The following is a 72,089-nucleotide window of genomic DNA, read 5'->3' on the forward strand; positions in this document are numbered from 1 at the left end:
GATACCGATGATCAAACCTCGGACAAGTAAAATATCGCGTGACAAAGGGAATTGGTATCGTATGTGAATGGTTCATTCGATCACTAAGTCATCGTTGAATATGTGGGAGCCATTATGGATCTCCAGATCCCGCTATTGGTTATTGGTCGGAGAGAGTTCTCAACCATGTCCACATAGTTCGCGAACCGTAGGGTGACACACTTAAGGTTTGATGTTGTAATAGTAGAACTTGAATATGGAATGGAGTTCGAAGTATTGTTCGAAGTCTCCGATGGGATCCCGGACATCACGAGGAGTTCCGGAATGGTCCGGAGAATAAGATTCATATATAGGAAGTCATTTTATAAGTTTGAAAATGATCCGGTGCATTTATGGAAGGTTCTAGAAGGTTCTAGAAAAGTCCGGAAGAAATCACTTTGGAAGGCGGAGTCCCGAAGGGACTCCACCACCCATGGACGGCCAACCCTAGAGGGGGGAGTCCAAGGTGGGACTCCCACCTTGGGTAGGTTTCCCTACAACATGGAAGGTTTTGGTTGGGGTCTTATTCGAAGACTTGTAGTCCAACACTTGGGGGTTCCACCTATATAATGACGGGCCAAGGGGAGGGGGCCGGCTACCACAATACCACCACCTTGGCCGCACCCCAAGGAGGCCGGCCACCCCCTCTCCCAAACCCTAGCCGCCCCACTCCTCCACCTATCCCGCAACGCTTAGCGAAGCTCCGCCGGAGTTCTCCATCGCCACCGCCACAACGCCGTCGTGCTGTCGGATTCAAGGAGGAGCTACTACTTCCGCTGCCCGCTGGAACGGGGAGAAGGACGTCGTCTTCATCAACACCGAACGTGTGACCGAGTACGGAGGTGCTGCCCGATTGTGGCACCGTCAAGATCTTCTACGCGCTTTTGAAAGCGGCAAGTGAACGTCTACCGCAGCAACGAGAGCCTCCTCTTGTAGGCTTTGGAAATCTTCAAGGGTTAGTCTCGTTCATCCCCTCGTTGCTACCGTCTTCTAGATTGCATCTTGGCTTGGATTGCGTTCTCGCGGTAGGAAATTTTTTGTTTTCTATGCTACAAATCCCTACATAACAAGCATAGACATAATAGCATCAATCTTATCACTCAAGGAGGAGGTTTCTTCAACAGAATTTACCTTCTTACCTTGTGGAGTCCTTTCCGTGTGCCATTCAGAGTAATTTATCATCATATCATCAAGGAGCTTTGTTGTGGCGCCTAAGGTGATGGACATAAAAGTACCTCCAGCAGCTGAATCCAATAGGTTCCGCGAAGAAAAATTCAGTCCTGCATAAAAGGTTTGGATGATCATCCAAGTAGTTAGTCCATGGGTAGGGCAATTCTTTACTAAAGATTTCATTCTTTCCCATGCTTGGGCAACATGCTCATTGTCCAATTGCTTAAAATTCATTATGCTACTTGTCAAAGATATAATTTTAGCGGGAGGATAATATCTACCAATGAAAGCATCCTTACATTTAGTCCATGAATCAATACTATTCTTAGGCAAAGATAGCAACCAATCTTTAGCTCTTCCTCTTAGGGAGAAAGGAAACAATTTCAGTTTTATAATGTCACCATCTACATCCTTATACTTTTGCATTTCACAAAGTTCAACAAAATTATTAAGATGGGCAAGCAGCATCATCGGAACTAACACCGGAAAATTGCTCTCTCATAACAAGATTTAGTAAAGCGAGGTTTAATTTCATAAAATTCTGCTGTAGCAGCGAGTGGAGCAATAGGTGTGCATAGGAAATCATTATTATTTGTGCTAGTGAAGTCACACAACTTAGTATTCTCAGGAGTACCCATTTTAGCAGTAATAAAAATAAGTAAAGCAAACTAAATAAAGTAAATGCAAGTAATTAATTTTTTGTATTTTTGATATAAAGAACACAAACAAGACAGTAAATAAAGTAAAGCAAGTAACTAATTTTTTTGTATTTTTGATATAGAGAAAGCAAACAAAGCAGTAAATAAAGTAAAATAAAGCAAGACAAAAACAAAGTAAAGAGATTGGATGTGAGAGACTCCCCTTGCAGCGTGTCTTGATCTCCCCGCCAACGGCGCCAGAAATTTAGCTTGATGACGCGTAAAGCACACGCCCGTTGGGAACCCCAAGTGGAAGGTGTGATGCGTACAGCAGCAAGTTTCCCTCAGTAAGAAACCAAGGTTTATCGAACCAGTAGGAGATGAAGGCCACATGAAGGTTGTTGGTGAACGAGTGTAGTGTGGCGCAACACCAGGGATTCTGGCGCCAATGTGGAACCTGCACAACACAATCAAAATACTTTGCCCCAACGTAACAGTGAGGTTGTCAATCTCACCGGCTTGCTATAAACAAATGATTAAACGTATGGTGTGGAGAATGATGTTTGCTTGTGAAGAACAACAGAGAACAGAGATTGCGATTGATTGTATTTCGGATGTAAAAGAATGGACCGGGGTCCACAGTTCACTAGTGGTGTCTCTCCAATAAGAAATAGCATGTTGGGTGAATAAATTACAGTTGGGCAATTGACAAATAGAGAGGGCATAACAATGCACATACATATCATGATGACTACTATGAGATTTACTTAGGGCATTATGACAAAGTACATAGACCGCTATCCACAATGCATCTATGCCTAAAAAATCCACCTTCGGGTTAGCATCCGCACCCCTTCTAGTATTAAGTTGCAAACAACAGACAATTGCATTAAGTATGGTGCGTAATGTAATCAACACAAATATCCTTAGACAAAGCATTGATGTTTTATCCCTAGTGGCAACAGCACATCCACAACCTTATAAATTTCTGTCACTGTCCCAGATTCAATGGAGGCATGAACCCACTATCGAGCATAAATACTCCCTCTTGGAGTCACAAGTATCAACTTGGCCAGAGCCTCTACTAGCAACGGAGAGCATGCAAGATCATAAACAACACATATATGATAGATCAATAATCAACTTGACATAGAATTCCATATTCATCGGATCCCAACAAACACAACATGTAGCATTACAAATAGATGATCTTGATCATGATAGGCAGCTCACAAGATCTAACATGATAGCACAATGAGGAGAAGACAACCATCTAGCTACTGCTATGGACCCATAGTCCAAGGATGAACTACTCACACATCAGTCCGGAGGCGATCATGGTGATGTAGAGTCCTCCGGGTGATGATTCCCCTTTCCGGCAGGGTGCCGGAGGCGATCTCCTGAATCCCCCGAGATGGGATTGGCGGCGGCGGTGTCTCTGGAACTTTTTCCATATCGTGGCTCTCGGTCATAGGGTTTTCGCGATGGAGAGTATAAGTAGGCGGAAGGGCAGAGTCGGGGGAGGCACGAGGGCCCCACCCCATAGGCCGGCGCGGGCCCCTCCTTGGCCGCGCCGCCCTATGGTGTCGGCGCCTCGTGGCCCCACTTCGTATCTCCTTCGGTCTTCTGGAAGCTCCGTGGAAAAATAAGACCCTGGGCTTTCGTTTCGTCCAATTCCGAGAATATTTCCTGTGTAGGATTTCTGAAACCAAAAACAGCAGAAAACAGGAACTGGCGCTTCGGCATCTCGTTAATAGGTTAGTGCCGGAAAATGCGTATAAATGATATAAAGTGTGTATAAAACATGTGAGTATTGTCATAAAACTAGCATGGAACATAAGAAATTATAGATACGTTTGAGACGTATCAGACGCCACAGACCACCACGAGGTCTTTCCCTTCGCCACCACACTCCCCTAGCACCCATCTATACACGCCAGAAAGGAGAGACACTAGTTTTCTCTACATTGCTCGCGTTCGTGTCCGACACCGTCAGTCAAAGTGTTGAGGTAGTCGTCGATGTCCTTGACCATTTCTTCTCTTCTTTGCATGCTTAAACGCGTCTAGTTCATAACTATCTAATGCGTCTAGTCTCGCCTCATGCAGTTATTTGTGGACATCGGTCTAATCTCGGCACCCCGCAGGCCACCTCCTCCGTGCCATCGTTGTAGAGCTCCGTTTAAAAATCTAATCCTACCCGTGTATTGCCCCTTGTATCAGCGTCATGGCCCCACTTGTCATTCGATATACCGAAGCCCCACTCGTCCGCGTTTTGGTCAGGGATACGGAGATGCTTACGGTCAAACAAAGATGATGGTCTGACGTGTGTTTGCGGGCTCTATGTGGCCACACTAGTCAGCAGATAACGGTCAAAGTTGTTGACCCGTCGGGCAACCGGCCGTTCCAGCACTTGTGACGGTTTCAGACAAGGCTTGGGCAAAACTGAGGAAAAACTAAGCGGCTGGGGAAAACTGAGCACAACTAAGGACCCGAGGGCATGAAAATAGAAATCCCTTGTTTTTTTTTACCGGCCGTTCCAGCACTTGTGACGGTTTCATACAAGGCTATTTCAAATAAGTTGATTGGTGTTGGAGACGAGTAAAATGTTTCATGAATATAGTGATGCAAAAGGAAGCTTGTCTAGATGGTGGCATAGACTTTGCCATGTCATGTTGGATGTTATTATTGTCATATGCTTAGTATTTATTGTTGTAGCATGACTTGTCTCAAATAGCTGAGAGTGCTTAATGTGCCATTGAAATAATCATGTATTGTCTCCATCATAAAAAGCATAATATCGTGGTTTTCTCCTTTGATGCTTTATTGGGTTGACTTGGCACATGCTTATACCATGTTATGACTATAACCAGTCAACTAAAGCCTCTATGATCACTTAGTTTTTGACTTGTAATATCACTTTATGCTTTGATTGATAATATTTTGTCGCTATGCATGATTATGGCCATTATTGCTCTCTTAGTTGGTCGCTCCCACTCTTTTGCTAGCCTCCACTTGTACTGAGTATGAACTCTACTCATGCATCCAACCACTAAAAACCAAAGTTTGCCAATTGTGCCACCATATCTACCTACTAGCATTATTGCTATTCCAAGTATGTTCATCATGTTTTTATTTATCTTCCAAATTAAATTTTTTGCATGAGAAAATTAGTTAGTAAAGCGCTCATGAACTTGATGCACATTTACTTTCTTGCACTTAATAAACTTGATCATTGTGACTATCTTATGAAGTTTATATGTTTGCAAATTGCGAGTTGGGAGTTAGCACAACCATATTTTCATGGGGAACGCTTTCAACATTGCACTTATTCATATTTAGTTGATGTCATGTTCTTTTGTTTATGGATGCCTAGCGGTGCGAAATAAAATGAAAACTTGTAAGTCCATGGAGTTTGTATATGTGTTAGAGAAACGCCTGGGCCGCTAATTGACATAGGCATCCCAAATGGGCCTGCCAAAGATAGTACCCGGGGTTTAATGAAGGCCCACTACCCGAAGAATAAGAAGGTTCGAGAGCCCAAGACATATTAAGGAAAGTAGAATTGTAATAGGAAGTGTTGTTTGTAATCTGGCGGGATGAGTTAGAAACCGTCCCGGACTACGTAACTTGTACAAAACGAAACCCTCGGCTCCACCTCTTATATAAAGGGGAGTCGAGGGACGAGGAGATCATCGAATCATTGTTCACAAACCCTAGTTTTCATAATCGTCGAGTACTTTTCGGCTGAAACCTTCGAGATCTACTTGCCCTCTACTTCTAACTAAACCCTAGCCTATAACCCGTAGGCATTGACAAGTTAATCCCTTGTCACTAATCTAAGCCACACGTCATTCATGGTGAAAATTTACGGCGAACCATAGTGAGAATTCTATGAAGCATTTTCAATAAAAAAAACTATACCCATAGTAAATAAAAAGATTGCTGAGATGCTCATTTTATGTTTGTCTTGTCATTTTGGCATGGGATTGCTCCTACAAGAGTACTTCCATATCATGGGGTAGGAGGTACCCTGTTGGCGGTTCTCGATGATACATGTATACTTCCAATGACAAGAACTTATTTGGGACCTAAGTTGAGTAGCATGAGGTTTAGGTACTCGTATTCAAGGGGCATGAGATTTTCAACTTGTGATTTGTCAAGCACATAGCTCATATTTTCCATCACATTAACTTTAACCATTCAAGATGCTTATGATAGGGGCAATGAGAGCTCAAAGCTAATAAGTACCATACTTTTTGGAAGGTTTATAAAACTTGTTAATCTTGCTTACTCTGCAAAGAGTCTTTATTTTACTTTTATATTGAGTCTTCATCTTCTTATTTATGCACCAATTAAGAGAGCATAGTTGTCATTCTTAGTGCAATGTGCATAGTCCCAAATTATTATTGATTGTTTCATGATTATGCTATTGCTTGTTCTTAAATTACTTGTATTTAGTCACCTTTTGAACTTTGAAGGTGTCTTAGCATTTATGTTTTGCTACTTCATAAAAGAAATGTTGAGTACCACTTTGCTATGTTTTCTCTATGCTCATAAACAAACAATTGCTTTCAATGCACTATTATTCATTATCCTTTGTTTGAGATACTTCTTATGTTATAACATAGTTGCTAAGTTCTATTGTTAGAATTATATCTATCATGCCTATGTTTATAGTACTTTGATCCCAGCTTACAATGCTTTACAATAACTTGATCAAGATTGTGTTGGCTTCATGTCACCTCAAAAATTATTTTGTTATCACTTACCTACTGGACGACGAGCAGGAGTTAAGCTTGGGGATGCTTGATACATCGCAAACATATCTATAATTTTTGATGCTCCATGCTTGTTTTACACGAATTTTTATATGTTTTGCTCATACTTCGTTGCACTTTTATACATTTTCCGGCACTAACCTATTAACAAGATGCCACAGTGCCAGTTCCCTATTTTCTGCTGTTTTGTATATGAGAAAAGTTGTACAGGAAATATTCTCGGAATTGAACGAAACAAAAGCCAAAGTCAATATTTTTACGTAACGAAGACATAGTCCAGAGGGGGTCGAAAAGGAGCCACAGCGCGGCCACGCCATGCCTTGGCGTGGCCAGGCCTAGGCCCGCGCCAAGGGGTGGTGTCGGCCCCCTGGCCTCCACTGACCTTGCTCTTCCGCCTATTTATTCACGATCTCGGGAAAAACCTAAACACCCGAGCCTCCATCCACGAAAAGTTTCGTCGCGTCCGCCATCGCAGACCCTAACTCAGGAGGGTTCTGAACCTCTTCCTGGCACCCTGTGATGGTGCTCCGGTGATGGCGCCAGACAATCTTGGTGGCGGTCGTTTTGGAAGCGGTTGGGAAAACCCAAGAGAAAGGTGTGATGAGCACATCAGAAAGTTTTCCCTAAGTACGAAACCAAGGTTTAATCGACCAGTAGGAGAAAGGTGTGACTTCTGAAGTTGTTGCTAGCTGACTAGTGGCAGGGCGCACTACCGGCGTCAGCAACAACATGGAACCTGCACCCAACACAACCACAATTCTTTACCCCAACTTATAGTGAGGTTGTCAATCTCACCGGTTTTGCTGAACACAAAGAATTAAATGTATCGAGTGGAAGAAGATGTTTGTAGTAATTAAAGAGAATAGAGATTTGCAATAAATAACAGAGCAGGATTGCATTGGTTGAATTTGTCAGTGTAAAGGAAAGGACCGGGGTCCACAGTTCACTAGAGGTGTCTCTTCATAAAGATAAATAGTATGGTGGGTGAATAAATTACAACTGGGCAATTGACAGAATATCGAACATACATGACAAGATGATTACTATGAGATTTATTTGGGTATTACAACATAATACATAGACCGTAATCCAACTATGTCTATGACTAATAATCCACCTTCCGGTTATCGTCCGAACCCCTTTCAGTATGAAGTTGCAACCAACAAATTATTGATAGGTCTCAAACATATCTATAATTTTTGATGCTCCATGCTTGTTTTACACCAATTCATATGTGTTTTTCTTACACTTCGTTGCACTTTTACATGATTTCCGGTACTAACCTATTAACAAGATGCCACGGTGCCAGTTCCCTGTTTTCTGTTGTTTTTTGTATTTCAGAAAAGTTGTACAAGAAATATTCTCGGAATCGGACGAAACAAAAGCCGAAGTCAATATTTTATCGAAACAAAGATGAAGTCTGGAGGGAGGACGGAGAGGCGCACCAGGGCGCCCACACCACCCCTAGGCGCGGCCTAGGCCTGGCCCAAGCCTAGGGCAGGTGTGGGGCCATCAAGCGCCCAACCGACCTCAATCCTTCGCCTATTGATACATCTTCTCAGGAAAACCCTAGATACCCGAGCCTCCATCGATGAAAAGTTTTGTCGCGACCGCCATCACCGAACCCATCTCGGGGGTTCTGAAGCTTTTCCGGCACCCTGCCGGAGGGGGAAATCATCGCCGGAGGCATCTACATCGCCATGCCCGCCTCCGAAGTGATGCGTGAGTAGTTCATCCCTGGACTATGGGTCCATAGCAGTAGCTAGATGGTTGTATTCTCCACTTTGTGCTTCATGTATCGATCTTGTGAGCTGCCCTACATGATCAATATCAACTTTATGTAATCCTATATGTTTGGTTTGCTGGGATCCGATGAATGTTGTATACTATGTTGAGATTGATTATATATTCATGTCATATGTTATTTGTGATCTTGCATGTTCTCCGTTGCTAGTAGAAACTCTGGCCAAGTGGACACTTGTGACTCCAAGAGCGGGTATTTATGCTCGATAGTAGGTTCATGCCTCTAGTTTCCTGGGAGAGTGACTTTATAACTTCTAAGGTTGTAGATGTGTTGTTGCTACTAGGGAGAAAACAATAATGTTTTATCCAAGGGTATATCTATTGTTTACTTTACACACATTGCTTAATACGATAGTCTATTGGTTGCAACGTTATACTGAAAGGGGTGCGGGCGCTAACCTGAAGGTGGATTATTAGTCATAGACGCAGTTGGATTACGCTCTATGTATTATGTTGTAATGCCCAATACCAAATATCATAGTAATCATCTTGTCATGTATGGTCGATATCTATCAATTGCCCAGCTGTAATTTATTCACCCAACATGCTATTTCTTTATGGAGAGACACCTCTAGTGACCCGTGGACCCCTGTCCTGTTTCCTTTACTGATAAATTCAACTGCAATCATGTTCTGTTTACTTTCTGCAAACATCTCTTTCCACTCAATACGTCTAATCCTTTGTGTTCAGCAAACCGGTGAGATTGACAACCTTACTACAAGTTGGGGCAAAGTACTTTGGTTGTGTTGTGTGCAGGTTCCACGTTGTTGCTAAGGCCGGTAGTGCGACCTGCCACTAGTTAGCCAGCAACACCTTCAGAAGTCACGCCTTTCTCCTACTAGTCAATTAAACCTTGGTTTCGTACCGAGGGAAAACTTGCCGCTGTGCTCATCACACCTTCCTCTTGGGGTTTCCCAACCACTTCCACGATAACTGCCAATAAGATTGTCTGACGCCATCACTGGAGCACCATCAATTATCGCATTAAGCAATGTGTGTAAAGTAAACAATAGAATTACCCTTGGATAAAAATTGTTGTTTTCTCCCTAGTAGCAAAAGCACATCTACAATCTTAGAAGTTACTGTCACTCTCCCAGATTACTAGAGGCATGTCGAGCATAAATACCTCCTCTTCGAGTCACAAGAATCTACTTGGCCAGAGTATCTACTAGCAACAAGAGCATGCAAGATCGCAAATAACATATGACATGAATATATAATTGACCTCAACATAGTATACAATATTTATCGGATCCCAGCAAACACAACATGTAGGATTACATAAGGATGATATTGATCATGTAGGGCAGCTCTCAAGATCTAAATATGAGGCACCAATTGGAGAAGACAACCATCTAGCAACTTCTATGGACCCATAGTCCAGGGATGAACTACTCACGCATCACTTCGGAGGCGGGCATGGCGATGTAGATGCCTCCGGCGATGATTTCCCCCTCCGACAGGGTGCCGGGAAGAGCTTCAGAACCCCCGAGATGGGTTCTGCGATGGCATCCGTGACGGAACTTTTCGTGGATGGAGGCTCGGGTATTCAAGGTTTTCCCGAGATCGTGATTAAATAGGTGGAGGGGCGATGTCGGTGGAGGCAGGGTGGCCCACACCAGCCCTAGGCACGGGCTAGGGCCATGCCGCGCCTGGGGAAGGTGTGGCCGCCCTTCTGCCCCCCTTCGACTCCCCTCTGGACTCTGTCTTCGTTACGAAAAAAATATTAACTTGTTTCGTACAATTTCGAGAATATTTCCTGTACAACTTTTCTGAAATACAAAAACAGCAGAAAATAGGGAACTGACAGTGTGTCATCTTCTTAATAGGTTAGTGCCGGAAAATGTATAAAAGTGCAACGAAGCATGAGCAAAACATATATAAATTGGTGTTAAACAAGCATGGAGCATCAAAAAATTTAGATACGTTTGCGACGTATCACCCTGCTGGAGGCCTCTACATCGTCATGCCCGCCTCCGAAGTAATGCGTGAGTAGTTCATCCCTTGACTATGAGTCCATAGCAGTAGCTAGATGGTTGTCTTCTCCAATTTATGCTTCATGTATAGATCTTGTGAGCTGCCCTACATGATCAAGATCATCCTTATGTAATCCTACATGTTGTGTTTGTTGGGATCCGATGAATATTGTATAATATGTTGAGGTTGATTATATTATTGTCATATGTTATTTGTGATCTTGCATGCTCTCCGTTGGTAGTAGATACTCTGGCCAAGTAAATGCTTGTAACTCCAAGAGGGATTATTTATGCTCGATAGTAGGTTCATGCCTCTAGTTTTCTGAAAGAGTGATAATAACTTCTAAGATTGTAGATGTGTTGCTGCTACTAGGGAGAAAACAACAATATTTTATCCGAGGGTAATTCTATTGTTTACTTTACACACGAACGAGTCTCATAGTAATCATCTTGTCATGTATGGTATTCTGTCAATTGCCCAGCTGTAATTTGTTCATCCAACATGTTATTTATCTTTATGGAGAGACACCCCTAGTGAACTGTGGACCCCGATCCTTTCCTTTACACCGATAAATTCATCTACTGCAATCTTGTTCTGTTTACTTTCCGCAAGCACTGTTTTCTTTAATTACTGCAAACATCTCTTTTCACTCGATTCGTCTAATCCTTTGTGTTCAGCAAAACCGGGGAGATTGACAACCTCATTGTAAGTTAGGGTAAATTGCTTTGGTTGTGTTGTGTGCAGGTTCCACGTTGTTGCTGACGCTGATAGTGCGCCCTACGAATAGTCAGCTAGCAACACCTTCTGAAGTCACGTATTTCTCCTACTGGTCGATTAAACCTTGGTTTCTTACCGAGGGAAAACTTGCTGCTGTGCTCATCATACCTTCCTCTTGGGGTTCCCCAACAGTGTGACGTCTGCGTTACAATAAGCACCATCAAGACTGTTTTCTGGTGTCGTTGCCGAGGAACTGAAGAAAAATTACACCACAGAGTTTGCAAACTCCCACGGCAACTTCACACCATCAAACATGCTTCTTTTTTACAGGTTATTCCTCTCGTTATACACTGGACCTGTACGTGGTTATGTCTCCAACCGGAGGAGCACCGCTAGGACATATATTTTGGGTGCAACCGTTTGGAGACAGTTGCACAAGATTTATTCAGTCGGTGCACTGGCAGCTTGATCAGATGCTCACATGTTGATCCACTAGCGCGTCTCCCGTTTATCCCCGTTTAGATGGTTGATACATGTATTGACCATGAGTGATCCATAAAAACTTGTAATAATGTTAACGACTTGGCTACTTTTTAATAAATAAACAAAGGTCATATGCATCTTTTCGATGCAGAGCCAGGGGTTGATCCCCATTTCGAAAAAAGTTATTCTTTCTCACATATCTCAAGTTTATCAATGCGCTGGTTGATATTGTGCGCTGTTTTTTTGGAGAAAGAAGGAGCGTCGATGAAGAGATTCAAATCTCACTTGTTTTAAGGCTTCATGGTCATATGTGTGTCGATGGTAAGATCTTGTCCTCGAGGTGTGCAAGGTTGTATCCTTGTTGGTGCTCGTCATGGTGTTAATCTCCGATGGATATCTCTTTCACTTGTTAACGTGGTGGTCGGTTGTAACACCCCGGCCATCCCCCATCCGGGCTTGTTATCCCTAGCTGCTCTCTAGAAGCTCTAGACTAGCTCCACAGACCAACACTAGAGGTTTGACATTTGTCCCATGAGGCCACGATGTGGCATGATGCCAAAAGGTTTCCCTATTCCTGGTGCTAGATAGTGCATCCTTAGATGAGATCTTTTTGTACAATAAAAAGAGAAACCTTGGTGGGTATATAAAGGAGTTCATTAGCAAAGAATCGTGAAATACTAGGGTTAGATTCGGCAAAGAAAAACAATAAGAAATAAGTAAATGTGTCATTGTTGGACATGATAATGAGCACTAGTACGGCGGGAGCCCACCATACTCGTGGTCATACCGGATCATGGGAACGCAAATTTCCAAAATAAAAGGATAAAATAAATACCATTTTATGCCGCACATGCAGGATTGATCGTACTGAAAATTACCAACTCCTTTTTAAAAAGGACAAAGAAAACGTCGAACAACATCAAGTTTAATGATCAGTGGTTAGTTTATTATTTTCATTAGGCACAATTATGAAACCTCATTTCTTTGGGACACAATGCACTAGACTAACCCATTCACTTTCGGCTACATGATACATGGTAATGACATCTTGTAGACGTATTTACCTCTTTCATTAGAGGTTTAAGTCATCTTTGAAAGTCAAAAACTAGTCCAATTCCTTATTTCGTGAATATCGATGGAGTTTCTATAGTAGGGTTTATCCCTTTGAAGTTATCCATTGAACACCCAATGCATTGCGGTGTATTTTTAACACTGTCATGAGTTTGCCTTCCTCTTTATTTGAAAGATTAGAACTAACAATGATAGGATATTTTGTTTGAATCATCTAGAAACTTGTATATATTACAATGATGACCGAAGTCTGTTGTATGTTGCCCTAAGTGTGTTCACTAGGCCGGCTTATGAAGGCACCAAGACAAAGGATTAGATGGAGGTAGAAACCTAGTCGACTACGGAGACCTACACTATGTCGGCAAGTATGTCGTGTCTTAGGTTACAAGTCTTGCGTTTTCCTGAATCTTCTAGAATTGGCTTGGACCTTACTTAGTTGGCATAGGTCTCCATCTTCTAGAATCTGGGATGCCCGGTAATCTTGACAGTTTCACCACCCAAATGGGCCACCCAGGTTTGCTAGTTTAAGGCCCTACGGTGAGGTGCCCTATTCGGCATAACCCTGACAATGACAAAGATATAAATCACAACAAAAGCAAAATGGTGTCTCAGTAAGGGCAAGAGTACAGATGGGCCTAAGAGGTCTAAAGATAAACGATGTCATCCATATTCCTTCCTAGGCCAAGACAGAGAGAAAAGCCCACTAACATCGTATGTAACATACCTGCTTTAGGTAAGAGATACGAGAAAAGGGAAAAGAGAGAAAAGGCAAGTCGAGTACATACTTTACTCAGACTTTATTTGTCAAGGTCTTGTCGGCGATTTTCGAAGAAAATTACTCTAGTTGTTTATTTGGCGGCAATCGCGAAGCTAGAGAAATTTGTGTCCTCACAATTCCGACTATTTAGATCAGATGAGTTTATGATATCATGTCAGGGCAACCACACCGTCTAGCTAGATGTAGTTTGAAATTGTATTTCTTGGCTTTTGAAACTAAAGGTATTTCCAAATTAAACAAAATTGGGAACGAGGGTAAGAAGATGCTCTGTATAGAGATCTTTAGAAAGCATATGTTTGGAGCTCGGGCTACAAATAGCTCAGTTTTTTAACCATTAAAAAAATGACATTTCGAAGTTTCAAAAAATTTAAACCCAAAATTTTAAATGCAAAAAACATTTTAACTTGATTTTTTAACTCGAAATACCCCGTATTTTGGGCTTGACAAAAATGTCAAAATATGATATCTAAAGTAGTGATCAATGAAAAATTCAATCCTCCAAATTCGGTCGGAGTTTTTCAATTTTGGTAATCCCATAATATAAGTCATTTCGGGTTGAGATTTTGTGTATTGATACTCCCTCCGTTCCAAATGAATAAGGCTTATACTTTTAAAGTCAAGCTTAATAAAGTTTGACCAAACTTTTCAAAAAAACGTATTAAAAATATTATATAGATATGATATGAAGATAAACGTCATAATGTATCTGATAGTGTTGATTTTTGATTTAAAAGGTAAACTGTTTAAAATTTAAGTATGCACAAGCATGCCCTTATTGCCATAAGGGACTCGATGCCATCGGGCGCGGAGCCAAGCTCCAAAGCTTAGCGCCGCGGCCAACAGAGCCAAAAATACATGAAGCGGGGCCCACTTTTGACAATAACTGCAATGTTGGCGTCTGCTGGACTCCATTGACCGTGGTGTCGTACGAGCACGACGCTGTCCTAGGTGGTGTTGTGCTATGAAGCATGGCCCCGCTTGGTATGGAGCCAAACAAAAAAATCATTTCGTGAAAACTTTTTCAAAACAGATTATTTTATAACTTCTTTTTTAGATATAGTGGTTAGTTTTCTTAAAATGGACTTGTCTTTTTTAGATATATTGGTTATTTTGTGAGTTCTTTTTTAGATATACTTGTGGTTAGTTTTGTCAAAATCAACTTATACTTTTTTTTTTTTGAATGGTGACAGTACCTAGTAGAGGTAGTTTATGGCTAGCGTGAGGACAGGGCGAGAGTAACACTAGGACCAAGGCACATGTGAGGAACCCGAATCCATCGCTCTCCCCCCGAGCAGGAGCAGTGTCATCCAGCTTGAGAATCCGCACCACCACCAAACCCCATGAGTGACGCGCCTCCCCATCCCATCCCCCACACACCCCAATGACTCCCCACTCCCCATCATTTTCAGTTAGACAAATCCATGCTCCAACCCAAGCACAGCAAACGGCGTTGGGTGTACGCCCGGGGACGGGAACGTATAGGAGTGCTCGCTGCTGAATTAGATACTCCTCCACACATTCCCACGCGCACATTTCCCCGCGCACACAACACAGACGACTACACACGCTTTCCACCACTCCACAGATGCAGATGCAGATGCTGTGCGTGTGTGTATGTGTGTGTTCACTCTCACTGCCCACTGGTACTGCTACCACAAACAACTACACGGCCTCATAAACACTTTGCCTCTGCAACTGCTAGGTCACAACACACGAGCTCCCTTCCCTTGGCAGGAGGACTGGTAGACAGTGCAGTGTGCTGTGGTGTGCCATCCATCCATCCATCCATCACAGTGGGTGGCGGTGGAGCTGCAAACCTTGGACATGAATTGAGAGGCACCTATCCTTTCCAGTCCACGTCTGTCCCTCCGTCCGTCCCACTGATGGATTGATGGATGGATTGATTGATGTGTGATGTCTCACTAGCTCACCCGAGCCCTCCCCTCCCCTTTGTGCCAAATCTCATCAGCAACAGGGACCTCCTCCTCTGCCCTCTACTGTTTCCCAATTTTCTTTCTCTTCTCTTCCTCCTCTCTCCATATCCTCCTGCTGTCTTTCTTCTCCTCCTCCTTGCTCGTTTCACACGCACACAAGGAGAGAGACAGAGAGAGTCCGAGGGAGGAGAGGAAGTGAAACAGAGAGTGGATCGAGGATGGAGAGGAGGAGGAAGGCAATGTGGCTGTACCCCAAGGTGGTCGGCTTCAACCCTCCAGAAAGATGGGGGCACTCCGCGTGCTTCTTCGAAGGAGTCATCTACGTCTTCGGGGTATGTATCCGAGTCCATTCTGTTGTTTCTTCACACCATTGCTACTTCCCTCGTTCGTCTCCTCTTCTTTTGATCATGCCTCGTTTGGTAGCTACTTCTTCAGTATCCTTTTGCTGCAGAGCGATTCCTTCCTACAATGTTCCTCTTCTCCTTACCTCTCGTCAGATTAGAACTAGGTTAGCATGAACTATGAAGTGACGGTAGGCTCTGAATATTTTAAGGGGGGGCCTCTTTTGGGTAGGAAGAAATGTCCTTTTTGGTGTTAATTATCTTATGGGGTTTCGTTTTGTCCTGCTGCAGCTCCCTCCTCACTAGTGATGTAGCAAAATAATTAGCAGCTTTCGTCTAAAGTGCGTCCGTGAGTCGTCCTTCCTTGCTTGCTGTAATACTTTTCTCCCAGAGTGAAAAGCAAAAGAAAGCGACTTCGCACTAGGATGAATTACCGTCAGTTTGTCACCACCTGCAAGCAATACGCATGTCTTTTACCTTTTTCAATTTTCATCACATCACGAACACGAAATCAATTCTCATGTAGGAGTAGATCGAGAGCTCTTCACTCCGACTTCTGGTGGTCCTCCTGGAGAAGCCATAGAAAAGGAAAGAACAGGGCCTTTTAGCTCTTCTTTCTCTTTCTCACCTCTTTTTGGACCACGCTCCAGTTTCTTGTTCCTCGATAGTAGTACTGTGCTGTTATGGGGGTGGTCACGCAAAAGCAAGTCATAAACTCGAGAAAGATTGCTACCCACAAATCAACTTTGGCACCGCACCCACCGTCCTTTTTTTTACTTCTTCGTTCAGTCAATTTACGCAGCTCAATCCATTCGGTTAATCACCAAAACCCTAATGATACTGCAAGAATGTTACTGCATCTATAGCATTTGTTTTCTGTGACATACTACTGCGCTCAGATCATAATGTGCTGCCGTATATATACTGAATGTAGGGATGCTGCGGCGGCCTGCATTTCAGCGACGTCCTGACCCTGAACCTCAAGACGATGGCATGGAGCTCTTTGACCACGACGGGGCAGAGGCCCGGCACACGGGACAGCCACGGCGCGGCGCTGATCGGCCACCGGATGATGGTGTTCGGCGGCACCAACGGCTCCAAGAAGGTGAACGACCTCCACGTGCTGGACCTGCGCACCAAGGAGTGGAGCAGGCCGCCCTGCAAGGGGACCCCGCCGTCGCCGCGCGAGAGCCACACCGTCACCACGGCCGCCGGCGGCGACAGGATCGTAGTCTTTGGCGGCAGCGGGGAAGGGGAGGGCAACTACCTCAACGACGTGCACGTGCTGGACGTGCCCACCATGACGTGGACCTCACCGGAGGTCAGCGGCGACGTCGTTCCCGCTCCCAGGGACAGCCATGGGGCCGTCGCGGTTGGCAACAGGCTCTTTGTCTACGGAGGGGACTGCGGCGACCGCTACCATGGCGAGGTGGACGTGCTCGACATGGACAGCATGACATGGTCACGGGTAAGCGACATGTCCTTGTCATGCACTGTGTCATAGATGCCGATGTTGTATCTTGATATATCGCTACATCAGGCTCCTCTAATCTAATGTTCATTTCATTGATCCACAGTTGGCAGTTAAAGGAGCCTCACCTGGTGTCCGGGCAGGTCATGCAGCTCTTGGCATTGGGTCTAAGGTCAGCATAATGTACTGAAACATTGGGATTACTTTCCTGAAGAAATTCATCGTGCCACTTCCTAAATAAAGCTTTTCTTTATAGATCTACATAATTGGAGGAGTTGGTGATAAGCAATACTACAGTGATGCATGGATTCTTGATGTCATGAGCCGGTCTTGGACCCAACTTGAGACATGTGGGCAGCAACCTCAGGGCCGGTTTTCTCATTCCGCGGTCATCATGGATACTGATGTTGCAATCTATGGAGGGTAATCTTCGACAAACAGATCAACAATTCAGTGTAATTTCTTAGCAAACAATAGCATTGTAGTTCACTGTATAACAATTTAGCATATACCCCGAAAATTCGCAGATGTGGTGAGGATGAACGCCCCCTGAATGAGCTACTCATTCTGCAATTGGGTTCCGGGCATCCAAATGGACGCTACAACATCTCAATGTGCAAGATTTTGAGCAACCACTGGAGCCAGGAGAAGCGCAAGTTCTTGAGGGCAGAAAACGTGTGTTCCCTAACTTGCTTGTTAATTTCCATATGAATGAATAAACTTGCATGTATGTAGGATGATGTTAAATTCCTATGCAAAGATACAAACAAGTATGATGCTCAATATGTTACAGCAGAGGGATGCAAGTGCGAGCAATGGGGACATCGGCCATAAACCTCGAGAAGCAGAAATCAAGCAAAGAAGTACTTACATCCGTGGTATAGGTAAGTGAAAACCCTGCTACAACAATTTCTACTGGTCAGTGTTATCCTCGATTATCAGATTCACTGGTACATTGTTGTTGACATGTGCAGAGAATGGCCATGTGAAAAGAAGAAAAACTGGGGATGTTGGTCCAAATGAGATCGATCTGGAGCAGGAGGAGCACTCGCTGTCTCTTTCCCAACACTCGTCGCCTTCCCAGTCCGATCAGGAGCAGAATGCAGCTCAGAAGCTTTCAGGATCTCCAAGAGGGTCAATCTCAGGGCTGCAACCGTTCGTTCGTCTCAACAGCAACGGTTCTCTAAGGACTACAGGAGGAGGTATGTCAGCAAGGCCTCTGAAGACCGACCAGTTTATCCGCAACATTGCACCACAGCAACGGCACGAGATGCAGTTCCTAACAGCTGAACCTAAGCAGCACCTCCGGCCATCGGGTCCATCTCTTGTATGCCTCTTTCTCTTCCACAACACTAGCTTATGTTACCATATAATCATGTTTTTGACGCATATCCTCTCTTGGTTGTTTTATCTGCAGATTGGAGCCGAGGTTCAGGGCACAATCGATGGAGCTTTTGATTCGGGGTACCTCATGACAGCCGTCGTCAACGGGCAACTCTTCAGAGGAGTTCTGTTTGCTCCTGTAAGCATATCCATTTGGGAACTAATGGCAAATGATGAATAAGTTATTCGGCGTTGATTCGCTTTTTGACTTCCCGGACATTTCTAATCCTTTTTCCGTCTCAGGGACCTGGAGTAACAGCTCCAAGACCTGCAATGCATCATCAGATTCTGAATAGCTCGGCGGTTCCACCCCATCAGCGCCCAGTGCTTGCTCATGCGTTCCCCGTTCATGCCCGACCGGTGCCGCAGGCAACAGGCTTCGTCCTGCCCGACTACGGTCAGCATACGCGGCGTGGGTTCCCGGCCAAGGTCATCAAGTCCGAGCAAGAGAGGAGCGGCAGTGACCTTCATGATGTTGTGCTCACACTCGGGGGGCCTGGAGGGGCCAAGTGATGCTGTTTTCACAACACTTCGGGATCCAGGCCGTGCTGTTCATCTGTTAAACTTGCTCTGTAAAATAGACCATTCTAGTTGAGGAAAATAAGCCTCGTGGCTGAGTGTAATCGTCACTGATCATGGGCAGACGGCTTTGGTGGTCTTAGGGTTTGATCTGCGGTTCTATATATAGTGTTAGCTTGATGAAATTTAGTTTTCTCTCAGAGCCATCTCTTCGATGATAAGTTTTGAGACTAGTGGTGAGTTTTCTGAACTGTGAAACATTGTTCATTTCTTTTCTGATGATGGAACCGGACGTCTTGCCATGTCTTCCTCGCCGTTCTTTTTGAGTCAGCATAAAGTGAACCCTATGAACTAGCAGCGACAATGAGTGGACAAACCAAAAGAAAATCAGCAGCAGCAGCATCTGGTAAAGGTGACCTATTGTTTACTACTACTGTGCTACAGGTAGTATGGTGTAGTAGCAGAAACAATGCTATCGTTTCCAAGGGATTATGGTTATATTTGGATTTAAATGTCAACAGAAGAATGTGATATGCTCTCGTTTATGGTCCAGTTACTTCAGTATTGTGTTGTTTGATCAAGGATCTTTTTGCAGGGAGAACATGTAAAAACACGCAAATTGTGATCTATTTTCTCGTCGAGTTCTTGGAGACGAGCAAAGCAAACTATTTCTTGGCAGGATAAAGACTTATCAAATCTGTGGTTACCTAATTGATTACTTTCAGACTGAATGACACGAGAGGAAGCTATGAGACGTTACCTGTCGACAACTTTAGTCCACCGCCTATGTCCTCCCTGTTCACAGAGACTTATCCACACTGTACTTCGGACGAGCATGGACATATCACCGTCAGGGCATCAAACTGATGGCACGCAGAGATGGAAAGACAAACGACCCTGTAGTAGGATTCTTGCTTCAGTACCGCAAGTCTGAAACAGCCATTACATACAGAAGAAAAGCAACCAAAAAAAAAACTGCAGGACAAAGCCCCCTTAGACAAGACTACACGTTGCACTAGTAAAAATCTCCTTGCTACGGCCTGCCTCCCACTTCTTGATGAGAAAGAAGCAAAAGCTGGAACATCAGCTCAACCATGTGTCAAAATAAGGGCCGACAACTGTTCTATCTTGTAACATCTGCTTTCTGCTATCCATGAAATAAATCAGAAGAAATAACTGGCGTAAATTCTGGGCTGAAATCGGTATTTCACCGTCCCTTGTCGCCCATCCTCGTGAGTAACTTCCCAATGTCGTAGCATATCTCAATCTTATCATCCTTGATCTGTTGACGGAGGGAACGGCTTGTCTGACCAGCTGCCAGATAGGTCCGCAGGAGGGACTCGTATGCTTTGCCATCAATGCACCCAAGTATCCTCAAGCAGCGGCAGAACCTGTCTGCACCTTCGACATCCTTCTGTTCTTCAAAGTACTTGGAGAATTTGTGGATCTTCTCCTGATCTAGCTTCGCTGTTTTCTTGGGGAGTTTTGTCACATTCTCGACCCAGTTGAGTGCTGATTTCATGTCCCCTGTCCCCATGTAGTGGTCGAGGAACAACTCGCATGTTTTAGAGTCAAAATTGCCACCCTTTTCCTTGGCCTTCTCCCACAACAGCTCTGCTTCTTTTGCCATGCCATTCTTCAGATGGGCTCGAGTCATCACATTAGTCAGTTTTGCATCATAGCATTCATGATTAGACTCCCATTCCTCAAAAATCTGCTTCATGCGATCAGCATCATTGAGCTTTAGAAGAGCTTGGAGCATGCTGAAGTAGCTTGTGTTAGTCACCTTTGGAAAAGTGTCCTTAACCACGTCCCACACTCTGTTGACCTCACTCAAATTGCCTACTGAAGCATATAGACTCATAAGGAAATCAAAAGGCTGTCTGCCATCACTAGCTTCAACAAGGCCCTCAAGTTTCTTCAGAGCAGACTCTGCTTTTTCAACCAAACCAGCACTCAAGTAGATGGAAGCCAGTGTACTATACGCAGACCACCCTAGAATATTTCTTTCTTCCATTTCTTTTTGAACTTCTTCAACATTATCTATCTTGTTCAATGCCGCATAACTGGTCATCAGAACACAGCATGTGAGGTTATTCGGTTTAATATTCTTTTCCTTCATTTCCTCAAATAGGCTAGCAACCTTCTTATGCTGGCCTAACTTCATGTAAAGGGACATCAGATTGTTGATGGGCAGAGTACTGGATGAGATGCCAAGCTCATCCATCTTCCGGTAGATGTCCGTTGCTTTCTCTTCTTTTTTCGATGAGCAATAACAGTTGAGAAGTGCACCATAAGTTCGATGGTTCTTGGCTGGATCAGGAAGGCCATCAAAATACTTTTCAGCTGCTTCAATGCCACGCACTTTGTAAATGAGGTCCAAACGTATTGCATGGTTAGTGTATGACATGTTCATACCCTTGGTATGAACCATCCAATCCATCAACTGCCAGAAACAAAGAAATTGTTTGCATAAGTAATACAGACATAATTAAACGCCAGTAGCAGAAGTACAAACATAAGGCATATTTAACAAGTGAGTTGACAGCTACAGCCATACTAAAAGCTAACATTTTCTGGCCTTGAAGACAACTGAGTGCATATTTGTGATAACATATTATTACAGCTATTGAAATATGGAACATGAAACACATTTTATCTCTTCGCTGCTCTGCTTGAGAACAATATTACTCTATACGTACAACAGAAAACCTTGAAACAGATCAAGCAATCTACAGGCCAGCAGACTGGTTGAGTACTGATGTGATGTAAACGTGCTGCACAATCGTTTCATGGAATCTAGTCCGAAGAATCTTCACAAATTCTATTACCGCTAAGAAAAGTAGTGACCAATGTCGCCAAAGCATTTGCTCTTATAGCATGCAAAATTAACCTTGATTGTGGAGTGTGTGTTTGGTTGGTGCCCACATTGACCTTGCCAAATGATTGGCAACCCATCATATTTTGATTCTTGATTGGTTTGTTGTCGCAAAAACCTAGATGTCTACAAGGTATGTTTGGAGACCCGACACGCCCTACCAAAATTTGGCATCCAATATTTTGGCGAACGATTTCACCCGCCGCCTGCTGGCCCACACATTGGTGTGATAAACGCGTTGGCACGCATGGGCTGGCTCAGGCTTACCAATTATTCGGAGCCCAACCAAGCAGCACCGGAAGTTCATGGACGTGCCAATATTTTGGTTAGACCAGCATTGGCGTAGAAGTGAACGTACCCTAAGCGCACATTTAATTGGCCACGGGAGAATGCACGATTTGTTGGCCAAAAATTTGGCAAGCCAATTCTTGCCTTGCTTTTGTAGAGCCGCATCCAGTATCAAATAAATATACTGGTAACAGAAAGCTCTGTTGTTGAAAGCCGAGACGGTGGAAGCAAAAGAAAAATAATGTGAGTATACGGCCCCATGTAACTAGAGACAAGTGAAAAGAAAATCTAAACACCTTTTGCTGATAGTTAGAGCCTATTAGGAATGCATCAATTTCAGAGAATAAAGTTCAGTTCCATCAAGAGTCTGGAAAATCCTAGCATCCAAGGGCAGTCCCTCGCTCTGGAAAATTCATGCGGGAGGTACTCATGCAGTGCGTTTGACAATATTCTTTGGTTGCACCAGCTACATCTTAGGGTGCAAGTGGGACGCCCGTGGTGCCGGTTACCCGAGCCAGCATAAAGAAGTAAGCGGGCACCCACGGGTTAGCAACAAACTTATGTGGGATATGTGGACCTTCCCACGATACCTGTATCGGCCCACATCATCCCAAATCCCACCAGATCAAGATGAGCAGCGGGATCACCGCCGGGTTAGATTGGGCACGACCACCCTAGAATCCCCGCACATCCCTCCCCCCTTTTCTCTTCCTCCAATTCCGCAGCAACGGACCAGATGCTGCGCTCCTAGGGTCCGTGCCATCAGTTATCCTCTGACCACTAACTCTCGAATAGGAGAAGGCGTCGGCGCCGGCATGGGTGACAAATAGAACAACAGCTTTGGCAGCGGAGGCAGTGGCAGGAGCAACGAGACAGCCAGAGGGGATTCCGGTGGATGACGTGGTGTATAGTGAGCACCGCTGTCCAGGGATTGGAAACGAGTTCAATGTCTGCAATAACCAAGGCACCTGTGTCAAGGTCTGCAAAGCTCCTAAGAACCAAGAGGAGGAGGGAAGGAAAATTGGTTTGGTGCATGATAGAGAAATCCTTGCCTGAATCAGAGAGTGGTGTCAGGGGGAAACGTTTTCTGCTATCTTTTTGTTAGTAATTAAGGTTATACACACTTCGTTCCTAAATTTGAAACGTTTTGGGAGTTCTATTTGAACTCCCAAAACGTCTTGTATTTAGGAACGGAGGGTGTATCGTGCAGGGATGACTGGGATCATTGGCTGACAGGTGTTTCCTGTGATTGCTGACAGAAATGGACCATGTATCCTTTCAAGAAAGCATTGGAAACATGATCCTTCTTATGTATGGGATGCATAGACATTTCATCTTGATATGTATGTTTTGTTTTTGAACATTCTATTTACGAAAACAGCTAGCCGGCATGCAATTCAACAGAAAATATGATAAAAGATTGAACTAAACTGACTGAGTTCAGTCTCATCTTAAACACAAATTAACAATTAGTGAAACTGATTCCCATCTCATTGTTATGATGCACAATTATCTACTTCAAAGAAATGAAAACACTCTGTGTGAATATGCCTAAGTAGTGAAGCCTTATTTGAGTCTTGCAAAATATTTGTAGCAAATGATTGAAAATGATTTCGCAATTTTTAAGAAATGTAGAAATATGGAACATGCCCACCCCTACATGTGCTAAGTTATCTCAGTTCGTTTAGAAAAGGTTACAAGTAGTAAGCCTATGATGATCGGATTCAGCGGACAATTTCATTGTATTTATTTAACTTTACAAAGGATGGCATATCCAATATTGTTCTTCTCGAAGGTCACTAAAGTTTGATCCAAACATTGTTTTGCAGTATCTTAGTTTTGCTAAATGCCGTTTGGTGTGTACCTGCCAGTATTACTTATATTTTTTAAAGATGGAGTAGGTGAATGTAGTACTGTTATTTATAGACATGAGAACCTGAAGCAAAGCTCATATTTTAGAGCCCGTACATTACGTATACTCGTGGGAACATGTATCTTAAAAAAACACAGGAAACATGATGGTTATGGTTGTGCTGCGGCAATGCTTCACTTTAAGGGTGATAAGATATGGCACATACCTGGGCATGGGAAGCCCGGCCCGAACGGCCCGACCCGACCCGGCCCGAAAATCCCGGGCCGGGCCGGGCTTTTTCTCTCTATCGGGCCGGGCTCGGGCCTTCTTTCTTCAGCCCGTAACTAAATCGGGCCGGGCTCGGCCACTGAAAAAGAAAATGACCACTAGATCGGGCCGGGCCGTCGGGCCAGCCCGGAAAAATCGGGCTTTTCGGGCCGCGGGCCGGGCTCGGGCCGAAATTTGCTGAAAGTTGGTCGGGCCGGGCCGGGCTCGGGCCAAGGATTTCCCGTCGGGCTTTTTTCGGGCCAGCCCGAAGCCCGGCCCGGCCCGAGAAATGCCCAGGAAGAATATGGCATGAGCATTTAAGGGAGTTCCCGCGCTCCATATCTGAAAAGGTATAAGCTGATTTTTTTTTTCTCTTTTATAATTGATGTTAATAAAGTTCTGAAGCTGATGATCAGAAGTACTCAAATGTAACAGACAATTTTAAGAGCGTTAGTTCTTTGTGTAGATTTGTTTTCTCTGCATGAAACGATGCATCATGTTTTAGTTTGAAGTAAATGATATAGTATAGCGCGGTGACGATTTGGGATAGTTTGGTGGGCATTGCACTAAGGCCTTGTTAACTTCTCTGGTATTTCCACCCCCAAGGGGTTTGGGGATGGGAGGGGATTTGGTGAATCCCTCGCTTTCACCCAATCCCCTCAAATACTCTTCTGGCACAATATAGTATGGTTGAGAGTTTTCAATCAAGACAAAAAATGAAGGGGTTTGTGGAGGATATCTTGGGATTATTCCATCCAAAACCCGGCTTGGTAAACGAACTATTGGGGATTTTTGGGGATCAAAGATAATTCACTTGGGTACACTTCAAATACATTAGAAGTAAACAAGACCTAAAGCCACATGTCCTACATAATGAATGCCTTGGGAGCAAATTGTTACTAGAATCGCAATTTGCTATAAAAAAATGTCATCTTTCTGCTACCAATCCCGGCCTAAACACCATTAACAGAGCACAGAAGAGAAGGTGAAGGAGCGTGTTGGGATGTCAAGGTGAGCGGGCTGTAGCATACCTCAAGGGCCTGGGGATGGCGCTTGTACTTGCGGAGCTCCTTGACATACCTCTCGAGATCCACGGAGCGCGTCTCTCGTCCCTCCCGCACCCATTTGTTGAGCACCCCCGACACGCTCCCCTCCCCCGCGTTCCCCAGCGCCGACAGCCGCCGGTACAGCGGGCGCGAGTCCTTGGTCGCCGCCTTCTTGGCGTCCTCCTCCACGGGGCGCGCCGACTCCGAAGCCACCTTTGCGGCGGGGTGCGCTGCCTTCTTCGCGTCCTTGGCGACGCCGTGCGCCGCCTTAGACGCCACCTTCTTCCGGACGGGGTGTGCCTCCTTCTTAGCGACGGGGGGGATAGCTTCCGATGCTACTTCGGAGGCTGTGGAGAGGAAGCGGCGGAGGAGGCGACAGCCGGCGGAGGAGGTGAGCGCCGCCATGGGTTTAGGGTTTTGGAGTTTCCGCTCTTGGAGCAGGGGATCGCCGAAAATGAAGTACTAGTGGGCTCCGATTTGTTAAGTGGTTTGCTTGGACAATGTGAAATGGGTCACACAACACACAACTAAGTCAATTTTACCCATGGGTATGGGTACCCACGGTCCCACGGGTACCGTACTAGCATGGGCAGAGTATGGAACTATGGATACACTTTTATGCTCATGGGTAGTACCCATATCATGTCCGTTAAGTCATGGGCAGGGCACGGGTATAATCTCGTACCCGCGGGTATACCTATACCCTACCCATTTATTGTTAAATTCATACGTGACACATCTATTTTTGTTGACTTATGAGTTAGCATATGAGAATGTTATTTTTATATTATATTAATTATTATGTACTCAACTACCTGTTATTGAGTTGAAATAATTAATTTTTTAATCGAATTTGTTATCGATAAATGTAAAATTGTGATTAACTTGTGTACAATGTAACCTACCCACCGGGTACCTAATGGGTACGGGTACCCGCCGGGTATGGGTATGGGTAAAGTTTTATACCCATGGGTACGGGTATGAGTAGAATTTTGTACCCATTGACTATACATGTATGGGTATGGTATTGCTTTACCCTGCCCACACTCTGCCCATTGCCATCCTTACACACAACGCTATCATGCGTAGTCCAAAGTGTCCATTAAGGGCATCTCCAGCGAGTTCGATGCATCCAGTAATGTTTATTTTGGTTTGCGTGGATGACCGGACAAGCCGTGCATGCTTGTGGGGCGACCCGTCCAGCCGACACATCCGTTCACCAAATTTAGAAAATCGATCCGTGAGCGTGTCCTTCCGTGTTCACCCGCGTGCATCTTCAACCCGCATGAAAGCGACCTAACGGTCTTTTACCTTTGGCCACTAATGGAATTACTCTGGCCGCGATGCCCGACACACCGCGCTCCTACTGCGGATGCGTCGTCCGTCGTCCATCAAAGCTGGTGTTTCATTCTACGCGCCGACATCCAATATTTCGGCCCTTTATAACGGGCAAGCGGCGGCTATTTTCTTCCACAAGCTCATCTTCCATTCCCCACCACCACCACCAGCACAGCATCACCGCAGCAATGACCGACGGCATAGGCTCGAGGGGAGGGTGCCTAGGATAGCCTCCGGGCCATGGTCATGGGCGTGGGAGAGGCCACATCCGAGGCCGATGAGGAAGGAGTAGCGGGAGAGGCCAGAGTTAGCCACCAGAGTCGTCGTCGCCGTCGCCATCATTGTCGCCCGAGCGCGTCGTCATCGACCTCTCCGGCTTCGAGTTTGGCGTGACCATCCACCCGTGTATGAGCTGGGACAGGTTGCGCCTGTGGTTCGCCTCGATCGTCGATGGACAAGAGCCCCACCATGTCCTCTTATGCGTGCCCGGCGGCGCGACCGACCTGTGGCCCGCAGAGGTGATGTTCGATGGCGAGGGGCAGATGTTCCTCCATAACGCCTGGAGGAGCTTCGTCTCGCTCACACACCATCGACGTCGGGTACTTCGTCGTCTTCAAGTACGACTGCCACGACGACTTCAACGTCAAGGTCTTCGACGAGACCATGTGCCGCCGCCACTACCACTCCAATGAGAACGACTAGACGACACCAAGACGAAGATAATGTAGTTTCTACTTTGTTTTTATTATGTTTTTAAGTTCTATTTGCTTCAAGCAAATCTGCCAATATGTATGCACCATTTGAGAAATGCAAGATGATTTGGCCGGACCGAATGGGCCGCGCCGCTGTGAGTGTTGTTCGGGTCGGCCAGACCGCGCGATGCATCCAGTTCACTAGACTCAGACGAACAGAAATTCGGGTCACCGATTTGGGTTGGGCCCGCTGAAGATGGCCTTAGCCTCCCAAAGAGGCAACGACCCACCCCCGAAGTTGCTTCATCATAAACTGGTAGAAAAACGGCCATTGGTCGCGGTTCGCAACTGCCATTAGTCGCGGTTGCGCAACCGCGACCAATTATGCGCGACTAAAGGCCCCCCCCTTTAGTCGCGGTTCCTTACGAACCGCGACTAAAGGCCCGTCCACGTGGGCGGCGGGCGAGCGCCGGGCGGAGGACCTTTAGTCGCGGTTCTTCCGGCCGGCCGCGACTAAAGGCCTCCCGCGAGTTTAGGGTTTTACCCCCCCCCCCCAAACCTGGTTTCTTTTTAATTTGTATTGTTTTATTTCTTTTGGGTTTTAATTTTGAAGGAGTTTCACATATTCTACGGTACTACATATATACATGCATATGAATGTACAATTTCAAACAAATTTGAAATTAGAACCAAAAAGAATTCAAGAGGAATATACAATATATATTCAATATCGGATGACCATATACAATTTTGAACAAGTTTCCATCCATAATTTAGTGCATATGAAGTTCTACGTCCTCTACGTAGTGTTCTCCTCTAGGATCGATGACTTCCCTCGTGAACCATCCAGCTAGTTCCTCTTGAAGTGGTTGGAAGCGAGCTTCTGGACTAAGCGTCTTCCGGAGGTTATTCCTCTTGATGTTGGTCTCAGACGACTGGTCCCGCTCATTGGTGTATCTCCGGATCCTCTCACAAACATAGTATCCACATAGATTGGTCCCCGGTGGTTGAATATCCCCAGCCCCAGGAACTGCCCTTCTAAATTGTAGCTCTTTTTTGAATTCACCGACCTTTTCATCTACGAACCGTCTCCAAACCCTACGAGGCAAAGAGAATTAAATGAACAAGAGAGTTATTAATTAGTTACTTGATATTAGGAAATGAACGAAATAGGCCGATCGATATAGAGCGCAAATGAATGAAAATAATTACTTTTGCATCATTTTTCTCATGTCGGCCCAAAGCGCCGCATCCATATTCAGAGAGTCGTGGATGAGAAGCTGTGGAGGTGTGAAATTGAATTACCATCGGAATCCGAGTGGAACCTGCGGACACGATACATGCACGATCATGCATAACTCATCGATTAGCCACATATCATGCATGGAGTAAACAAAAGAGAATGTGCTCAAGACGAAACACTCACCCAAAATGGTAAGGAAATAGAATATCACTTTTGAGTTCCTGTTTTCTAAGAAACCGCCACAGAGTCTTCCTCCACGTCGGCGGGGTGGTGTTCTAACACATATGAATTAACGATGTGTGGGTCAATGAACCCAACATCATGGATGTTCCTTATTCGCATTTCCCGCTTCTTCATTACGCATAATAGCGTACACAACAAGATAGTTAGGACTATATATATATATATATATATATATATATATATATATATATATATATATATATAGTGCGGGCAATGAACGAGATGGGGTAGAAATTAATAAATCACTTACGAACGTAGCAACCGATGATAGATTTGTCGAGCTCGCCCGGATTGAACAGCTGGAACAATTCACTCCGATGAATTGTTATATAGTAATGTTTGAAGTGATGCTCATATCTAACTTCCGCATAAATATAGTCTTTGGCGTTTTTAAGTTTTATGTAACCCTTGTACCAATTTAGCGAGACCTTTCATTTGTCGAGGTAGATCCTCTTCTCGCGCGAGGCTCGACGAGAGGGCCATTCTTCACATATGTAAATACTACGTCCTTCATTGGCGCCTCATCAAGGCCTAACGAGTGCACGAAGAGTGATACCTAAGGTGGCCGCTTGTTCTCCGGCACTCGTTACGGTCAATCCATGTGTTGCCGCAGCTTGCTATGATATCGGGGGCATCCGGACCGGCGGCTTGCACTATGAGCGGGGCGATCGATTGTTTACTTTGTTCCCCGAGCTGGGCAACTTCTTTCCCCTTTCTAATTTTTTCTCGGCCTCCTCCAAGGCTTTCTTCTCCTGCTTCTCCGCCAACTCTTGGTTCCTCTTGAACGCGAGTGCTTGCCTACGAAGTTCACGTGCATAGTCGTCGAGCGGATTCTTTGCGGCTTGGGACGGTGTGTTCAAAAATGACTTAGCCCACTTCTTTTGCTCATCGGAAAATACCGGCTTGGGCTCGGGCTCTCTTTTCTTCTTGCGGCTCGCCTTCCATTTCTCTAAATCAGCAGCCGCGCCCGCCTCGACTTCCTCGGCACTACATTCCCAAGGCCTCGTGGGGAGAGGCTTCGGTGATGGCTCCGGTACCTTTGTTTTTTTAGGTACGTAAGGGTCCGGGTTAATAATCCGGGACTGCTGCCTCGCTTCTTCGCCGGAGGTGGATTGGGGGCGGCGTACGCTTACCCGCCCGGGGCGGACTAGGGGCGGCGGTCGCTTACCCGCCGGAGGTGAATTGGGGGCGGCGTCGGCCCTCGTGAAGGAGGTGTAGGTGAAGCACCACCACCACCACCGCCACCGCCGCTACCACCACCACCGTAGGGGGTGGACTTGTTGGCGCCTCGCCCGGAAACTTGATAAACTTCTCTCGCCATAGAATGAGCTGGCGCTTGACATCTCCAAGTCTTGTCGCCCCTTCAGGTGTAGCAATGTCAATGTCCGAGGTCCTCAAACCCTTGGACTATGTCCTCCACCGTGACACGAGCATAGCCATCTTGAATGGGGTTGTTGTGGTGGAGTGCTCCGGGTGGTAAAGCACTCGCCGATGGCTACCTTCATGGACATGTTCCCGATAGGATAATACGGATGACATGCTTTCATCTCCTTTATATCGTCCACGGGGTAGCGAGGAGGCTCCGGTGCAGTAATTTCGACCACCGGAGGCTCCGGTGCGGTAATTTCGATCGTCGGTGCACCAGCCGGTGGGGCCTCCGTGGAAGCCACGCCGCTTCTCCGTCGCTGGCTTCCGAGATCCAATGGATGATCTTCATGCTGCGCCCGAGCTGCATCTCTTTCGGCTACTAGTACACTCACGGTTTTCTTCATGACATCCATTTCCAATGCCAACCGCGCCACAACATCCGCTTCCCGATCCATCTTTCTCTTACGGCTTCGTAACCGTACGGGTCATCGTTCCGGGGAACCCTACTTTCCACGGAATGTGCCCCATGCCTCGTACACGTCCTCCGTGTTCGGGATTCCCGAGGGCTTTTGTCGGGGCGTCGTTCTCTCCGTTGAACTTGATCCTCCCCTCTTGAGCATCCCTCATTGCCTCAATAAGCTTTTGGGTGGGTTTAATTATTTTGCCCCGGTAAACACACTCCCCTGTCTCCCGGTTCGGCGATCCCCCATGCCCGTACCACCAGCTTTTGGCCCTTGGGTCCCATCCCTCCGTACCTGGACGGATTCCTCGCGCCCTCAGCTCGTTCTCCATCTTCTCCCACCTAGGCTCCCAAAGGCGATACCCTCCTGGCCCCATAATATGATTGTACTCCTTCTTGGCCGCATTATCCTTATTTTTTTCGATATTTCAAGGAACTGCTCCGATTTCTTTTGCTTCACAAATTCTGGCCAATCATGTTGCAGTTTCTCATATTGTCCTTTGAAATCCGGAGTCTTGCCCTGCTTGACAAAGTCATGGGCTAGATTTTGCTTGTATTTCCGAATGCGTTGGACATCTTAGAAAGAGCGAACTGTTTGACTAGCTTGCACCTCTCCTTGTTTTCCGCAATCTTGTTACCCTCCTCATCGTATTTGCGGTATTCGGAGGTAGAACGAAATGTTCCATAAGCTTGTTGAAGCAATCTTTTTTGTTCTCTTATCGACAAAAGTGAAACCAAGACATGCCTTCTTTGGCTCATTCCACTCCTGGACGGTGATCGAGACGTTGTCTCTAACAACGGCTCCGCATTGGCTGACAAACTTGGTGGCGTTCTTGCGGGGCTCCAGCGGCCTGCCGCTTGCTTCCTCGACAACCTTGATGGTGCATGTTTCTCCTGGTTTCATCGTCTTGGTTGCGCCACGCTTTGACGACGACGTACTCGATTGTTTCGACGATCCGGCCGTGGGCTAAAATAAGAAAGAGAGTCGCGCGCGTTAGTACACACATATTTATTCAAATCAGTTAGTTTGTATCACCAGAGGCTCAATGTGTATATATACCTCGGCGCCGGAGGTGGTTGGTACTTCCAATTGAAGATCGTCGTTTATCGACGTTTCTTCGGCATCATCTTGCTGACGGCGCCCTTCATCTTCACCGTCAAGGTTCAGATAAGAAGAGATATCATCTTCTTCTTGTCCGGTCGGCACATATAGAACATCGCCTTTTATGATGCCGAAGATATGTTCTTCAGCGTCCGGATCATAGTTGTCCATAATCGGGTCAGCTCTATCGTCCGCCATATGTCGATCCTGAAAACATGTAGTCAAAACAAATTAATTGTGTATATGCATTATCACATCTCTTCTACATATAAACAGAGAGGGCGACGAGGGAGGCGAGAGGGGCGACGCAGTGACCGCGTGACCGAGAGACCGGTGGCGGTGGCGAAAGGGCGGTGGCGAAAGGGCGGTGGCGGTGCCGAGGACACATAACCCTCGCGGTGGCGGTGCCCCCTCCGTATACGCGCGGTGGTTAAGTTATTTTTGTTATTTTAAAAGTGACAAACTTTTGTTAAGTTATTTTAAAAGTGACCGAGAGACCGGTGGCGGTGGTGAAATAGCGGTGCAAAAGGAGGGGGGAGGAAGGGGTGGGAGAGGGTGTCGCGGAAGAGGGAGGCGAGGACGAGCGCGTGTGCGCATGCGATGAGAGAGAGCGAGGCCGGCGCGTGCGCGGTGAGAGAGAGCGAGGCCGGCCGGCGGCGCGCGGGAAGGGGAGAGGAGGAGGGCGGCGAGGAGCATGGACGGTGAGAGAGAGAGACCGGCGCGGTGGCGGTGGCGAAAGGGGGGCGGCGGTGGCGGTGGCGCCGCCCCCTCGCTGCGAACAAAAAAAAAAACCCCGCGCCGCCCCCTCGCCGTCCCCTCCCCGTATACGCGCGGGGTGCATGTCAAGTTTTACTTTTTTTAACTTTTAACTTTTTTGTCAAGTTTTACTTTTTTGTCAAGTTTTACTTTTTTTCTTAATTATCAAGTTTTATATACGTTTTTGTTAATTATCAAATTTTACTGTTTTTTTTGTTAATTATCAAATTTTACCCTTTTTCTAAAACTAAATAACTAGTTAAAATTAAAAAAACTAAAAAACTAAAAAAAAAAAGGCGGCCAGCGCCCCACACGATCTCTCTATCAAGCAGAGAGAGGGGCGCGCGGCAACACAGGCGCGCCGGCGCCGGCGGGCGAGCGAGCTAGGCGGCGTTGGGAGGGCGAGCGAGGCGGCCGGCGCGCGCGCGGTGGGCGAGGGCGCGCGCGGCCGGTCTGATATAGCGGCGGCGGCGCCGTGGGCGAGAGGGAGGAGCGGGCCGGGGGAGACGGCGCGCGGCGACGGCGAGAGGGAGGAGCGGGGGCGACGGCGCGCAGCAACATACGGCGGCGGCGGAGGAGTTCGGCGCGGCGACGAGCACGGGCGTCGACGAGGGCGTCGAGGAGGCGCGGCGGCGAGCACGGATCGACTGCAGAGAAACGAACTGGCGCGGAGAAGAAGAGGAACTGGCGCGCCGCTTGGCGCCGCGCGCGTATTTATAACCCCCCTTTAGTCGCGGTTGGGGTCGCCAACCGCGACTAAAGGGTACCCTTTAGTCGCGGTTTGCCAGACCAACCGCGACTAAAGGGTTTTTCGCCGGTTTTTCGTTCCCGCTGTTGAAGGACTCTTTAGTCGCGGTTGGCGAGGCCAACCGCGACTAAAGGTCTTTTTCAAATTACTTTTCTTTTTCAATTCAGAAAAATAAAACTAATTCATTTCAGAATCATAAAATACAAATAATATATCAAAAAATTCAGAAAAATAAAACTAATTCAATTCAAATTCTTAAAAATACAAATAATATATCAAAAAAATCAGAAAAATAAAACTAATTCAATTCAAATTCTTAAAAATACAAATAATATATTCCAAAAATACAAATAGTATAGCCTCTTTCTTCCCGCCACTTTCTTCCCGCCTCTTTCTTCCCGCCTCCTGTCTTCCTGCTCCCATTTTTCCCGCCATTTGTCACTACATATAGGTAGCCCGGCTTGGCCAGCATTATCACATCTCTACAATCTCTCATCACTCTCTCATGGCTTCCACCGCACCCACTCTAACCTACCAGGCAGGTGGAGGAGCTTTGCGCCTCGAACTACCCTTGCCCACCGGGCTACCGCGTCCTCGCCGGTCGGAGCCTAGCGCCGGCGGCGTGCCGGTCCCTCCCGTCCCTCGTGGTACTGCGCGCCGGGCGGCCATCACGAACCACTACTACCTCGACCTCACGCCGGAGCAGCGGATGAATCCCCGCTCGGCATCCCGATAACCAGCATACTTGGGACGCCTTCTTCATCAATCGGCGTGAGAGGGCGCTCGCCGAGGTATGAGGAGGACGGTCCGCCTCCCGGAAACTTCCACGAGGCCGGCCGGTCGGCTATGGTGGTATGACCGGACTCTGCAGAGCGTCATGGACTACATCACGGCCGGCGATATACCCCGCCTGCGCTACCCTCGGTTCGAGCCACGAGCGCCGCCCGACGACAGCCGACGACAGACGGCGACGACGACGGCGGCAACTTAGAAGGCGACGACTACCAAGTACAACGACGGCGGCTATGAAGACTACGAGTATGCATATTACACGCCTAGGCAGGAGTATGACTAAATAGACCCAAATTTCATGTATGCGGGAGTATGACTTAGTCACTCCAAATTTCATGTATCATCGGTGCTATCTCGAGTCAATTGAATCATTCGAAAATGGACACCAAACACATCACGGGTAATATAATTCACATGATCCATTCAACAAAGTTTGGTACAATAAATTATTACACATCATTTCTTTCCTTGTGTCCCTCGCTTGCTTACGATTGTGTCGTATCCATGGAGCATCCTCATCATTTAACTTAATGCTTGGGTCGGTGTTCACTTTGAAGGGCGGAATTTCAGCAAATATATTATAATCTTCTGACATGTCTGTCTTGTCCTCCACTCCCACGATGTTTCTTTTCCCTGAAAGAACAATGTGGCGCTTTGGATCATCGCATGATGTACTGATCGTTTTCTTATCTTTCCGTTTCCTCGGTTTGCTACTCATGTCCTTCACATAGAAAACCTGAGCGACATCTTTCGCTAGGACGAATGGTTCGTCAAGGTAACCAAGATTGTTGAAATCCACCATTGTCATTCCGTATTGCTGGTCCACCTTTACCCCACCTCCTGTTAGCTTGAACCATTTGCACCGGAACAAAGGGACCCTAAAGGAGGGTCCATAGTCAAGTTCCCATATCTCCTCTATGTAACCATAATATGTGACCTTTTGCCCATTCTCGGTTGCTTGCATCAAAGCGGACACCACTGTTTTGGTTGGTGCTCTTTTTATCTTGGGCGATCGTGTAAAATGTATTCCCATTTATCTCGTACCCTTGGAAAGTCGTTATAGTCGAAGATGGTGTCTTGGCCAACATGTACAGCTGATCTACAACATGATCGTCATTCATTAAATGTTTTCTCAACCAAGCTGCCGAAAGTCTCCATGTGGGCCTTCCTAATCCAGGATTCGGGCTTCCGGGGTTGTCCGAGCGTAAAATATTCTTGTGTTTCTCAAAGTACGGAGCCACCAAGCTGGAATTGGTCGGAACCGTGTGGTGTGCTTCGGTCGGAGAATGGCCGTCCATACATATCGTTGATTTCCTTCCGATCGTGCCTTTTCCACTTAGTCTCCCCTCGTGCCGCGATCGAGGAAGACCAATCGGCTTAAGGTCGGGAACAAAGTCAACACAAAACTCAATTACCTCCTCATTTCCATAGCCCTTGGCGATGCTTCCTTCTGGCCTAGCACGGTTACTGAACATATTTCTTTAATATTCCCATGAACCTCTCGAAGGGGAACATATTGTGTAGAAATACGGGACCGAGAATGGAAATCTCATCGACTAGGTGAACCAGGAGGTGCGTCATAATATTGAAGAAGGATGGCGGGAACACCAACTCGAAGCCCGACAAGACATTGGATCACATCGTTACGTAACCGTGGTAGAACTTCTGGATTGATTACCTTCTCGAGAGATTGCATTGAGGAATGCACATAGCTTCACAATGGCTACTCGAACATTTTCCGGCGAGAGCCCCTCAAAGCAATCGGAAGCAATTGCGTCATAATCACGTGGCGGTCGTGAGACTTCGGGTTTTGGAACTTTTTCTCCGCCATGTTTATTATTCCCTTTATATTGGACGAGAATCCGGACGGGACCTTCATACTTGCTCGGGCATTCAAAAAAGATGACCTTCTCTTCTTTGGTCGGAGCGTAGCCGGCACGACCTTGAAACCGTTCCGGATGCCGGTCATCAGGGTCTTTCAAACTTTGCTGGTCCTGCCGTGCTTCCTTTGTATCATTTGACTTCCCATACACGCCCAAGAAGCTTAGGAGGTTCATGCAAATATTCTTCGTAACGTGCATCACGTCGATTGCAGAGCGGACTTCTAGGACTTTCCAATATTCTAGCTCCCAGAATATAGATTTCTTCTTCCACATGGCTGCGTGCCCGTCAGCTCCCTTCGGAACTGATTGTCCGCCAGGACCCTTTCCAAAGATGACTTTCAAATCCTTGACCATATCAAATACCTCAGCACCAGTGTGTTCCGCAGGCTTCGGCCGGTGATCTGCCTTGCCGTTGTAATGCTTGCCTTTCTTTCTTACTGGATGACCTTTCGGAAGAAATCGGCGATGCCCAAGGTACACGTTCTTCTTACAATTTGGCAAATGTACACTTTCGGTCTCATGTAAGCGGTGCGTGCATGCATTGTATCCCTTATTTGACGAGTCCCGAAAGGTTACTAAGAGCAGGCCAATCGTTGATGGTTACGAAAAGCAACGCTCGTAGGTCAAATTCCTCTTCTTTGTGCTCATCCCACACACGGACACCAGGTCTGTCCCACAGCTTGTAAAAGTTCATCAACTAATGGCCTTAGGTACACATCGATGTCGTTGCCGGGTTGCTTCGGACCTTGGATGAGCACCGGCATCATAATGAACTTCCGCTTCATGCACAACCAAGGAGGAAGGTTGTAGATGCATAGAGTCACGGGCCGAGGTGCTATGGCTGGAGCTCTGCTCGCCAAAAGGATTCATGCCATCCGTACTTAGACCAAATCTTATGTTCCTTGCGTCGGCTGCAAAATCTTTGAACTCTCTGTCGATCTTTCTCCATTGCGTTCCATCTGCGGGGTGTCTCAACTCCCCGTCCGACTTACGGTCCTCTTTGTGCCATCGCAACAACTTGGCATGCTCTTTGTTCCTGAACAGACGTTTCAACCGTGGTATTATAGGAGCATACCACATCACCTTGGCGGGAACTCTCTTCCTGGGTTTCTAGCCCTCAACATCGTCACCAGGGTCATCGCCTCTGATCTTATAACGCAATGCGGTGCATACCGGGCATTCATTCAAATTCTCGTATTCACCACGGTAGAGGATGCAGTCGTTGATGCATGCATGTATCTTCAGAACCTCTAAACCTAGAGGGGAGACAACCTTCTTTGCTTCGTACGTACTGGCGGGCAACTCGTTATTCTTTGGAAACATATTCTTCAACATTTTCAGCAAGTTTTCAAATGCCGAGTCGGCTACACCTGCCGTGCCTTCCATTTCAGACAAATCCAGGTGTGCAGCCCAGCTTTTTCGGACCATCATCGCATCCGGGGTACAGGCGCCTTCCTGTGATCCTCTAACATGCGATCCAAATTCTCCCTCTCCTTTTCGGTTTCAGCAGCGTCTCCGTGCATCGGCAATGGTCCGACCAAGATCATCAACGGGATCATCACGTGCCTCTTCTTCACCTTCCCCTTCACCTTCAGCATCCTCCATGAAAGTATCACCGAAATGAGCAAGATAGCTTTCATCGATGAAATCATCCCCTTCTTCATCTTCTTCCATTATAACCCCTCTTTCTCCATGCTTGGTCCAACAATTATAGCTTGGCATGAAACCGTGCCGAAGCAGGTGCATGTGAACATCTCTTGAGGAAGAGTAACCCTTCCGATTCTTACGGTTAACACATGGACAGATAACAAAACCCCACTGCTTGTTCGCATTAGCCACTACGACGAAATCTTTCAAACCCGTACTCGAACTCGCCGGAGAGTCGGTTACCGTACATCCATTGCCGATTCATCTGCATTATTATAATATAAAATATATAATTAACCATCATGCATTTGTTAAACTAACTAGCTACAAACAATATAAATTAAACAATGAACTACACACATGCATATTTTATCAATGACACATCAAAGGTTCAAGTTGCTAACCGCGATCGAGGAGGAAAAAATAAATGAGAAAGCTCAAGTGTGGCTCCAACACTTCATATCATGTTTGTTTCATGCTCTTGGGGCATTTCATCAAACACCTTATGTGCATAAGAGGAACCAAAAGCAAACCTAACACTCACTTGTGAAGTTTGTGAAGAGAATGGCTCCAAATGGCTAAGTGTTGGCTGCTGGATGGGTATATATAGGGGAGGGGCTTTAGTCCCGGTTGGCACTGGCCAACCGCGACTAAAGGCCTTCGGGCACCTTTAGTCGCGGTTGGCCCGGCCAACCGCGACTAAAGCCCCCACGTGCACCGGCTGGCCACCGTGCGCCCGGGCCCGGAGCCTTTGGTCGCGGTTCGCCTCCCGAGCCGCGACTAAAGGTCCCATTAGTCGCGGTTCCTTTAGCTACGCGACTTATGGTGCTGGACGGAAGCCTGTTTTTCTACCAGTGATAAGCAAAAAAAAAGAGGAGTTTTCTTTTTAGTTTTAGAGAAAAACTTTATTTCGTTCGGTTCCTCGACCGAGCGCTCGATGAGGCTGGATGTTTGTAATCTTATAAAGGACGTATCCTTCAGCATCTTTCTGTCGGCCCTTCTACGCTGGGCCGCCGGACTAATCCGAGCCACAAGCGGAAGGAGGGTTTCTTCATTTTTAGCAAGTACATGTATTCTGCTAAGAAAAACAGATACGTATATATTAGGAAATAGGTGTTGTGGTGTAGGTAGATCTCACACTATAGATGCTGAAGATATTTTTTCCCGGAAAACTAGGAGCCTCCTGTTAGGCGATTAGGGTTCCAGGGGACTTTGGCGGCGCACGTTGATCTTTTTGACGGGGCGCGGGAGATCGTCGGGACGAGGAGGATGTATTTCCTCGGCTGCTCGTGGCAAGGAGAAGGAAGGAGACTGCCGCTCGGGCGAGGACATCAAAATCTCGCCCGGAGGAAGCCATGGGGAGGTTAGATCTCACGGAAGATGAGGCGGTTCCCTTGGTTGTGAATGATGCTCGAAGGTGGATCAAAGACAAAGTGGACGCTGGCTGGTAAGGTTCTCTTCCGCAATGTGTTCCATATTCGGACAATCTCTAGTGCTTTGAGGCCAGCTTGGGGGAATCCTAGAGGTTTGGAATTTCGCCGGTAGGAGAAAATATGTTTACGGCAGATTTCGAGTCTCGGAGAGATCGCGATCGTGTCCATGATGGATCCCCGTGGCACGCCGAGTAAGAATGCGGTGATCTTAGAGGAGTTCGTCGAGTGCATGCAGCCGTCGGAACTCAGGTTTGAAAAGTTACAGTTATGGGCGAGGGTGTTAAACCTACCATTCAATTTGAGGAATGCAACCTGGGGCAAAGCCATTGCTACACAGATTGACAAAACTGCTACCCAGTTTGTGTTTGATCCCGTGGGTGGTTATCTGAGAGTCGGAGTAACGGTGGATATCAATAAGCCTCTGCGAAGGGGTTTACTTATTGATTCGGCAGCGAGACGAGAGCGAGGATTGGTATGATATCCGGTATGAGCATATTCCCCATTTTTGTTTCTCGTGTGGTCGATCGGGACATTCTGATCCGTTCCGCCACCGGGTAGTAAGGATGAAGATGGCAAGTGGCCCTTTGGTGCGGGTCCGAGAGCTCCCGATGATCGTAAGAAATTAGGCGAGTGAGAATTCGTCTTGTGACAATGCTTGCAAGCCACAATAGCAAGAGAGAGACAAGTTTCTCTAGTACTATGGGCGAGGCTAGAGCTGATGTGACATCACCTGGTACGAATACAGGTAGATTTAAAAGAACTGGGGATGGCACAAAGAAGGTTTATAGGAAGGTGGGCCTGTTGGAACCTTTGGCTTCTGTTAATAACAATCCGTATACAACGAATCTCTTGATGTTGATGCCGAGTTGATCATGGGGCAGTGGATGTTGTTGAACAGACAAATTGGTGCGAGAGGTTGAGAATGAATCAAACAAGAAGAGAAAGGCTCCAAGTAACTCGATAATTCGGCGGAGGCTGTTCCGCAGCCTTGCCGGTCCCAATGAGTTGCTTAGGTTGGAACGGCCAAGGGCTTGGGAACCAGGAGGCCGTTCGAGAGCTTCGCGAGTATTGTGAAGCAAGAAGGACCCGCTTTGGTCTTTGTTATGGAGACTAAAATTAGTGCGGATAGGGTGAAAGCGATGAGAACTTTATTGGGTTTTGCTTGGGTGTTTTGCGAGTGAACGGTGAAGGGCTCGGCGGAGGAATAGGCTTGTTCGGTCGGATGATTTTGATGTGGATGTGAAGAACTTTAGTACCGGCCATATTGATGCTATGGTGCGGAAGAAGGGCCAAAACTCAGATGAGTGGAGGTTTACAGGATTCTATGGAGCGCCAAGAGCAGAAAATAGGCACCACAGCTAGCGTTTCCTACGAACCCTCAATGGTATTCAGCATTCGGCGTGGCTTTGCATGGGAGATTTCAATGAAACCTTATATGCTTCAGAGCACTTTTCCCGAGCAGCTCGGCCCGAATGGCAGATGAGAAATTTCTGTGAGGTTGTGGATGAGTGCAGGTTTCAAGACCTGGGATGGTCTGGCACCGCTTATACATGGGATAACAGACAATCTGGAGATGCAAATGTGAAGGCGAGGCTGGATAGAGCGTTTGCTAATTCTGTTTTTCTTGATCGTTTTGAACATACGAGAGTGAGACACATTGTGGCAGCAGAATCCGATCAATGTTTTGTTTTAGTTGAGCTGCGTGAACGTTTGTCAGAACAAAGGAATAGAGGTGCCAAGCAGTTCCGGTACGAAAATGTGTGGCAAACTCATACTGATTATGAGAGGCTGGTAACTGAAAATTGGGAACGTGGTGCTGGACTGGGAGGTCTAAATGGAGTGGTTGATGCTTTGAAATCTCTCCAAGGCAAGTTGAGTAAGTGGGGAGCTGAGGAGTTTGGATGTTTGGCGCGAACAGTAAGGAAACTGAGACAAAAACTTACTCGTTTGCGAGCCAATTCTATGGGTCGCGGCCCAAGTGATGAGGAGAACGCTGTTGTTAAAAAATTGAGACAGTCTTTGCACCAAGAAGAGATATGGATGAAATAGCGTTCCTGCGTAGTTTGGCTACGAGAGGGAGATAGGAATACATCATTTTTTCACGCATGTGCAGCCCAGAGGAAACGCATGAATAAGATTGAATCGTTGGAAAGAGCTGATGGTTCTTCGTGCTTAAATGATGATGATGTGCATGCAGAAGTCCAGAACTTCTATCAATCCTTGTATACCTCACAAGGGTTTAGTAATATGGATGAGCTGCTTGTTTTGGTACAGCCAATGGTGACTGAACAAATGAATGAGTTAATGGACACACCCTACTCAGTGGAAGAGATTAAAATGGCTTTATTCCAGATGGGGCCATCTAAAGCTCCAGGGATTGATGGTTTCACGGCAGAGTTTTTTCAGCGGCATTGGAGTCTTCTTGGTCATGATGTGACTCATGCAGTGCTGGATTTTTTGAATGGTGGTGTCCTTCCTGTGGGAATGAATGATACTTCTATAACTTCAATCCCTAAGGTCGGGCATCCACGAGAAAATTTCCCAATATAGGCCGATCTCGTTATGTTCTGTTCTATACAAGATCGGTGCTAAGTGTATTGCCAATAGACTCAGGGTTTTCCTTGGAGATATTATTGGAGAAGAACAGAGTGCGTTCGTTCCCGGACGTCAAATTACCGACAATGTGTTAATTGCATATGAGAGTGTACATGCAATGAGACGGAGGAAGAAGGGGAAGAATCACTCTTGTGCTATTAAGCTAGACATGATGAAAGCCTATGACCGTGTCGAATGGCACTATCTTGAAGCTATTATGTTGAGGTTTGGGTTCAGTGATGTTACCGTGAGGTTGATCATGAAATGTGTTAATTCGGTCAGATTTACGGTCGGGTAAATGGGGAACTTCTGGAGTTTTTTACCCCTTCAAGGGCCTTGCGGCAAGGCGTCCCTAATTCACTGTATTTGTTCCTTTTATGCTCTCAGGGTTTCACTGCTCTTCTGAATAATTTGGGTGGTGCCCTTGTGGACAGAGGGATCAGAGTTAGTACCCGATCCCCTTGGATAAATCATTTGCTTTTTGCAGATGATAGCCTTATTTTTATGAAAGCTTGTGCCTGAAAGTGGGGATCGGTTGAATGAGGTGCTGAGGATTTATGGGCAATGTTCGCGCCAGTCGGTGAATAGAGAGAAAAGCTCGGTATTTTTCTCCCCTAACACTCCGGAGCATTTGAGGTAGACCGTGAAACCGATCACCGGCATCTCCGTCGAAGCTTTTACCGAACGTTATCTTGGATCGCCAACGGCGATGGAGGCGTATTACCGGTGGATCCTTTGATTATATAGCTGAATGAATTCGAGCAAAGGTTCAAGGCTGTGAACGAATGCTTGCATGTCTTTGGGCGAGAAGTTTTCCTCAAGACGGTAATTCAAGCAATTCCTTTATACAATATGAGTTGTTTTACATCGACAAAGAAGGTTTGCAAGAGTTTCACGTCGAGTACTGGACGTTATCGGTGGAGCAGCTCCTTAGATCGCAGATCGGTTCATTGGGTATCTTGGAAGGAGCTATCTAAACCAAAATTTAAAGGAGGTATGGGGTTTCGGGATCTTGAAATGTTTAATGTTGCTTTGCTAGGCAAGCATGGCTGGAGGCTAATGACCGATCCCAACTCCTTATGCGCAAGTGTTTTGAAGGGTAGATACTACCCAAATTCTGATTTTCTACAAGCAACAACTCCTGCGAGATCATCTGCAACTTGGCGGGCTATTGTCGCAGGTAGAGAAGCTCTCCAGCTTGGACTGTCGAAGAGAATTGGTAGTGGCCGATCTGTGAATGTTTGGCAAGATGCATGGGTTCCTAGATCCATGTCGATGAAGCCGGCTGCTCAAATTGGTCGGGATGAAATCCATTTTGTCTCGGACCTGATCGATGGTGAGAATGGCACGTGGTTGATTGACAAAGTGCGAACAAATTTTATAGCTCCGGATGCTGATTCTATTCTTAATATCCCCCTTCGGAGGGGTGGTGGAGATGATTTCTGGGCCTAGAACCTTGAGAGAACAGGTATCTATTGTTGGAGATATGCCCAAGAGGCAATAATAAATGGTTATTATATATCTTTGTGTTTATGATAATGTTTATATATCATGCTATAATTGTATTAACCGAAACATTAATACATGTGTGATATATAGACAACAAAGAAGTCCCTAGTATGCCTCTTAAACTAGCTTGTTGATTAATGGATGATTAGTTTCATAATCATGAACATTGGATGTTATTAATAACAAGGTTATATCATTATATGAATGATGTAATGGACACACCCAATTAAGCGTAGCATAAGATCTCGTCATTAAGTTATTTGCTATAAGCTTTCGATACATAGTTACCTAGTCCTTATGACCATGAGATCATGTAAATCACTTATACCGGAAAGGTACTTTGATTACATCAAACGCCACTGCGTAAATGGGTGGTTATAAAGGTGGGATTAAGTATCCGGAAAGTATGAGTTGAGGCATATGGATCAACAGTGGGATTTGTCCATCCCGATGACGGATAGATATACTCTGGGCCCTCTCGGTGGAATGTCGTCTAATGTCTTGCAAGCATATGAATAAGTTCATAAGAGACCACATACCACGGTACGAGTAAAGAGTACTTGTCGGGAGACGAGGTTGAACAAGGTATAGAGTGATACCGAAGATCAAACCTCGGACAAGTAAAATATCACGTGACAAAGGGAATTGGTATCGTATGTGAATGGTTCATTCGATCACTAAAGTCATCGTTGAATATGTGGGAGCCATTATGGATCTCCAGATCCCGCTATTGGTTATTGGTCAGAGTGAGTACGCAACCATGTCCGCATAGTTCACGAACCGTAGGGTGACACACTTAAAGTTGGATGTTGAAATGGTAGAACTTGAAAATGGAATGGAGTTCGAATATTTGTTCGGAGTCCCGGATGAGATCCCGGACATCACGAGGAGTTCCGGAATGGTCCGGAGAATAAGATTCATATATAGGAAGTCATATTCCAAGTTTGGAAATGATCCGGTGCATTTATGGCAGGTTCTAGAAGGTTCTAGAAAAGTCCGGAAGAAATCACCATGGAAAGTAGAGTCCCGGAGGGACTCCACCTTGCATGACCAGCCAACCCTAAAGGGGAGGAGTCCAAGGTGGACTCCCTAGGGTGGCCGGCCAACCCACCTCAAGGAAAGGTGGGAGTCCCACCTTGGGTAGGACTCCCTCCTTGAGTAGGTTTCCCACATATGGGAGGTTTTAGTGTTGGGGTCTTATTCGAAGACTTGGACTAGAACTCTTGGTGCTTCCACCTATATAATGAGGGGCATAGGAGAGGGGGCTGATTACTTCAAGCCTCAGCCTTGGCCGCACCCCTTAGAGGGCCGGCGCCCAACCCCCTCTCTCCCCAAACCCTAGCGGTCTCTCTCCTCCACCACATCCCGCACGCTTAAGCGAAGCTCCGCCGGATTTCTCCACCACCACCGACACCACGCCGTCGTGCTCGTCGGATTCAAGAGGAGCTACTACTTCCGCTGCCCGCTGGAACGGGGAGGTGGACATCGTCTTCATCAACAACCGAACGTGTGACCGAGTACGGAGGTGCTGCCCGTTCATGGCGCCGGAAGCGATCGTGATCAAGATCTTCTACGCGCTTTTGCAAGCGGCAAGTGAACGTCTACCGCAGCAACAAGAGCCTCATCTTGTAGGCTTTGGAATCTCTTCAAGGGTGAGACTCGATACCCCCTCGTTGCTACCATCTTCTAGATTGCATCTTGGCTTGGATTGCGTGTTCGCGGTAGGAAAATTTTTGTTTTCTATGCAACGTTATCCTACAGGTGGTATCGAGCCGTGTCTATGCATAGATGGTTGCACGAGTAGAACACAATGGTTTTGTGGGCGTTGATGCTCTTGTTGTCTTTAGTTTGAGTACTTTGCATCTTTGTGGCATAGTGGGATGAAGCGGCTCGGGCTAACTTTACATGACCGCGTTCATGAGACTTGCTCCTCGTTCGACATGCAACTTGTATTGCATAAGAGGCGTTGCGGGTGTCTGTCTCTCCTACTATAGTGAAGATTCAATTTACTCTTCTATTGACAACACTAGTATCACCGTTGTGGTTCATGTTCGTAGGTAGATTAGATCTTACTCGAAAACCCTAAACCACGTAAAATATGCAAACCAAATTAGAGACGTCTAACTTGTTTTTGCGAGGGTTTGGTGATGTGATATGGCCATAATGTGATGATGAATATGTATGAGATGATCATTATTGTATTGTGGCAACCGGCAGGAGCCTTATGGTTGTCTTTATATTTCATGTTGAGTAGTATTTCAAAGTAGTTGTAATAGTTGCTACATGAGGTGAACAACCATGAAGACGGCGCCATGGACCTTGACGCTACGCCTACGATGATGGAGATCATGCCCGTTGATGATGGAGATCATGTCCGTGCTTTGGAGTTGAAGATCGAAGGCGCAAAGACTAAAGGGCCATATCATATCACATATGAATTGCATGTGATGTTAATCCTTTATGCATCTTATTTTGCTTAGATCGCGACGGTAGCATTATAAGATAATCCCTCACATTAATATCAAGATAATAAAGTGTTCTCCCCTCGTATGCGCCGTTGCGCAGTTCGTCGTTTCGAAGCATCTCGTGATGATCGGATGTGATAGACTCAACGTTCACATACAACGGGTGTAAGCCATGTTGCACACGCGGAATACTTGGGTTTGCTTGACGAGCCTAGCATGTACAGACATGGCCTCGGGACAACGGAAACCGAAAGGTTGAACACGAGTCATATGGATGATATGATCAACATGTTGATGTTCACCATTGAAGCTACATCATCTCACGTGATGATCGGTTTTGGTGTAGTGGATGTGGATCGTGTACCACTTAACAACTATGAGGGATGTTGTGTTAAGTGGGAGTTCATTAGTAATTAGATTAAAACATGAACTAATTATCATAAACATAGTCTGAGTAGTATTTTGAATTAATTTTGTAGTATTGGCATCCGTTTTCTACCATGCGCTAGTCTTGTTATTGAGATAGAAATACTGTTAAAATCTGACAAGAAACTTTACGGATTGGTACCGTATTGTTAAAGAATCAAGAAATGATTAAGTCCTATTGCAAACTTTTAGTAAACCTCACATTTTTGATTCAGAGAACTATGTTTTCAATTAGTACCTAAAGTTATCTTGTCTCCGTGAAACTTGAAGTTCAAATCTGTTTGAAAAGTAAGGAGCTGAAAATTTAGTTTTCAGAAATAATCAAGGTATGAGATATATATGATATCTAAGACCTTATTGCAAGATGATAGAATATAATTTGGTGAGACTACATAAACTCATAAAGTTTTATGGGAATGTACGAAGGTTGAAGACGCAAGGCGTCCCAATCCTCCAACTATTGGGGCACTAACAATATTCGCATATCCATGAAGTGATCGTCCTTAGTATGCACCGTTGCTAAGACTCGTCGTTTCGAAGCATCACGTGATGATCGGGTGTTATAGATTCTACGTGTGCATACAACGGGTGCAAGCCAGATTTGCACATGCGAATACTGAGGTTATACTTTACGAGCCTAGCATGTACAGACATGGTCTCGAAAAAGTCTTCATGATATGATAATATTATGAGTGAAATTGTTCATCATATTAAAAGGTTACTAATAGTAAAATCCGGAACACTTGTCATATGATGATCAACTTCAAAGTAAGAACCTCGAGGTTATTGGTATTTGACCAACAAACCTAGAAGTTATTGATGTTGAAGTGTTTTTCTGAATAATGAGGAAAGCTAAAAGAGAAACTACAAAAAGATTATTGGCGAGAAAGAAAGAAAAGACTAGAAAGTCTAGCTCGGTGTATATAAATGATATACATGTTATGAATGTATTCCTTGTTTGGTCACACAATGAAATTCTTGGGTATTAGTACCATATTGGTTGGTATGAAGTGTCATACAAAACAACGCAATACAAGAATACAATGGCGTAAGTGACTGATAAGGAATATGATAGGAATGCACGTCTGGAACAAAAATAAAGTGTTATTATGTTCATCATTGGCATTCTATCTAGCCCTTAGAATTTATAATAAAGAACTTAATAATTGTTATTTTGCTCTGGTCAAATGAAAAACAATGAGTTGTTAAAATTATGACATTACTCCATGTACGATGGATAAGTTATTATAAATCTTAATAGTGAAACACACATACATAACACTGACGCTAAAATGCCATAAGGCAATTGATTTGAATTCCACTTATTTGTGGAACCGCCATTTAGGTCATGTTAGAAAGAAACGCATGAAGGAACTCCATGCAAATGGATTTTTGGAGTCATTTGATTTTTTGAATCGTTTGACGCTTGCAAATCTTTTCTAAAGAGAATGACTAAAATACCGTTCATAGGACAAGAGTTGAACGGGCAACTAACTTAGTGGAAAAATACATAATGATGTATGTGATTCACTGGGCATAGTTGTGTGCGGGAGATTCTTCTACTTCATGAAAACTTCCAACGATGAATTGAGTATATATGTGTGGATATATTCAATAAGGAAGAAGTTTGAAACTTATGAATAGATTCAAATAAATTTCAGCATGAAGTGGAAATCATCGTAATAGAAAAATCAAATATCTATGATTGGATCATGGTGGAAATATTTGAATTACGAGTTTTAGTGAACATCTAAGAGAGTTATGAAATTGTTCTACAACTCATATTTCTTGGAGTATCATAGTGATGATGAAGTATCCGAGAGATGTATCCAAACCTTGTTGGATCAATGATGAGATAAAATATTGATGCCATTATATTTTTGTGGATTATGCTTTAGAGACTACCGCTTTTACACTAAATAGAGCATCATCATGATCCGTTGAAATGACATCATACGAGTTATGACATGGGTATGAACCCTAATAGTCTTTTCTTAAATTTTGGTATGCATAGCATAAGTAAATAAGTTTACAACCAAAATCAGATGAATGTCTTTGTTGGTTATCCCAAAGAATTGATTGGGAATTCTTCCAACGAGACAAAGACAAAAGTGTTTGTCAATGTTTCTTATTTCCGAGAAATTGTTTCTAGTGAAGTATTTGAGTGGTAGGACAATATAATTTGATAAGGTTTATGAACCTGAGCATAATGATCAGAGTAGCGCAGCATCGGAATTGGTTTCGGAAGCGGCCACAACGATCATGGCTCCCATGACTACAAAGTGTTTTAGTCATGGAGATCGAAGTACATATTGAACCTTGTAGGTATGGTTTACTTTGTGATAAAATAAATGATTTGTGGACAAAGAATTGATTTTGAACAATGATAAACCAACTACAAACAAAGAAGTTATGATGGGCCCTGACTCCGTTAAAATGGCTATACGCCATGAAATCCAAGATAGATAAATACTTTTTGAAAGTAAATGGATCTATAGAATTGATGGACTTGGATGAAATATCCTTGAAGAAGCTCGACTTGTCGAAAAGTTGTTTACGACAAAGTTCAAAGAGTTGACTACGATAAGATTAGATCTTCCGTAGCAACGCTTATAGTCTATGAGGATTATTCTAGTAATCGCTACATATTTCTTTTATGAGATATGCTAGTAGGATGGAAAAATACATTACTTAACAGAAGTGTGTAGTAAAGGTGTATACAAGATACAACCAAGAGTTTTGCTGGTCCGTGGAATACTAGATAGGTATACAAACTTCAATTGGATGAAGTGAGTATCACGGAGTTGGAATCTTCACCAGATGAAATAGTCAAAGAGTTTTTTTGATTTCATAAGAGACGATGAAGAGGCTTGCATTTTCAAGAAATTAAGTGGGAGCGCTGAGACATATTTATAATACTTTATGTAGATGACATATAGTTGGTTATAAATAATGTAATTATATACTTGATTAAAAGGTTTCATTGAGAAATTAACTTCATTGAAAGGATATGGACTCGAAACATATCTAGTGTCAAGATCTATGAAGATAGATTGAAACACAAAATAAAGTTTAAGTCAAAGTACATAGAATGGATATTGAAATAGTTCAATATAGAAATATTAAGAAAATATTCTTATCATGTGAAGTTTTAACAAGACTTGAGTGTATCTGACACTCAATGAGTAAAAACACATGAGTGATTATAGATCACGAATAATATGTACACAATCAGATGTCCTATGCTATAAAGTGTTATGAGCATATACCAGAATGATTCATATGATGATCATTGGACGACAGTAAGAATATCCTTGAGTACTTAAGAAGAACTAAGGATATATATATATATAGTTTTGTATGGGGTAATGACAAACAAATCGCTGTAAAGTATTGCACCGATATTAGTTTGATCACATATAAAAATAAAATTTAAATCTCAAATTAGGCTAAGTGTTATTTAAAAGGTAGCACAATGAGATAGAAGTTGTCTATGCTAGATTTAGAAGAGTTCTAAATATTGTGACGGATTCTACAAAAGAAGGCAGAGTATGTCATTGTTTTGACAATGACATAGGATGTTAAGTCAAGAGGTTCTTTGAGAACTTGGTGTAGTTCAGACAGAGTCAGAACTTTGAAGCTATATTGTGTGTGACAATATTAGTGACATATTTTAGACCGCGGAATTAAGGTTCCACCAGAAGACCAAACATATTTAATGCCGACTCATTTGGAAATGAGTGATGCGTTGAGACGCAAATGAATTACAAAATACATACGTTTCTGAACATGTCAGATCCGTTGACTAAAAACTTCTCCCGTGAGCAAAACATGATAAAGCACCGGAAGGCCAAGGTGTTATATCTTTACATATGTAAACTAGATTATTGACTCTAGTGCAAGTGGGAGACTGTTGGAGATATGCCCAAGAGGCAATAATAAATGGTTATTATATATCTTTGTGTTTATGATAATGTTTATATATCATGCTATAATTGTATTAACCGAAACATTAATACATGTGTGATATATAGACAACAAAGAAGTCCCTAGTATGCCTCTTAAACTAGCTTGTTGATTAATGGATGATTAGTTTCATAATCATGAACATTGGATGTTATTAATAACAAGGTTATATCATTATATGAATGATGTAATGGACACACCCAATTAAGCGTAGCATAAGATCTCATCATTAAGTTATTTGCTATAAGCCTTCGATACATAGTTACCTAGTCCTTATGACCATGAGATCATGTAAATCACTTATACCGGAAAGGTACTTTGATTACATCAAACGCCACTGCGTAAATGGGTGGTTATAAAGGTGGGATTAAGTATCCGGAAAGTATGAGTTGAGGCATATGGATCAACAAAGTGGGATTTGTCCATCCCGATGACGGATAGATATACTCCGGGCCCTCTCGGTGGAATGTCGTCTAATGTCTTGCAAGCATATGAATAAGTTCATAAGAGACCACATACCACGGTACGAGTAAAGAGTACTTGTCAGGAGACGAGGTTGAACAAGGTATAGAGTGATACCGAAGATCAAACCTCGGACAAGTAAAATATCACGTGACAAAGGGAATTGGTATCGTATGTGAATGGTTCATTCGATCACTAAAGTCATCGTTGAATATGTGGGAGCCATTATGGATCTCCGGATCCCGCTATTGGTTATTGGTCGAGTGAGTACTCAACCATGTCCGCATAGTTCACGAACCGTAGGGTGACACACTTAAAGTTGGATGTTGAAATGGTAGAACTTGAAAATGGAATGGAGTTCGAATATTTGTTCGGAGTCCCGGATGAGATCCCGGACATCACGAGGAGTTCCGGAATGGTCCGGAGAATAAGATTCATATATAGGAAGTCATATTCCAAGTTTGGAAATGATCCGGTGCATTTATGGCAGGTTCTAGAAGGTTCTAGAAAAGTCCGGAAGAAATCACCATGGAAAGTAGAGTCCCGGAGGGACTCCACCTTGCATGACCAGCCAACCCTAAAGGGGAGGAGTCCAAGGTGGACTCCCCTAGGGTGGCCGGCCAACCCACCTCAAGGAAAGGTGGGAGTCCCACCTTGGGTAGGACTCCCTCCTTGAGTAGGTTTCCCACATATGGGAGGTTTTAGTGTTGGGGTCTTATTCGAAGACTTGGACTAGAACTCTTGGTGCTTCCACCTATATAATGAGGGGCATAGGAGAGGGGGCTGATTACTTCAAGCCTCAGCCTTGGCCGCACCCCTTAGAGGGCCGGCGCCCAACCCCCCTCTCTCCCCAAACCCTAGCGGTCTCTCTCCTCCACCACATCCCGCACGCTTAAGCGAAGCTCCGCCGGATTTCTCCACCACCACCGACACCACGCCGTCGTGCTCGTCGGATTCAAGAGGAGCTACTACTTCCGCTGCCCGCTGGAACGGGGAGGTGGACATCGTCTTCATCAACAACCGAACGTGTGACCGAGTACGGAGGTGCTGCCCGTTCGTGGCGCCGAAGCGATCGTGATCAAGATCTTCTACGCGCTTTTGCAAGCGGCAAGTGAACGTCTACCGCAGCAACAAGAGCCTCATCTTGTAGGCTTTGGAATCTCTTCAAGGGTGAGACTCGATACCCCCTCGTTGCTACCATCTTCTAGATTGCATCTTGGCTTGGATTGCGTGTTCGCGGTAGGAAATTTTTTGTTTTCTATGCAACGTTATCCTACATCTATTCCGTTAAATCTGCGTATCGTGCTCTGATGACTCGCAACGAGCAACCTGCTCTAGAGGAAGGGACGATTACCGAGACTTCAGTAGCTGAACAACGGATGTGGAAATCACTCTGGAAACTGAATGTGGTGCCCAAGGTTCGTGTGTTCGGTGGAGAGTACTCGCGAGGTATTTTACCGAGTCGAAAGCGTCTTCAAGCATCGACATATTGCACAGATTGTGAGGTGTAAAATCTACCTTAGTGCGGATGAAGACCTGAGACATGCACTCATGTTATGCTCGCATGCGAAGAGATTCTGGGAAGAAGCACAAACATGGCTGAAAGTCACACTTCCCAGATTGCATCCTGAGACATGGTCAAAGGATATTTTGTGTGATCCGATGTTCTCGGAGCCGGACCGTGCCAAGCTCATCACGGTTATGTGGGCGATATGGACATCGAGGAACACCTGGACTCATGATCGTGGGGCCTTTGATCCGGTTCATTCTATGAAAATGGCTAAGGAGGCCCTCGCGGTGCTGGAATTACCGAAGAAGATGACTGCGATCCTTCCTGGCTATGGTTGGCGACCACCAGATGGGGACATAATCAAGATCAATACCGATGGTGGTTTGTCTTTTGAAGCTCGGAAGGGAGGCGCTGGTGGTGTTGCACGCACATCATCTGCTTTCTTGGGAGCTTGGAGTAAACCTACGAGGGTGTTACTGATCCTCTTACTGTCGAAGCTCTTTCTTTGCGAGATGGAGTTATCTTTGCTCGTCTTCGGGGTTTCGAAAGAGTGATCATGGAGGTTGACTGCCTGGAGATTGTTGATCTCCGGAACATTCGTCATGGTTCTCGTTCGGCCGTGACACCGATTCTTTCGAAGTAAGAGAGCTAGCTACTGTTTTTTTCTTCCTTTGTTATTCAACATGTTGCTAGAACTGCCAATCACTCGGCTCATCTGTGTGCGAAACATGCTTGCACTCTAGAGGCGACGAGTAGTTGGCTTGATGTACCACCGGATTTTCTTGTCATTAGCCTTTTGGCTGAGCAGGCAGGATCTTGTGTTAAGGAATAAAAGCTCTCTATTCAACCGCAAAAAAAAAAGATCTCACACTATAGTTCCACGAGGTTCATCACAGATTTGGGGTATAAGAGCATCTCGACGCGGCCCCTAAAGAAATTGTTTGGAGCGCGTTGGATAAATTTTCGTTCCCATCAACGCCCCCAAAGGTCCTTTCCGTCCGGCGATGTCTAATATGGTATCTGGCGCTCTGAACCCGTCCCCGGTCCGCAAAGGACGCTCCGGACACACCGAACACAACGAAAAGCGAGGCGGGGAGTGGCGGGCCTGACGCGTCAGCGACACGTAAGTCTAAAACCCTGTCATCTACCTCTAGTCAAGTGATGTTAATGGCGCCCAGCTTTCCCAGGCGACGCAGTGATGCGTCTCGTCGTGCATGGCCGCATGGCCATCCGCGCCGGCGTTTATTGCAGCCAACGCCCCGCTGCCACTTCGCCTGCCGCCACTGTATAATAAGAATGCCCCTCCTTCCTTCCCTACTCCAATCTCGTCGTGACCCCTTCCTCTCACCGCACCTCCTCCCTCGGCGACCTCCTCCCAGGCACTCACAATGTCCTCTGTCGAGGGTGCTCCTCGGCAATGCCCTCCGATAGGGGCTTGGGGTTGATGGAATCCTGCAAGCTGACACGAGACATCGGTTCACAGACAAGCGGGGAGAGCGATTTACCCAGGTTCGGGGCCCTCGATGAGGTAAAACCCTTACGTCCTGCCTGTCTGTTCTTTGATTATGATGAAAACAAGTTACAATGGGGTGCCGAATAGTTCGGCTGTGATCTCGTCGAGATGCTGGTTGCTAGGGTTACCTAGTTCTAAGCTTCTGCTGGCTAGTATTGCTAAGATTGATTGTGTCCCTCGATAGCCCCTCTCCTGGCCTTTATATAGGTGGCCAGGTCCCGAGAGGTCTAATCGAGTACGAGTAGGTTTACAGTAGATCTATCTCCAATCTTTCCTCGTTCGGCTTCTTCTCTGCCTTGTTCTCCAAGTAATCTTCCGCCGCACCGCCCTAGTGGCCCATCTTGCCACCGGGTACCTTCATGGGCCTCCGGTTGGACCGTGCGGGTAGAGCAACATTGGTTACCCGAAGGGTAATGCCCACGTCGTAGCCCCCGAGTGTCTAGCCGAACATAGTTCGGGTAGAGACTAAAGCATGTCTTCTTCCGAAGTTCTTCTCCTCGATCATCCGTGCCTTTCTTCTATCTTCTATCGGGTGCGCGTCAGCGCTCCCGATGGGAGTAGCCCCCGAGTCTAGGTACGGATGCTTGCAATCCGTGCGTAGACTCAAGTTGTACCACTCGAACATTTTCTTCTGCCGAAGCTTTTTCCTGCGGGTCTTTGTAGTCCATCCGATACATTTTCTTTATGCAAGGGACAACGAATAACGTTCCCAACTTCTGTTGGTTAACTGCCGATGGCAAAACAACGTTACCCTACACAGAATCAAGTCCCCGGGCATGATCCTGGAGTGCGAAAAACTTTTATCGGGTGCGCGTTCAGCGCTCCCGATGGGAGTAGCCCCCGAGTCTGGGCACGGGTGCTTACATCCGGGTACAGACTCAAGTCAAAATTTTCCTTTGAACCTTTATTCTATCGGGTGCGCGTCAGCACTCTCGATGGGAGTAGCCCCCGAGCCTAGGTGCGGATGCTCGCAATCCGTGCGTAGGCTCAAGTTGTTCACCCGATACTTTCTTATCTCTTCGTATGCAATCATTCCTCATGACGTCATTGATGTCGTTTTTCCGTCCCCTTGATTTTGACTGATAAGACGCAACCTCGCCACCCCGTTTTCGAGCAATTCCTGCTCCTCTTCGCACGGTTAGCGAGGCACCTCCTCGATTTCCGCAACCATTAACTGGAGAAAAGGCCCATTAACAATACGAAGCCTTCCTTAAGTTCCCCAAGAGATAGAAATCCCTAGCGTTCTCCTTCATTCAATCCTTCGCTGTTCTTCTTCTTCTTCTGTTTACAACCGCTCGCGCCGCCACCACTGTCTTTCGATTTCTCCTAGATCTCACAATGGTGAAGAAGAAGAACCCTAGCGCCGCCACCAGTTCCACGAGCGGCGGTGCCGCCGCCAAATCTTCCTCGATTCTTTCGAAGGAAGGCGCGCCTGGCGCTCCTCCCCCAGCTCCGGCGCCGATGGCGCCACCAAGTTCAGCAGCCAGGCCCGGAGATTGGACAACCTCTACCGTTACCAAGCGTGACGAAAAAAGATCCCGAAGCCTAGGATTGATCTCCTCCGATGAGGGGAATGTGATCTTTCCAGGTGCGATTTCTCGACCTAATCCCCCGCCGGTTTTACCGTGATGTTCTTATCGTTCTTATATCGAGGTCTTTCGCTTCCCGTCCACGAATTCCTCCTCCATCTCTTGCGAACTTACGAAATCCAGTTATGGCAACTCACTCCCAACTCAATCCTCCACGTTGCTTGTGTTTATCACCCTCTCGCGAAGCATATCCGGGCGTTGAGCCTCATTTTGGGTTGTGGAAAAAGATCTTCTATGTGAAAAGATACAGCAGTAGTAACGGATCTTTTGTCACCGGAGGAGTGGGATTTGTAGCTCGCTCGGATGTCAATTACTTCAATTTCCCAATGAGAGAGTCCATGCAAGGGTGGAGATTGAAGTGGTTCTATATCAAGGATTCTTTATCACCCGAATCTCAGCTTCCCTGTTTTGTCGATGCCCTTGAAGCCAAGCCTAAGAATTCCTGGAAGAATGTTCTCTCTCCGACGAAAAAGTAGCTGCCGACGAACTATTTGCTAGATTTCTTCGGATTAAAGAAGCTGATGGCCAAACCATGGTTGGTACTGAGGTAGCGGCAGTGTTCTTGAAACGTCGAGTCCAACCAGTTATGGCTAGAATTCGTCCAATGTGGTTGTATTCGGGTCCAAAGGATGAGACCAGAATTAACGCTGCCGAGTCGTCGGAAAAAGAACTGCTTGATGAAGTCCGTCGCCTCACTTCCTTCAGTCAAGAAGACTCAATCCCATTGTTGTTCCCGTATACTCCTTTTGATGCCGATCATCCACCACCAGAGGTAATTTCCCTCCTCAGATTCTTCTTATGCTGCTATTTACTTAATCAACATGATTACTGTTATTCTCATTCGTCTTTTCTTCTACAGACCCTCGTAGCTTCCGGGGATTTTCACAACTTGCCAAATGATACTTCCGAAGGAAGAGGCTCTTCAGAACCCGTTGACTCTTGTACTGTTGAGCATAAAAACCCAACAAGCGATCATGATGACCTGATAGATTCTGAAACTGCTCACACCAAACTCCCTCCACCAGCCGATGATACTTGCGACACAGAGGGATCAGTGCGCGATGATGACGCTGATCACGATGCCTTTGTTAATGCAGCTGCGGAGGAGACCAGGGCTCCACCTACGAAGAGGTCAATCGGCGGCTTTGCCGATGAAGATGATCTCCTTGATATGTAAGTGTTTTTCTTCTTCTTACTATTTTCAGCTCCTTGGTCTTTTCATATTTTTTTCATAACTTAGTCGATCAAACCTTCCTTGTAGTGACGATGATTTTATTGAGCCTCCACCTAAGAGGGTCAGGCCTGATGCTGTCTCACCAGCCGCCGCAGCTTCCGAAGCTTCGGCTCCTAAGGCGGCTCCCGCGGCGCAAGCATCGACTGCCTCCTCCCTTTCCGGAGGGAAAGATGCTCCCGCCGCTGCCACGGCCTCCTCCTTCCGTAAGTCTTTGTCGAATTTAACAAGAATCTTCTGGAATGTGTCTTTGCCTAATGATCTTTGTAAACCATTCCCTTTCTTCAAGGATCTACGAGGTGTGATATCCTCTTTAGAGGCCTTCGCCTCTCAATTCACCTCGCTGGAGGCGGACAAAATCCGGCTGCAGGAGGAGGCTAAGTCTTCCTCTTCAAAGCTGGATGGCGCCATCAAAAAGGCCGCCATAGCTCGCCAGGAGGTCGACTCCCTGAAAGAAGAACTGAACAAGCTAAAGGAGAGGCTGAAGGAGGAAGAAGCTCGGGCAGCAGAAAAGGATGAACTCCTCCGTCAGTCTGCCTTGGCCCTGCTTGGTAAGTCCCTACATCTCTTGTAGATTACCACTTTTTACGAATCTGTTTCTTCGTCAACGATTCCCTTTAATTTCTTTGCGAAGCCGCCAGCATCCCCGCTATCGCTTTGGACAAAGTTCCAAGCAACTCCCCGGCAAATGGTGTGTCAATGGTTCTCGCCACCCACCAGCTTACCCGGGAGTTGCTTGACAAGGGAAAGGGTGCACTGGCGCGAATGCATTCAATGATATTCCCCAAGGCCAAGCAGGAGAAGACTCTGGGGCAGCTGATTGATGCCTTCGCAGTCGACACTAAGGAGGTCATCGAGGTATTCAAGCGCATCTCACGTACCTATGGTGCCCTCCTTGCCTTCCAACTTATGATGGGTTACGACTTTAAGGCTGACATTGAAGAAATGACTAAGGAGCTTCCGAAAGAGAAAGATGGGCGACTTGTTAACTTAAGCGCCTTTACAGCATCCGCCCGTACTTGTGCTCGCCAGCTCCTTGATTTAGTTTCGTCGAGAAAGGCATCGGCTGGCCCCAGCCTGTCGACTCAGACTCAGGCTCCTTGATTGTTGTAACAATTTTATCCTTGGGCTAGTATGAAACATTATTCTGTTGCGAGAACCCAAGTTTGTAATGAACACCGTGTCCGGCAATGTTGTCGCCGTACTTTTGTCATAATATCTTCGTTTGTACTTCTTCCGATAGGAATTTCTTGTACCTCTCCCGATGGGAGTTACATTGGATGCTTGATTTGCCCATAACCATCATCCTTTTGACGCTGTTGCCTGCAGGTTTCCCCGGTGCCCTCGTTTGTTGATGACTCTTCGGGCGTTCTTCCCGAAGGTGACCGGGTCCAACAAATGAAGGACCGAATCACGCATATGGAAAAGGACCTGCGTAGCACTTACGCCTGGGCTGCAATTGTCAACAAGAAGAGCGAGATTGCAGCCGTCGTGGAGCGGTACGCTCTTAGTGAGCTACATAAAGCTACCGAGAGCTTGAATTGTGAGTTCCTTGATCTCTGCGTCTTTTTGTCGAAAATGTCTTGTCTGATCCTTTGTTTATTTCCGTGGCAGTCATAGCTTTGAACCGCGCAGAAGAGAACAAACGGATTCACGAGCGTGTGAATGCGTTAACTCAGCTGTCCTCAGCCGAAGAGATCTTCTCGGCGGGAGCACTCGAAGGCTTCGGCTGTCGCGCAATTTCGGGATCGGGTTCAGCAGGTCCACAACTTCTTTGACAAGTGTTACAAAGCTATGAGGGTTGTTTGGAAGACGATGTTCCCTTTGAACGCAGCTTCCCCGACGCTCCTTACTTTGATGTCTGAATTTGGTAATGCCAAGAAGATTCGAGACTTGGTACGTTCGTAGTGTTTTTGCAGGGGCCAGTTTACACTTGCCCTTGTGCTTGCCCGTTATCCTTCTGGCAGGTTTGCTGTCGATTGCCAACGCGACTGGAGATTTGGAGGCACTGTATCCGAAGGTATTGTTGCCTGCCAACATAATTGTCGATAGACTCGAGGAGAACTCAAGGGTACCTGAAGAAGGAAAAACTCCTCAAGGGTGATTTCAAGGTTTAAATGTCTGTTTTGTAAATAGACAATTTGGCTATTTTATCCAAGTGTTTGGATTTATGACGCCTTTTTATTCGGTAGGTACATGCATATGTACTTTTACCATGTTATTGCCGTTGGCAAGTTTTGTCTTGAGCGAATCTTAGTTGCTCGTTTAGATGTATGTATATTGGTTGGTTAGCAAATCATTTGAGTGATCAGCTCGTGTTGCAGGTTTTGCTAAACCTCGTTGTATGCGCAACTTTGCTTTCAACCGTCTTAAATTTTGACAGTGCACTCCCGAATATTTCGGGTGTAGTGGTTCTCGCCGATGAGCCCGTTGTTCCTTTGATATTTCCATAAGTAAAATATCGAACGTGGGTTGTTGTTTATATGTATTTCCAAACTCTTGCTATTTACGGCACTCGTAGAGGCATCTATAGCGGAGGGAAAGGTGAACGTCCTTTAGCACTCGTAGAGGCTTTTTGGAGCGCGGTCTTCTGCCTTGTACTATGTTTGCATAGTGATGGGGCTTAGAAGTTTGTCGTTACCGCAATGCTTAACAAGGAATTAAGGCTTAAGCTCTTATTAATAAGGTAAGCTAGAGGGCGGAAAAGGGAAGCCCCGTTTATAATAAAGGAAAAAAGAGAATAAAGGCTAGTAAACCGCTTAGTCGAGGAAGGGGTTCTTTTCTTCTTCTGGCTTCTTCACCGCGTTAGTGATTGTCTGCAGCGTTGCTCGGTTTCGTCGGGGTTTGAGCGGTGGTTGCCATCGTCTTGCTATCTCCTAAGTCTTCAGTGCCATCGACCGCCGAACCCTTTGCCGCCGAGGCTTCTCGCCGAAGCTTCTGCTGCCGAAGCTTTAAGGGTGAGAGCGGCTGGCTTCTTCTTGGTGTCCCTGCCATCTTTTTCTTCCTTGATTTCTCGTATAGACAGCTTGGGCGGAGGGTCGACGATTTCTTGTTGTGACCCGAACTTTGCAGCAATCCTCTGGAAGTCGCGATCACAATTGTCCGAGCGTGAGAAACTTCCATAGACTGTGATGTTTGTCCCGTTGTTCCCAGGCATTTTCAGCTTGAGGTATGCATAATGCGGCACAGCCATGAACTTGGCATACGCTGGTCTCCCGAGTATAGCGTGATACCGTGACTCCCAGCTCACCACTTCAAACTCGATCTTCTCCTTCCTGAAATTGTCGGCCCCGCCGAAGATGACATTCGATGTAGACTTTGCCAAGAGAGTAGCCCGGTGCGGTTGGAAGGATCCCGTGGAAGCAGTGTGTCCGTTTCTTCCAACATGTTCATGGTGATCCCCATACTTCTAATTGTGTCGACAAATATCAGGTTTAGCCCGCTTCCACCATCCATGAAAACTTTGCTCATCCCGAACCCCCCAATTTGTGCTTCGACTACCAAGGCAGCGTGACTCGGTTTTGGTATGGTCATCGGGTGATCCGCTCGACCGAACGTAATGTTCCGAGAGGACCATTCGACGTACTCGTGGATGTTTGCCATGATGCTTTCTCGCCAAGTTGATCTCTCGGGTGAGCTTCTTCATCTCTCTTTTCGAGACACTCGTCCTATGGATCATGCTCATCCGCCCACGTGGTGGTGGAAATGCCTCATTGGGTTGATGAGGTTGAGCTTGCTGGACCCGATGTTGCGGTGGGGGTGGCGGTGGTGGCGGTAGCCGTTGCTCGGCCTCGCCCGCCGGATGAGTTTATGCATATCGATGAACTGCCGACAGTCCCTGAGCAGGTGGCTAGACTTTATTTTACCATCCTTGGAATCGGTATATGAATGCAAGTAGCATGGGGCGTTGATCTGCTCAGCATAGGGTAGTTCGGGTGCTCTCTGTTGTCGTGGTTTATAGTTGCCACGGTTCCCAGAGTTGCTCCGATTACCGTCCTGTCGATCGTCTCGCCTGTCATCATACCGGTCGCCCTGCCGATCAGAGTAGCCTGCGGCCACCAAGTTGTTGTCATCGTAACTGCGGTTCTTCCTTCTCTTGTTGTGATCCCTACGGCCACCCGAATCATGTTTCGGCTGGTCATCTTCTTCGTCGTCGCTGCGCTGTCGTGGCTTTCGAACGTTGTCGTCGCCATCGGCCCAGCTGTTGGCGATTTCCATTAACTTGGTTATGGTTTTCGGCTTTTTGCGCCCGAGTTCCTCTATGTAGCTTTCCCGCTGAACGCCGTCGCTGAAAGCGTCGATTGCTCTGTCGACAGATACGTCTTCGGCGGCGTTCAGGAGTTTTGTGAATCTCCCGATGTATGAACGCATCGACTCCTTCTGCTTCTGGCGGCAATTCCGCAGCTCTTCGATTCCGACGGGCCTCTTGTATGTTGCTTGGAAGTTGGCGACGAAGGCATCTACTAGGTCATCCCATGATTTAACAGAACCTTTCGGCAGCCCCCTTAGCCGTGCCCGTGCCGAATCCTTCAAGTAAAGCCGTAAGCATTGCATTGCTGCCATATGGTTTCCTTTGTGCAGAATCACAGTCCGCGGTAGTCGTCTATCCAGGACCTTGGTTCTTGCCGCCCATCGTACTTGGCGGCATCGTAGGGGTAGGCTTGAACTTTTGGGCGGCATCGTTTCGCGGATCTTGTAACTTAGACGAGCTTGATGTCTACCGGTACTTCTATTCTTGTAGACAAGTGTTGGGCCTCCAAGAGCAGAGGTTTGTAGAACAGCAAGCAAGTTTCCCTTAAGTGGATCACCCAAGGTTTATCGAACTCGGGGAGGAAGAGGTCAAAGATATCCCTCTCATGCAACCCCGCAACCACAAAGCAAGAAGTCTCTTGTGTCCCCAACACACCTAATAGGTGCACTAGTTCGGCGAAGAGATAGTGAAATACAGGTGGTATGAATAAGTATGAGCAGTAGTAACGCAGCAGTAGTAACGCAGTAAAACAGTAAACAAGCAGCGATAGTAGTATTTAGGAACAAGGCCTAGGTATTACACTTTCACTAGTGGACACTCTCAACATTGATCGCATAATAAATAACTCTTTCTCATATGTGCTACATACACTCTTTTGTTGGATGACAAACACCAGTCGTTGTGTAGGGCTACAAGAGCACCTCAATGCCGGAGTTAACAAGCTCCACAACATTCGATGTTCATATTTAAATAACCTTAGAGCATAATAGATCATTGCAAAATAAACCAAGAACTAACATAGCGCACACACTGTCCACATTACACTATGAAGGAGGAATAGATCACATCAATACTATCATAATGATAATTAACTCCACAATCTACAAGAGATCATGATCATAGCCTACGACAAGAACCACACGGTGCACACACTAGTCACCTTTACACCATGCAGGAGGAATAGACTACTTTAATAACATCACATGAGTAGCACACAACTAGTAGCGATACAAAGCTCATCATATGGATCTCAATCATGTAAAGCAGCTCATGAGATCATTGTATTGAAGTACATAGGAGAGAGATTAACCACATAGCTACCGGTACAGCCCCGAGCCTCGATGGAGAACTACTCCCTCCTCATGGGAGACAAGCAGCGTTGATGAAGATGGCGGTGGTGTCGATGGAGAAGCCTTCCGGGGTACTTCCCGTCCCGGCGGCGTGCCGAACGAGACTCCTGTCCCCCAGATCTTGGCTTCGCGATGGCGGCGGCTCTGGAAGGTTTCTCGTACCGTGGCTTTTTCGTCTCGAGGTTTTAGGTCCAGGGGCTTCTTATAGGCGAAGAGGAGGCGTCGGAGGGTCAACGAGGCGGCGACACCATAGGGGGGCGCGGGCCACCCCCAGGCCGAGCCGGCCTATGGTCTCCTGGGCCTGTGCCCCCTCTCTGGCGGTTCTCGGGTGTTCCGGATGCTTCCGGGCAAAATAGGAACCCGGGCGTTGATTTCGTCCAATTCCGAGAATATTTCGTTACTAGGATTTCTGAAACCAAAAACAGCAGAAAACAGAGAATCGGCTCTTCGGCATCTTGTTAATAGGTTAGTTCCGTAAAATGCACGAATATGACATAAAGTGTGCATAAAACATGTAGATATCATCAATAATGTGGCATGGAACATAAGAAATTATCGATACGTCGGAGACGTATCAGCATCCCCAAGCTTAGTTCTGCTCGTCCCGAACAGGTAAAACGATAACAAAGATAATTTCTGAAGTGACATGCCATCATAACCTTGATCATACTATTTGTAAACATATGTAATGAATGCAGCGATCAAAACAATGGTAATGACATGAGTAAACAAGTGAATCATAAAGCAAAGACTTTTCATGAATAGTACTTCAAGACAAGCATCAATAAGTCTTGCATAAGAGTTAACTCATAAAGCAATAAATCAAAGTAAAGGTATTGAAGCAACACAAAGGAAGATTAAGTTTCAGCGGTTGCTTTCAACTTGTAACATGTATATCTCATGGATAATTGTCAACATAGAGTAATATAACAAGTGCAATATGCAAGTATGTAGGAATCAATGCACAGTTCACACAAGTGTTTGCTTCTTGAGGTAGAGAGAAAGAGGTGAACTGACTCAACATAAAAGTAAAAGAAAGGTCCTTCAAAGAGGAAAGCATCGATTGCTATATTTGTGCTAGAGCTTTTATTTTGAAAACAAGAAACAATTTTGTCAACGGTAGTAATAAAGCATATGTATTATGTAAGTTATATCTTACAAGTTGCAAGCCTCATGCATAGTGTACTAATAGTGCCCGCACCTTGTCCTAATTAGCTTGGACTACCGGATCATCGCAATACACATGTTTTAACCAAGTGTCACAATGGGGTACCTCCATGCCGCTCGTACAAAGGTCTAAGGAGAAAGCTCGCATTTTGGATTTCTCGCTTTTGATTATTCTCAACTTAGACATCCATACCGGGACAACATGGACAATAGATAATGGACTCCTCTTTAATGCATAAGCATGTAGCAACAATTAGTGTTCTCATATGAGATTGAGGATATATGTCCAAAACCGAAACTTCCACCATGAATCATGGCTTTAGTTAGCGGCCCAATGTTCTTCTCTAACAATATGTATGCTCCAACCATTAAGGTGGTAGATCTCTCTTACTTCGGACAAGACGGACATGCATAGCAACTCACATGATATTCAACAAAGAATAGTTGATGGCGTCCCCGTAAACATGGTTATCGCACAACAAGCAACTTAATAAGAGATAAAGTGCATAAGTACATATTCAATACCACAATAGTTTTTAAGCTATTTGTCCCATGAGCTATATATTGCAAAGGCGAATGATGGAATTTTAAAGGTAGCACTCAAGCAATTTACTTTGGAATGGCGGATAAATACCATGTAGTAGGTAGGTATGGTGGACACAAATGGCATAGTGGTTGGCTCAAGGATTTTGGATGCATGAGAAGTATTCCCTCTCGATACAAGGTTTAGGCTAGCAAGGTTATTTGAAACAAACACAAGGACGAACGGTGCAGCAAAACTCACATAAAAGACATATTGTAAACATTATAAGACTCTACACCGTCTTCCTTGTTGTTCAAAACTCAATACTAGATATTATCTAGACTCTAGAGAAACCAAATATGCAAACCAAATTAGCAAGCTCTAAGTGTTTCTTCATTAATGGGTGCAAAGTATATGATGCAAGAGCTTAAACATGAGCACAACAATTTCCAAGTATCAAATTATCCAAGACATTTTAGAATTACTACATGTAGCATTTTCCAATTCCAACCATATAACAATTTAACGAAGAAGAAACTTCGCCATGAATACTATGAGTAAAGCCTAAGGACATATTTGTCCATATGCTACAGCGGAGCGTGTCTCTCTCCCATACAGTGAATGCTAGGATCCATTTTATTCAAGCAAAACAAAAACAAAAAACAAACCGACGCTCCAAGCAAAGTACATAAGATGTGGCCGAATAAAAATATAGTTTCAGGGGAGGAACCTGATAATGTTGTCGATGAAGAAGGGGATGCCTTGGGCATCCCCAAGCTTAGACGCTTGAGTCTTCTTAGAATATGCAGGGGTGAACCACCGGGGCATCCCCAAGCTTAGAGCTTTCACTCTCCTTGATCATATTGTATCATACTCCTCTCTTGATCCTTGAAAACTTCCTCCACACCAAACTCGAAACAACTCATTAGAGGGTTAGTGGACAATAAAAATTAGCATGTTCAGAGGTGACACAATCATTCTTAACACTTCTGGACATTGCATAAAGCTACTGGACATTAATGGATCAAAGAAATTCATCCAACATAGCAAAAGAGGCAATGCGAAATAAAAGGCAGAATCTGTCAAAACAGAACAGTCCGTAAAGATGGATTTTATCGAGGCACCAGACTTGCTCAAATGAAAATGCCCAAATTGAATGAAAGTTGTGTACATATCTGAGGATCACGCACGTAAATTGGCTTAATTTTCTGAGCTACCTACAGGGAGGCAGGTCGAAATTCGTGACAGCAAAGAAATCTGAAACTGCGCAGCAATCCAAATCTAGTACTTACTTTACTATCAAAGACTTTACTTGGCACAACAAAGCTCAAAACTAAGATAAGGAGAGGTTGCTACAGTAGTAAACAACTTCCAAGACTCAAATATAAAACAAAAATACTGTAGCAAAGTAAACACATGGGTTATCTCCCAAGAAGTTCTTTCTTTATAGCCATTAAGATGGGCTCAGCAGTTTTAATGATGCACTCACAAGAAATAGTAGTTGAAGCAAAAGAGAGCATCAAGAGGCAAATTAAAAACAAATTTAAGTCTAACATGCTTCCTATGAAAAGGAATATTGTAAATAAACAAATTCATGAAGCATGATGCAACAAGCATAGAAAGATAAAACAAGTGTAACTTCAAAAATTTCAGCATATAGAGAGGTGTTTTAGTAACATGAAAATTTCTACAACCATATTTTCCTCTCTCATAATAACTTTCAGTAGCATCATGAGCAAACTCAACAATATAACTATCACATAAAGCATTCTTATCATGAGTCTCATGCATAAAATTATTACTCTCCACATAAGCATAATCAATTTTATTAGTTGTAGTGGGAGCAAATTCAACAAAGTAGCTATCATTATTATTCTCATCAAGTGTAGGAGGCATAGTATAATCACAACAAAGTTTACTCTCCATAGTAGGTGGCACCAAAAGACCACTATCATTATAATCATCATAAATAGGAGGCAAAGTATCATCAAAGTAAATTTTCTCCTCAATGCTTGGGGGACTAAAAATATCATGCTCATCAAAACCAGCTTCCCCAAGCTTAGAATTTTCCATATCATTAGCAACAATGGTATTCAAAGTATTCATGCTAATATGTTCCATGGGTTTTTTAATTTTCGCATCAAACCATCCATGTCTTAAATCAGGAAATAGAATAAGAAGCTCATTGTCGTCCATTATGCCAAACTAGTGTAAACAAGAAACAAAAAGATGCAATTGCAGGATCTAAAGGAAATAGCTTCGAGTACTTACAACGGCGAAAATAGCTTAGTAGCCGAGATCCGGAGTGTGAGTACCTTTTACCTTTCCTCCCCGGCAACGGCGCCAGAAAATAGCTTGATGTCTACTCGGTACTTCTATTCTTGTAGACAGTGTTGGGCCTCCAAGAGCAGAGGTTTGTAGAACAGCAGCAAGTTTCCCTTAAGTGGATCACCCAAGGTTTATCGAACTCGGGGAGGAAGAGGTCAAAGATATCCCTCTCATGCAACCCTGCAACCACAAAGCAAGAAGTCTCTTGTGTCCCCAACACACCTAATAGGTGCACTAGTTCGGCGAAGAGATAGTGAAATACAGGTGGTATGAATAAGTATGAGCAGTAGTAACGCAGCGAGTAATGCGCAGATAAAACAGTAAACAAGCAGTGATAGCAGTATTTAGGAACAAGGCCTAGGGATTACACTTTCACTAGTGGACACTCTCAACATTGATCGCATAATAAATAACTCTTTCTCATATGTGCTACATACACTCTTTTGTTGGATGACAAACACCGGTCGTTGTGTAGGGCTACAAGAGCACCTCAATGCCGGAGTTAACAAGCTCCACAACATTCGATGTTCATATTTAAATAACCTTAGAGCATAATAGATCATTGCAAAATAAACCAAGAACTAACATAGCGCACACACCGTCCACATTACACTATGAAGGAGGAATAGATCACATCAATACTATCATAATGATAATTAACTCCACAATCTACAAGAGATCATGATCATAGCCTACGACAAGAACCACACGGTGCACACACTAGTCACCTTTACACCATGCAGGAGGAATAGACTACTTTAATAACATCACATGAGTAGCACACAACTAGTAGCGATACAAAGCTCATCATATGGATCTCAATCATGTAAAGCATCTCATGAGATCATTGTATTGAAGTACATAGGAGAGAGATTAACCACATAGCTACCGGTACAGCCCCGAGCCTCGATGGAGAACTACTCCCTCCTCATGGGAGACAGCAGCGTTGATGAAGATGGCGGTGGTGTCGATGGAGAAGCCTTCCGGGGCACTTCCCCGTCCCGGCGGCGTGCCGGAACGGAGACTCCTGTCCCCCGGATCTTGGCTTCGCGATGGCGGCGGCTCTGGAAGGTTTCTCATACCGTGGCTTTTTCGTCTCGAGGTTTTAGGTCTGGGGGCTTCTTATAGGCGAAGAGGCGGCGTCGGAGGGTCAACGAGGCGGCGACACCATAGGGGGGCGCGGGCCACCCCCAGGCCGCGCCGGCCTATGGTCTCGTGGGCCTGTGCCCCCTCTCCGGCGGTTCTCGGGTGTTCCGGATGCTTCCGGGCAAAATAGGAACACTGGGCGTTGATTTCGTCCAATTCCGAGAATATTTCGTTACTAGGATTTACGAAACCAAAAACGACGAGAAAACATCAAGCGGCTCTTCGGCATCTTGTTAATAGGTTAGTTCCAGAAAATGCACGAATATGACATAAAGTGTGCATAAAACATGTAGATATCATCAATAATGTGGCATGGAACATAAGAAATTATCGATACGTCGGAGACGTATCAACAGTCGGCTCCCCTAAGCTCGCCGTCGTACTCGTGGTCTTCGTCCGAAGAATCGCTGTCGTCGTCCTTCCTAGCGGCGCGTCGCCGCCTTGCTTTGTCGATCCTGCTCTGGGTGATTTCGTCTCGAGCATCTCTCGCATGATGTTTCGACCCACTGCCTTGGACGATGGTCCTTTCTTTTGGCGGGACTAGGTTGTTCCCCAATATTGCGAGACTCTCCAGGGCACCTCGATGAGCTTGAGCCATGGATCCTTCGGGGCGCTGGTTGATGAGGTATGCGGCGAGGTTGGCCGTTGCTCCTGCAACGGTTTTTGGCCGTGGCATGCCGGCGGTATCCATAGTCATAAAGGATTTGGTCAGGTTCGACGTTATTTCTCTGGCGTCATCTTATGAAAGCCTGGATAGTCTTGACCGGTTCTTTCCTGTTCCGTGAGTGTTTCAGGAGGCACTCCCTTGCGAGCCCCTTCGTCGTTCGCTGGATCGATCCGCCGCAGATAGGCGTCTCTGAAGGGTGGCTTGCTCTTTCGACAGGTGCTCCCGGTTTTTCTCTAGTATGGAGCGATAAGCATTGAGGGTTCCGACCGAAGTTCCTGCGGGGAGCGGCGTGTTGTTGAGTACTGCTGCCCTTGCTGCCGCCCACTCCTCATCCGCGATGGTGTAATCGCCGTCGCGGTTGCTGGCGCTGTTTTCAAAACTTGCCCTTCTACTGGGAACGGGGGTATGGTCCTCGTCTCCTCTCGCGCCTTGCGTTTCCCGTGTTATTGGCGACATAAACCTGATGGTGTGCCGTTCTTCGGGTGGTTCCCTGGATGATGTTGTCGATACTCGTCCTCTCCCGATGAATACCGGGCGTTGCGGATGAACGGCGTGTCGCTTGATCCCAGCCCGTGCCCGGTGTCGCAGTTCAGGGCGGTAGTACGAAGTTAGTTTCGAGGATGAGGAGTCATCCGACCCTACCGACATGGAGGACACCGAGCGGGAAGTCGAGGGCACGGGTGAGCACGTCGATCCCGTCAGCCCAGCCGACAGATCGAGTGACGCGCTTGAACCCGTCGATCCGGAAGTGGGGGATTCCAGCAATCGAAGGATTCCTCTGCGTTGACGTTGTAGTGGACGCTGCCGAAGGTCATCTCCATGTTCCCTTGTAGATCCGAGAAGTTCGAGCGGGAGGAATCGCTGTGTGGAGTAAACTCGTAGGAGCCGAATCGAATCGGGCTTCCCAGGATTGGTGACGATGGTGTCGACGAAGCTGCTGATGAAGCTGCCGGCGAAGCCGCCGGCGTCATGATCGGATCTGCCGATGCCCTGCCTTGTGCCGACAGGGTTCCCACATACGGCGCCAATTGTCGAGGGTGCTCCTCGGCAATGCCCTCCGATAGGGGCTTGGGGTTGATGGAATCCTGGAAGCTGACACGAGACATCGGTTCACAGACAAGCGGGGAGAGCGATTTACCCAGGTTCGGGGCCCTCGATGAGGTAAAACCCTTACGTCCCGCCTCGTCCGTTCTTTGATTATGATGAAAACAGGTTACAATGGGGTGCCGAATAGTTCGGCTGTGATCTCGTCGAGATGTTGGTTGCTAGGGTTACCTAGTTCTAAGCTTCTGCTGGCTAGTATTGCTAAGATTGATTGTGTCCCTCGATAGCCCCTCTCATGGCCTTTATATAGGTGGCCAGGTCCCGAGAGGTCTAATCGAGTACGAGTAGGTTTACAGTAGATCTATCTCCAATCTTTCCTCGTTCGGCTTCTTCTCTGCCTTGTTCTCCAAGTAATCTTCCGCCGCACCGCCCTAGTGGCCCATCTTGCCACCGGGTACCTTCATGGGCCTCCGGTTGGACCGTGCAGGGTAGAGCAACATTGGTTACCCGAAGGGTAATGCCCACGTCATCGTCCTCCCGCAAGAACGTCGCGGCGAACGGCTTCGGCCGCGACAGCCTCACCGTAGCGGAGGCGTGGGCATTGTACCGCGTGTGGTAGCCTGTTCGCCGGACATGCGCCTGCCAAGCAGCGGCGACTGGAGGATGACCATCAACGGGATCAGCGTCCCACCGCTGACACCGTAGGGCACGGAGCGCTGGAGGGACGTGATCATGACCCGGCAGTCTCGCCTCACCTGTCGAGGAGCAAGCAAATCCGAACTGAGCCCTCACTAGTAACAATGACTGGTGGGCGGACTACTGACAGGCGCAGCACGACACCGAGATGAACATCACCAAGGGCCTCATCGGCCGGAGGAACACCTGGAACAGAGAGAGGCGCCTCTGCTTCTAGGGCGTTCCCGGGCGCACCCTCGAGCACGTCATCGATGACATCCAGAACGGCGCCCCAAGGCTGGAGATGCCGCCTTCCCGCCACCATCTCCTTCGCCCGCAGCGCGCTGGCAGCCGAGGAGGACGTACTCGTCCTCCACGAACTCTTCTTCCTTGGGACCGGCGCCTTCGTCGCACCGCGCCACGCCCTACAGCGTGCCGAACCACGTGGTGAAGGAAGAGCCTAAGTACGTGACGCCGCCCGTCAGTCAGAGGCGTGGCGGCGACAATGTCAACATCCGCGAACCAACGCGGCAGCAGCATAGGCGCGCCGGCGGCGCCCTCCTCATCCCGAAGCTGGAGGTGAAGGAGGAGCATGACGACAAGGAAGTAGCGACGGTAGCGCAGTTGGCGGAGTACGAGCGGCAGCAGCGCCTCATCACCATCAGCGACGACCCCGACGACTGCCTAGGGTTGCATGTGGTGTTCGCGGAGTCGAACGACAAGGACATCTGGAGGGGCGACCTCGACGCGGCGATCGCAATGTCCATTCGGGACACCGGGAAGCCGCTCGTCGACCTCACTAACGACGACGAAGCTGGGCCAAGCGGCACGATGAAGGAAGAACCTGTCGACGAGCCCGACAAGCAGGACGTCATCGTCGACGACATGTACAACTTCCACCAGTACTACGACCCCTCTGGCCGCCGCAAGTACTATTAGGGTTTAGTTTAAATTTCATCTAATTTTGTTCGAATCAATGTAATATATAGCGAGTTTGAATGAATTCAGTTGTTTTCTATTACATTTTAAAAATCTCAAATTATGTTTGGGGATGCAACTGGGGAGCGATGTCCCCCAAACACGACACGAAGAAAACGCGTCCCCCAAACGCTAAATCCGGCAACGTTTAGAGGACTCTTTGGGAGACGCGGCTGGAGATGCTCTAAAGTTTCTCTAGTGGAGACGATCTATCCTATTACTGAAATGTTTCCGCCGCTGTTGTGGGGACCCCAGACTAGCTGTCCGAAATACCCGTTATGCATTCAACTCACGATCCCATGATCAATGTACCGTGAGCACATAACCGAACAGATAAACAGAGTTACATCATCCATTACATAGTACCAAAATAATAAATCTTACAGATGGTCACATGACCAAGTCTTACATAAATGCCACTTCGGCTGAATCCAACAAACACTTGCAGCAAATACAAATCAACAGCGTCGGGCCCAAGTCATGCCTTAAACACTACATGCAGCTGACTGGGAGATCATCCTAAGTCGCATAGTCATCATGGTAACCTCCAATCATCTTCAAACTCCTCCTCATAGTCTGGCCAAGTTAATAGTCAGGGACAAAGCCATGAGTACATTGAAATTGTACTCGCAAAACCATCAAGAAGGTACTTTGCAAGAATGCAAGATAACAAGTGCTAAACTAAGATGACAAGAGGGAAAGACTAGATTCTCTTGTGGATATATCATGTAGAAGAGAAGCAGTTTCTATTGTGGATATACATCCCTACATCTTTGTTGAAGAAGATACTTCAAAAGAGTTTTCTACGACATCTCTATATCTTTGTTGAAGAAGATACTTCAAAAGAGTTTCTACGACATCTCTATATCTTTATTGAAGAAGATACTTCAAAAGAGTTTTCTATGACATCTCTATACCTTTGTTGAAGAAGATACTTCAAAAGTGTTTCTACAACATAAAACCACTAGGATGGGGGTAACCCTATTTATTTCTTGTCCAACCATCTCCATATGGTCTTCAAAACTTTCCCCGTACCCTTCCGGTACTCCGAAAACACCTTTCTATTTGTAAAGCATTTCTAAAAAAAAAAACTAGCCCCGGTTAAGTATGGCCATTACAACTCGTCCATGATCGCGGACGCGGCTATTCGAATAGATTGGTACTCTGCAGAGTTTGCGCACTTTCCCCACAAGATCCGTGAGTCTATCATGTGGGCATCATCCCCGCATATCAACTATGCATGACAAAAACTCGGACATAACCTTTCGCCTATTTGTCTTAACATAGGATCCTACCCTATGGAGTATGTACCTCCCCGGCAAACCATGGCAGCTCACCTCACTTGGAGCGTGACTCCATTGCCACGTCGGGAGACCCATAGTGTCTTCCGGGCGGGTAGCCCCGAAGGCATCCCGTTATACTATTGTCTCCACCGACGACAACCCGGATTCAGGGGTGTCCTTACCCTTATATAGTTGTGTGGTGTCCCATATTAAGAAGAACAAACTACGAGCTAAGCTCCGTCCCACCTCAGGGTAGTGTGGTTGCGCGATAAAAAGTTGGGATGGCGAACACTT

At 46.0% G+C, this 72,089-nt stretch overlaps 2 protein-coding genes across 3 annotated transcripts; one reads left to right on the forward strand and one right to left on the reverse strand.

The window, feature by feature from the left end:
• The first annotated feature begins 15,477 nt into the window (after nt 1–15,477).
• LOC124666633 (acyl-CoA-binding domain-containing protein 4-like) lies at nt 15,478–19,330 on the forward strand. 2 transcript variants are annotated; one of them, XM_047203973.1, is made up of 9 exons: nt 15,478–15,699; nt 16,643–17,176; nt 17,286–17,351; nt 17,436–17,602; nt 17,707–17,854; nt 17,973–18,063; nt 18,154–18,506; nt 18,597–18,701; nt 18,806–19,330. In XM_047203973.1, exons 1-9 carry the CDS (start codon nt 15,586–15,588, stop codon nt 19,073–19,075), a joined length of 1,848 nt encoding a protein of 615 aa, XP_047059929.1. In that variant the 5' UTR covers nt 15,478–15,585; the 3' UTR covers nt 19,076–19,330. The 2 variants fall into 2 exon arrangements, with proteins under 2 accessions (XP_047059929.1, XP_047059931.1); XM_047203975.1 differs by having other exon boundaries at nt 17,976–18,063.
• A 655-nt stretch (nt 19,331–19,985) lies between these two features.
• On the reverse strand, nt 19,986–25,869 carry LOC124661686 (pentatricopeptide repeat-containing protein At4g01990, mitochondrial-like). The gene is made up of 2 exons (XM_047199564.1): nt 25,398–25,869; nt 19,986–21,527 (listed from the first exon to the last, which is right to left on the reverse strand). Exons 1-2 carry the CDS (start codon nt 25,815–25,817, stop codon nt 20,289–20,291), a joined length of 1,659 nt encoding a protein of 552 aa, XP_047055520.1. The 5' UTR covers nt 25,818–25,869; the 3' UTR covers nt 19,986–20,288.
• Nucleotides 25,870–72,089: the final 46,220 nt, after the last annotated feature.

Source organism: Lolium rigidum, chromosome 6 (genome assembly GCF_022539505.1).
Source record: "Lolium rigidum isolate FL_2022 chromosome 6, APGP_CSIRO_Lrig_0.1, whole genome shotgun sequence".
NCBI lineage: Eukaryota > Viridiplantae > Streptophyta > Magnoliopsida > Poales > Poaceae > Lolium > Lolium rigidum.

Coding starts and splice junctions, on each gene's coding strand:
- LOC124661686 (XM_047199564.1), bottom strand. CDS start 25,817: ATGGCGGCGCTCACCTCCTCCGCCGGCTGTCGCCTCCTCCGCCGCTTC. Junction 21,528..25,397: donor GCCATCCCCAGGCCCTTGAG/GTATGCTACAGC, acceptor TGTTTCTGGCAG/TTGATGGATTGGATGGTTCA.
- LOC124666633 (XM_047203973.1), top strand. CDS start 15,586: ATGGAGAGGAGGAGGAAGGCAATGTGGCTGTACCCCAAGGTGGTCGGC. Junction 17,855..17,972: donor AGTTCTTGAGGGCAGAAAAC/GTGTGTTCCCTA, acceptor AATATGTTACAG/CAGAGGGATGCAAGTGCGAG. Junction 18,702..18,805: donor GAGGAGTTCTGTTTGCTCCT/GTAAGCATATCC, acceptor TTTCCGTCTCAG/GGACCTGGAGTAACAGCTCC.